Genomic DNA, 72089 nt, shown 5'->3' with positions numbered 1-72089 from the left:
TCGCCTCCTTTCTCTCACTCAGAGAGTGGTCTCAGCTTCAGCAGAGGCTTTGTCATGGTCAAAACTGAGCTGCTTATTCTTTTGGCAACTGCCTTTCCAAGGCACAGAAAACTCCAGCCCCACCAAATGAGCCTGCCATGGTCCCACTCCGCCGCTGGCAGGCTCCGGCCTCCAGACAAGACCCACAGCACATGGCTGCCAGCCCCACAGCCGGCCTTTCGGGAGCACCAGGATCCCCTTGAAAACACCCCAATCCCTAAATCTCAGAGATGACAGATTGCGGCAATTAGCCGTGAGAGTATCCAGCCTCCTTTGTAACCAACAATGGCAGCATCAGGTTTGGAGGTAACAGCAGGCTCCTTTGATAAAGGCCTCTTCCAAATGCCAGCCTGTCACTTCCCCGGCAGGAGAAGGACTAAAAGCATTTCAAGGGAAGAAAAGCAGCAGTGAGCAAGTTACATACCTCAGCAAGCTTATTATAGGATCCTGCTTTTATAGTGTAGTGCTTTATTGTTTGTGTATACATATAAATCCTGAAAGGTAAACTTCTGCACTGTAGCATTTGACCTTAAAAATGCAATTTTCTCTTTCCCTGTAGCAGCTCAGATTGTACCTAACAGTCCACCGAAAAAACCACAGGAACATTTTTTATTCAAAAGAGCACTTCACATTTTTCCCTGGATGACAATCAGGATTATGAGTCCCTTCGATGTAGAATTAGACAGGTTAAGTGACAAATACAAATGTGGACCTGTCTTTTCCCCAGATTGGTAGGTGTTTTCCCTTTTTGTCTCAGTTCCCTATTTTTTTGACTATGAATATTCTGAATCTGCTCTTCGATATCACGGCATTCCAGCACTGCAGATGCAATCACCTGTAAACAGTTAATCAAAAATGAAATCCCAATTTCACACAAATCTTGTCTGCAAAAATAAAATATATTTTGTATGTTCTGTTTTGTCTCACTTTTTGGTTTTTCAAGGGCTCCAAAATATTTTCAGATGTCAGAATCTGCATTACATTTTTCATTTTAAAATCTGGAGAGAAATTATGAAAAATAAAATACATTTGTGACCATATTCCCACCTGCAATACTGCTTAAAACTTTCCAAATGTTGGAAAACAAGTCAGGCAGTGTCTTTTTTTCTTCTTAAATCTGTGCTGACTGCTGAGAATTTTATCAAGGATGGATGTGAAGAATGATTAGACTGAAAAGCTTCATGATTTCCACCCATGGACTGAAATGAAATAAAGCAAAGAGGCTCATTATTTCTCTTCCCACATCCATCATAGTGATTACTGTACTCTGAAAATTGGACAGCCATGCCAAAGTACAAAGTTTCTCTTTTTTAACCCCTCTCCATATTATATGAGATTTTGTCATCCCAGTATAGGACTAAAAAGAACCAATGCAAATAAATTGTTCATTATAAAGATGATGACAATAAGTTTACTGTGAAATCAGCAATTTTTTGTTTGTTTCTTTTATGAAAAAGTGGGCAGACAGAATATCAAAGGACATAGAAAGTAATGTGGAAGCCCATGGGGAAGCTCAGAACAAAATATTAAAGGGAAGTAATCTGATTTGAAAGCAAAAATCTTAAAATGAAGCAAGGAACTTAGAATGAAATGACACTTCAGAAAAAAATAAAACTCGTGATTTGATCTGGATCCACTAGAGACAATTTTTAGTGGAACTAGAATGATTTTGTGCATATCTTCAAATTTGCAAGTTTGAATTATTAATTTTAAAAATGTCAATGTTTTGTGGCCACTTCTATCACTGAGTCCTTATCTCCAGATGTGGAAGCACACCCACATTCACTACTGTGTGTGTGCTTTCCTACTTCACCTCCCATGGGGCAAACTCTCCTGCACTATCTTAAAGTAAATATTAGTTAAGTTTATAAGGCTGTTTATTTCATGGTAACTTGTGAATGATTAGTCAATGAAAAAACACTGCCTAGCGAAAGCAGGTGACTGTTGAATGAGTTGAAAAACTGTGGTGCGGAAAGTCTAATACATCTAAAAGTCAAAAGAGTAATGATCAAAACCTGGTGTTCTCCATAGTCTTGTAATTTACCCCATGTTCTGTCTCCCAGACACCCTGCCCTGCTTTTATGTAGGCACACGAGCATACAGTTTTTTCTTGCTGAGATGTGAATTCAGGTATTTTCTGCCTTGTGTTAAGTAAATCTAGAAATCCTAACCTTCCCTGTCTTCTCTGGTAGGCTCATGCTACTTAAAATATTAGCTCCATACACTGTCTGAATTCTCTCATAAATCTTTTGGTGCCAGAAAATAGCTGGAGATACTTCTTGTATCACAATCTGAATAAATAAAGTTTGTTCTAAATTTGAAAACCTAATTAGAATGCACTTTCTGAGATTATATTAAAAATGCAGAGCCATTTGTAAAAAATATGAAGCCACAAAATACCAGTATGTAACTGTGCTTAAATTTTCAAATGCTTTTTTAATAGTAAAGAATCCCATGTTTCATAAGCTAGAATAGTGCCAGGCAAACACTCAAATCAAAAGCAGCCCTGCAGAAACTTCTGTAATTAGCAAGTTAGGAGTCTGCAGCTACTAACCAATAATTCGACAGTTACTGTTGCTGCCATGAGATGTCTGCAAAGCAAAGCTTTGTAAGAGCTGGTGAGCCAGTTCCAATTTCTACTTATGATGATTATACCACTCTGCATTTTGAGTCCATTTCATGTCATGCTTTACATACTAATTAGTGACTTATCAAAAAGTAGTGTTTCCAAATGAATCAAATATAACTATTCCATAGGTATGGACACTGAGGAACACAGCGGCTAAGACTAAATTTTCCAAACGTGAGTGCTGTAGCTGTGTCATTGGACAAACTTTTTATTCCATTTTTCAGCTGAAAGGAGAAGAAAAAGTCTAGTTCACTCATTTATCCAGTAGTTTGGGCCAATCAAGATAACTTGTATTCTGAGTAAGGGTTTTAATGCTTTAAATATTTTTTCACAAGACAGATCCATCTGCCTTCTCCACTCAGAACCTCTGCTCCTGTGGAGGCAATGGATATGGGCTGCATGTGCCTCGAAGGAGCACAGAAGCACATTTCCTTCATGGCGTGATGTTTATCTCCAGTGAGAGTGAAACAAGCAAGGCCAGGGCTGGGGTGTCTGCCCACTGTCTCACACGCTTCTTCTCATTCCCAAGTACAACAGGACACGAAAAGTCCAAGGGCTGGTGGGCTCTTGGCGTAGCAGGGGGCAAATCTTGTAGCACCACAGTTTTGTCGTGGTCTTCCCTTTCTGCCCCTGGAGCCAGGGAGTTCTCCGGTATTAATTAAGCATACTAGGGTCATGTACAGGAGCTCCAAGCAGAAATCAACCTCTACTGTCCTACACACATGTAAGAAAATAGGGTTTCCGACCCTGCAGAGAGAGACAGCTTTTCATCTAAATAGGACTGTGTGCTCTGGCAGGCCATAAGTTAGTCTTACAAAGCCCGTTTTGACTTCGTATGTGCCTTTCTCACAGTTTTGCTCTCTGGGACCCCTGCACTGAAGAGGTGCATGCTGAAGAAATTGAGGCACACTAAGACTTTTAGTTGTAAATTATCCTCCTTCTAGCAAGCGAACTGTAAATTACTTCTTTGCCATGTGGTGGAGCTGGTAGACAGCAGTTCCCAAATTTCATTTTTGTCACTGTGGAGTTTGTTGCTATGTTTGGAATCTTTCTTTTTTAACAGTTTTCACAACTATGTTTAGTCTGGTAAACTACCTATAAAATTTAATCTTTGCTTTTGTATTTATCTCATAAACCCTCAACACTGAGGAAAACTTCAAAGCATGATTTTTGGAGTGAGAACTGCCAAGTCTGACAGCAACTTTCCACACCAACAGTTAATGACAACTCATCTGTTATTCCATGAAGAGCAATGCTTCTGAAGGGATCTGTAGATCTCATTTTTCAATTTCTAGACAACAGAGGAACTTCTAGACCACCGCTGAGGTCAGTCATCTAGAGTAATGCACACAGCATAGGTAGAGCTGGAAACACACCCCAGAAATAAAATATTGTACAGTGTTTTGTGCCTCAGCAAAGTTCCTCATTTTCAGGACATGAGAAGGTTTCATGGATATTGAGTGGATCTAGAGCGGATCAACTGAATGTTGTGTTCTTAAAGTAGCCAGTACCTCAGTGATGTGCTGGTGTGGAGACAAGTCCTGGACTTCTTCAGTTCTGCTCAGCTTTGCAAGGCTCAGCCCCAGTTGCTCACAGTGATTTAGGACCCAAACTCCTCCTGGATCTGCACAGTGCTTTGGAAAGTCCTTATAGGTTTCTGCCTGCAACTTTTCATATAAATCTTTCCAAATCTGGTCCTAAATGCGTAAGAAGTACCGCAGAGAGAAAAAGGTCTTGTGATTAAAATAGCACAGTATAATTCGGAATTACTAATTATATTCCCTGCATTCCCATTAACCATCTGTGTTGCCTAAAGCAAGTGATGTAAATTTGCTATGCCTCAGTTTACTCCTCTCTAACACCAGCATAATATTTGCCTCTATTATAGCACTACATGTGTAAAAATTAATTTGAAATTCTCAGATAAAAAGTACTTTGAAAATATATGGTAGTAGGGTCATTATTACTTTCAGTCTTCACTTCATGTTATTTTCTAGACTATTTATTATTTTACACTTCTCCCACCTCTCAATACAGTAGTCAACTGTTTCATTCCTGAGAAACTGCATTTTAGAGCATTTCATAGAGGTGTTGGTGGCATATGGTCAAATTCCAGTATGACCAGTTTGCCAGCTGAAATTCTCCCAATAGTTTAAAGTGGATTAAGTATTTTTCTCTTCCTTTAATGTGTTCAGCAAGGCTATCCACCATGAAATACCCTTTGCATTTCATTCCTATGTAGCTGTGCAGTCAGTAGTGAACCAAGTTTATGTTTCTGACTGTTTTGACTACAAAGTAGTTTGAATTATTTGGGGAAATGCAAGACAAAATTAATAATACTGACACTGTGTATAAAATACCAGTGTTTGAAACCACATTTGTGAATAACTGTTTTATTTCAGATTTCTTATGGGCTGGTCCTTGCACATTAAAAGAAGACTTATATCCTGTCCAGTCTCATGTATGCATTTTACATTATGGAATGAAACAGAAATTCACCTATTTCTTTTCCTTTCCTGCAGTCCCATAGCTTGAATATAGTCCCATTTGTTAAAAAAAAAAAAAAAAAAAAAAAGAGATTGTGCACAGTTTATAATGTGGATTGACTCAAACAATGAGAATCTGTTGGATGCTAGATTTGTTTGGGCTGTTACAGAATGCTCTTTCAAAGCTTATTAAGAGGAGTACACACAGCTATGTTAACTTTTAATGGGTCACTTAAATTTTTCTGTCTGGAGAATAACAGGGTACTTACATTTAAAAATCCCCAGACAAAACCATACCGCAAAACCCAGCAACGCTCTGTGTCTACTTGTGGTCAGTTGTAAGATAAACTATGAGAGTAAAATTCAGATTTAAAACTGAAGTTTGAGTTTGAACTATCAAGGAGTTCATTTAGGTCTGGAAGAACTAGCTGATCTCATGTTTACATAAACTGCAATGACAAAGTATATCTGTGGATTAAAGAACGAGGGCCAGATTTTCAGCTAGTGCAAATTGCGGTAGGTCCAGTGAACCCAAAAGAAATAAATTGATTTATGCCTCTTCTAACAAATAAATTATTTGCATTATTTGTTTAGAGACAAAAAACTTTTAAAACTCTTCACACATACGTTTGCATGGATTCAACTGTAACACAAATGTTTAAAAACTGTGGATAGTAGCTTCAAGGTCACCTTCGAAAATGTGTTTATTGTATATGAATCAACCACGTGTAAAATGAGGACATATTCTTACTGTATGACATATTCTTACTGTATAAGAACACATTGCAGTAAGCTGCACGTTTCTCTACCCCTTTGATATATTTTTAAATGGCTTCATCCCAACATGACTTTGAAAGGTTAATTTAAAACAAGACTTGGTTTTGGTTTTTTTTTTTTTTCTATTTGCTTTAAAAAAATGGTTTATGTAGGACATGTTGTTCACTTGATGTTAAATCTCATCTTACAAGGGTGTTCTGGTATGTGTTGGAATAAATCTCAACAGTCATATTCCCTGAATAATAGCTAAATGTTTGTGAGTGCAATAGGAGGTATAGCTCAAAATCTTTCATGACTAGAAAAAACAGTGTTATTTTAAGCCTCAAATACTTAGCGCTTTCCTGTTTTCTCTCAGCATTGTATCAGTAGGTACATTCTTTAAAAGCAATCACTTCTTGGTTTTTTGAGTCTGCAGAAACCCCATCTGTGTATGCGTCTGATAGAAACCAGATTCTGCACGGTGGAATCCACTGGAGCAACGTATCTGCAGCTCGTTTGTGCATATCCTCCACCTCATTTACATATAAATTACATAACGTATGGCGTAGGGACCGCTTCATCCCCTCAACAGGGAGGTCATTCTGGGAAAAGGGGGTGCAGCGATGAAAGCTGCCCCTGGCCCATGCCCTCCCCGGGGAGGCACAAGATACCCATCAACCCCCAACGCGAGCAGGGTCTGCAGAGGCAGGCTTGGCACCAGCTCAGTGGGCAGCGGTGCCCATCCGTGGTTTTCCCTAGGATGTGTGCGCTGGCAGCTGGTGCGGGATGTGGACAGAGGTGCAGCCTGGCTGGGAAGGCAGCAGCCACCGCCCGCTGTTGTTCAGGCATGAATTCCTCAGCTGGCATGGTTGCCCTAAAGCCCTTTGTATCTGTTTGATCCCCATCTCTTTTCTTAGCTTTAAAAGTACTTCCTTGAGTGGTGTAATCATGGGGCAATTTTCCTCTCATGCCAAGTTTAGATATTGTATATACTACTTATATGTTGACTTGGGTGACATTGTTTCCCAGCTCCCAGTGAGATAGGGATCAGACCACCTCTGTGCAGCTCAAAGACCAAAGCGTTGCACCAGACAGCATGAGATTTCTTCAGAACATTTTGGAAGTGGAAATTGAAGTCATTTGAGGATTAGCATTTTGTTAGATGGGGAGATGAACCCCAAAACACAACATCCTGAAATTGCTCAGCTGTTGTTCATCGCTGAGAGTTTGAAGGCAGAGATTGCAATCTGTTCATGCTCTACCTGCCTGTCGTATGGTTTGCAGAACAAGCAGCAAGACAGGTCAGCACTGGCCCCCCCTTTTCTCTGTCTGTGTAACCTGGTATTAGTGAAAGAAAGCAAAAAGGTTTGAAATCCTACTTGAAGCGGATACTGGTTACTCAAGTCAGCATTATGTTCAGTAACAACAGACACAGCTGTCTTGACCACACACAGACAATTTTAGCAATTGCCAAAGTGCAATTCTCATTATGCAGCCAAGTCTTAAATTATGGTAAGCAATGAAATAACCAAAGATGTTTTAAAAGAAAGCACATCACTTCCATTAATATGAAATTTACCTTTCAGATAATTCTTGACTTGTAAAAAATGTACATTTGCCAGTTTTGTGAGCAACAAGACTATGGAAAGTAAAAATTACTTCATAAAAATGAGCTAGCCAGGTTTTTATGTGAATGGGACTTAATGACTATGCAATTATAATTTCTAAGTGCATGTAATTATTAAAATAGAAACACACAGTCTTCTGTTTTCTGTAGCTTTTCCTAGGCGGCTTTTTTTTTTTTTTAATATCAGAGTTACAATGAAAATGCGTCTCAATCACAAGGCTTGGAGGGACAACAAGTTCAGGCTTCAGTTCAGCAGAGACCTTAAGCATGTGCGTATAATTGAGCATGGACTTAAGCTCTTTGCTGAGTTTGAACCCTAAGAAGGGCACACAGGCCTTTCCAGGGAATTTTTGCATTTTCAAATATTTTGAGCTGGGCAAGGAAAGGGCAATTTTGGATTTGCCCAAACTGTTTTAGTTGCATGAGGTTTTGCCATGTAGGCTTCTGGGGGGGAGGGGGAGAAGTTATTTTCCAGGTTCCTTCTACTCAGACTCCTACTTTTAACTGTAATAACAATTTCTTGTTTGCCTTTAAAATTCAAAGAGTCCTGGGGATAAAACGGAGACTAAAACATTGCACAAGGTCACATGACTACCAAAGGAATAAATGAAAGTGAGAATTACAATTCAGTCATTTCACAGAAGCATATGAAATCCATGTGTTGTTTAACCTTGTCCAAGCACCTGGAAGCACACAAGACCCTAACTGCTTCTCTAAATCTGACTTTCCTCTCCCCACAGCCCTTACAGTTCTCTCCTTCAAGGTAGATCCAGAAGCTACATAGGATCAAAGGAATAGCATCAAATCTCTGTCTGCATATGAAGGATATTGTAACTTCTGCTTCACTTCCATACCATCAACAGAAAGTACATCCCCTGTTCCTACCTGCATGCCTGCACTAGTCTTATCTGTCAATGTTAAGCACAAAGCACAGTCTAACAGCCCACGGGGGAAGGCATACTTCACCAAAGTGGGCCAAGTTCAGCTTTTGCCTGCGGCCACTGAATGAAACGAAAATGCAGCAAAGGAATAGTTCATATTCTGAGGTCAGTAATTTTCCCCCTCTCATTCTGGACATCCCATAGGTAGCAGCACAGTGCCAGGACGGAAGTAGATGGCAGCTTTCAGACATACTTCAGCTGCCTCTCAGCTGCTGCCTTGGCTGGGGACTATCTAAGAAGAAAAAAGGAGATGCTTTTGCAGTGGTATGAACTGGGTCATGGATGAACCCCTCCTTTTTGCCCACAGAGATGAGGTGGGCAAAAGGTGCATCCTGCATGGTAGACACTACCTCACCAGCATTGCTGGGGACAGAGAAACTCAGTTTATTAAGCTTCTCTGTAGCGCTGCTCACCTCAAAAAGGGACAGTTACTCCTCACTGCCATCTTCTTTCATTACCTTTTAAAGTCTGAATAATTAATTTCCATTCTCGTTTCCCCCCAAAAAAGTAGATTTACTTCTTTTCTAAATAAAATTTTCTTTAATAAAAAGGAGTACCACAAAACACAGCATCCCATCAATATTGAAAAAAAAATCGATCCTTTGCATATTGCTTATGACTTTTGAAAAAGTTGAAAAGAAAAAATATATGTCATCATGATGTGTCTGTACCTGCAAAAAGTACAGTTTATTTAAAAAATGCTCAATATTATGTATTGTGACAGTTGCTATGGTAATAACTCTTTTTCCCCTTGTATAGCAATGTAATTAGTTATGAAAACCTATGGAAATTGTTAGTAGGTGAGGCCTTGCTGACAGTTTTGGGTTCAGGTTTTGTTTTTCCCATGATACACATATTTGTTGCACCAAGTGTGGTCAGCACTGGGCAATCTGAGAGGTGATCAGTTCTGCTGAGAGACACAGAGAAAGAGGAGATGTGGCGAGGTCCAGGAAATAGCACATTCAAAAGACAAACACAGCCTTTTATTTTCCCATACTTTCCACCGAGCAATGATCATGGAGCAGATCCTGCCTGACGTAGGGCAATGAATCTCAGCAATGGGTTTCCAAATCAGAGATGTCTGGGGAAGGGTGTCCAGGGTTCAGTGCACGTGGCCTTCCAGTAGAGTTGTCTCAAGTGCATTCCTACCCTCAGCATTGCAGGCTGTAAAACCTAGAGCAAAACAGACCCAGAAACAAATTATTTCAGAATATGATTTTACCAGTGCAGTAGGAACTTACACTGTGGCTTTTCTATGATAACTGGACCTGAATGCATAAACAGGCTTAAGAGGAAACTTTTTAAGGCACATGGTCTGTACAGTTCCACCTTTGGGAGACACTGTCCAAGCACATGTATTTGAGCCCCCATGTGCTGAGCCTTATGCTTTGAACTTTCCTTTGTCCCAGAAGGCTACAGCAGCATCTCTGTCCAGAAGCTGTGCAGGATGCCTCCTGGGCACAGGCTGTTTGCTCTCCCTTGGTGGCACTGAGACCCTGCTGTACAGCTGCCCTGGGCCACCACGCACACCAAGGACTCCCCAGTACCTTCATTACACTTTCTTCTTATCTCCAGTTATGTGGTGCTGTGGGTTTGCAGCTTGGTTTTTCAAGAATGTTTGTCAGTGGAAGTAAACAAAGAAAAAGATTGCAATTTTCTTTAAGCAATAACTCATGGCTTTATTTATGACAGGAAATTTTCAAGGGTAGAAAAAATAGTACGTTTAGGTACATTTCATTGCCTCATGTCTGGCAGTGTTTGAGGCCCCTGCATTGCCCAAGATCCTTCATGTCTCCCCACCTTTTGCACGCTGCCTCCCTCTCCAGTACATGGGAGCCTAACTGTTTCTCTGTCTCTTTTCTTCAATTCACTCCCTAAAGGAGCCAATTAAGGACCCTGTCAAAAAATAAATATGTTTTACTCTCATTTTTCAGGCAAACTCCTGTTCCAGCTCAACGTGCAACGAAATCCAGATCATCTGTCGCATAGTACCTGCACTGGTTTGGTTCAGACTTGAAAAGTAAGTTTGCCCTGAACTCCAGCCAACCGTGAGTCCATTAGTGGCTTCCACGTGAAGTGCTTGGTATCAAATAGGCCTCAGAAATTACACGTAGCTTTCCCCGTAATTAAATTTCTTCACTCTTCCTCTTAGGTCTCTGGAAAAAACAAGATATTTTTCTGATTTTTTCCTGACTTAGAAGAGCTGATAAAATATGGACCACTCACATTAAAAACAGGGAGAATACTTAGCTTTTGTTGGGTTGAAAGCTACTGTGGACCCCACAGTAGCCCAAAACAGGGAGAGGATGATGGAGACACCAACATAAAGCAGGAGAAAAGCTGTTGTCAGCAGGAACAAGTTGAAGACAACTGATCAGGATGCTGGAAGGAACACATGGGGGTAAAAGCACTGGTGCCTAGGAGAGAAAAGAGCCTCCATCAGGGAGGAGGATGGTGCAGAGCCCATGGGAAGGTATTGCAGGGACTGAAGGGAGCTGCTGGCAGGAGCAGAAGCGAACTGGGAGCCGTCCACAGGCATCAGAGCAGCAGGTCAGGATGAGGACGAGGCAGCTGGTGTGGCTGTGCCTTACCTGCCAGCCTCTGAAAGTCAGGTTGTTGCTTACTCACCCCTCAAATTATCCCTTACTCCATGTTTTTTCAGCCTGTGTGTGGAAATTGAGCCCTGCCATTTTAAATTAGAGGCAGTTATGTGAGCATCACAGGTGTAATGTAAGGATTTCAGTGGCAATACCTCAGCATACCGAGGAGATTCTTTGAAATGTACTTCAAGATCACTCCAAGTGCTTGGTAATATGGCAGGATTTAGTGTCTGCATGAGTCAAATGCCCTACTGGTGTAAATAGACACAGTTACACTCACAGTAGGATTTGGTGTATTTATATCAGTGGGAAATTTCCTTCCATTTAGTGAGCCTTTAAAGAAAATAATAGACCAGAAGCAGAAGAAAATACAAATTTTTGTCTTCTTATCCAACAGTTTCTAAACATAAACTTATTTCTTCCCATGCTGTAGTATTTTAAAACCAGAACAAAGAGCCGGTGAGAGTAAGCACAGCTATGTGCTAATTTATAACTGCTCAGAGTAAAAGGCAGCTCCAGCTGACAGTAGTTTTAAAAAAATTGTGCCTCCTGTAAATTAGGGTAAGGGAACTGATCACTGAAGGTAAACAGGTGATGAAATACTTCATTAGTACCTCATTTGTAATTTATGTCTGCTGAAGTAGTTGACAAAGAATCAAAACGTAAGTGGTAGATTTCTCAGAAGTGCAGCCTTTGAGGTCACTGAAGTGGATTAATTATAACCCAGTGTAAAGCACAGCCTGTCTCTGTGTCAATTACCAGTATTTGATAACTGAAATTATGTCAAGCTCTGTTCTTCTTCAAGATGCAGCCACACATTTTAAAATCATTATGACTGTAAGCATGGGCTTCACATAGCTAATGAGTTCAGCTCATTTATTAAAGTTCATTTTGACTTAGCAGATAGTAGTTGAGATTCAGAGGGGAGTGGGTGGCAAGGGATCCAGTTCTGCAAAAATAAACGCCTTTCCTTATCCTCTCTCCCAATGCTGTGCGGGAGAAACAAATTCAGTTCACTTGCCAAAGAGTCATTTAAATGTACTATAGGAGAAAGAGTTGAGGGAGTCAACTGCTATTAAATATGACCTGCTTCTAATGGCTATCAGAGCTCCAATTGTTAAGTGAAAACACTGGGCTTAATGGACTACCTGCTGTTCATATTCATAATAGCAAAATGACTGATAATGTACCTCTACCACATCTTGGGGTTTTCTTTCCCCTCTTGCACCCTCTTTCACACAACTGCACAAGTATTGGGTAGCGTTCAATAGCATCTGTTCGTATGTTATCAAAACCTACCACACGCTCTTTGGTAAGTAACTCTATCTTGCCATGGCCACGCAATCTGCTGCTAGCGCAGCAGGCAGGCAGCACACTCTCCCTGCATCCCAGCCTGCAGCAGCACTGCCTGCACACAGTAAGCAAACTTTGAAAGCAATGTTTTTGGGCTTGGTTTGGTTTTCTGATGCAATAAAGCAGCTAATGCACTGGGCTGGCATCAGTAAACTGATCACCAGGACACCAACTTTGCTGCATGTTTCACGTGCACTTTATGCTCAGAGTAGCTGCTGTGCCAGGGTCTACGCGTAGCCGTAGCTGGTGTTGCGGATTCCCACCTCTGGGAGAAATGAGGCCAAATCATTTTGGCTGTACTTTCAAACAGAATGGCTCCAGCTTCAGCTGAGGTCAGACTTTGACCAGAGGCTAAGGAACAGTATTGGTCTAATGAGATATTCTTTCTTTCACAGTTCCCTGCTTTCACCTGAAGTATCTCAGTTGTAAATGTCTCTTACTGAAGTAACTAATAACATATGATCCTGTTACATAGGTAAGTCCTTACTCTTTTTGCCCTAACTGAATGACATACAGTCTGGGGTCAGACAGTGTTTTCAATGGAATCTTGCATTTATCATGTCTGTAACTTCATACAGAGCCATATTCCGATATTCATCAGCAATCCTTTAAGAAAGCAACAAGTTCATTCTTTGAGGTGGACATGATATAGTTAGAAGATTTTCTTCTAAAGAATAAATTTCTTTTTAAGATTAACAACATGTGGTGTTAATGTTTAAAGTACAAATTTTAGTTTGTCAGTGCAACTCATCATTCCTTATTACACATTGTGAAATCATTTTAAGATTCTTTGTGCATCTTTAGGCCAAAAGAATATCTGAAAACCACCCAAGACCTCTACTGCAGAGTCCAGAGTAAGTATACAGCTGTGACCTAAACCATAAATGTCTAACCTGAACCTCATGAAAATAATTGAGGAAAAGATTTATTTGTGTCACTGATTTAATAATACTCTATTTTCCAATGGAATTGATCACTCCAATTTGCATCAGATTGCTGTTCATATCTTTAGTACCTGGATAATATGATTCGTAATTTTAGAAGCACCTAAATGGATTAGGTATGTGGAGAGATCGATTGAGCAGAATATTCACCACAGGGTGGCTTTCTGGCCCTACTGAAATCAACAGAAGTTATAGCATCTACGTCAATGCATATGGGATTTCAAATCTCATATTTTAACCTCCACTGTTTCAGGGAAAATATTTTATTGGATAAACAGCCAGAATGTTGAAACAATCCCTCCCTAAATATTTTGCAGCAATAATTACAGTGATTTCTCCATGACATCAATCAAACTGGAACACTTAAAAATACTCATTTCAATATAAGTAAGTAAAAATGTGCTACAGATTGGAAATGAGGGAAGAGAACTGGTATGAAGGATATTATAAGCTATGTCTAGACTTACCTGCTAGGAAAAATGATGGCTCCTGTCCAGCGCACACCTCCAGTTTTCTTTTCTGTGAAAACCAGATTGTGGGAAGGTGGGAGGGAAGAAGGAGGTCAGCTGGTGCATGCCTGTGTTTTGCCCCAGTAGGGAGCTGGGATGTGCGAATATGTAACTGGAAAGTGGAAAATGCTCCCCACATCCCTCATCTAGATACAGCTAAGTGTGCACAGTGACCAAGGAAATGGCTTTTTCATAGGAATTCAAAAGTGTTTCCATTTTTTCCACTCATTTGGTTAAATATAGCTTTGTAGACTCAGACTTTTCAAAAAGCTGGGCAATAGATGGGATTATTTCCTTGTGTGCCACCACTTTAATGGTACTACATTTGAGATGAGCTTAATAACTCTGAAGACTCAAAGCCAGGCTTTTATGAAGGTGCAGGAACAGATTTGCAAACTCCTTGTGTTCCCAAATGAGCTCCTACGTGGCACCAGAGTAATGGGCGCATTGCAAAAAAAAATCCCACCGTCTCCCAGTTCCAATTCTGCCACCTGAGCTCAGAGTTTCAATAAAATGTCAGCACCAAAACTTTTAAGGACTTGCAAAAAAAGGTTTCATACCGAAACCTGAACTAGACACTGATTAAGAAATGCAGACAGAACAAATTGATTTTTCTAGGCTGCTGCTCATGTTTTCTGCCCCTTTTAGCAGATATTTATCCATGGCTGGTAGGAACTTGTGTACCTCTAGAAAAGGTGTGTGGCTGTACCAGCCTAGAGAGGGGCGAGACAGCTGGCCCCGTGGGATGGGTCAGGCAGAAGCAGATGGCCCTGAGCGGCCGGGTTGGCGTGGGGACAGATGGCAACACGGGACAGCTCGGGAAGGGGGACATATGGCAACATGGGATTGGCAGGAGCACAAGTCCTTACGCTGGTCCCAATTACAGGCCTGGTGGGTCTGGATTCACCTGGGAGAAGGTAAAAGGGCTTTTACGTCTTCCCATCCCTCCTCAGACGTGGGCAGGGATGCTATAGACTGCAGGATACAGTCCGGACAGGGATGTCAGCCACTGCTAACTGCTGAGCCTTTCTGAATATTTTTTCTGCTGTCATTTCAGCATCTAACAAGTTTTCACCATTCTTACACACACTTACATGTTTTGATTTTCATCAGCACATGGTTTATCAGAGGTAGAAAAGGATAAAAGGCAACATTTGCACCACTGAGATTTAATGGGCTGATTCAGCATGCTGTTATGTCCTTTGAGGCATGGAAGACAAATGAATTTGCCTGTTCATCATCTTAGAGAGCTGATACATAATAAGTATCAAAAATACTTAACACACAGAAAAACATAAAAACATGTAACACCGTAATATATCCATTGTATATTGGCCCTCCCACTTTCCTTATCTTTGGGATGGTAAAGACACTAACCTGAAGAAATTCGCTTCAATTCTGAAGGAGCTTTTTAGTCATAAATACTTTTTCACCGCTAACCACTAACTACCACATTGCACATGTAGACCATAATTAAGAAGAGTAATAAATTAGGAGTTGGATGTCTTCCCATATCATTTTGAATATGGGAGGCAAAAATTAAAAAGCTTTACATGCTGAACATTATGGAATGTGCCTATATACGAGAGCCTAATATTTGTCAGTATGCCTCCTGTATTTCTTTGCCTTAATACAATCTGTCCACCCAGAAATGATATCTTTTGGGCATATTTTAAATAGATGCAGGGGAAGTAATTTAGTTTGGTCACATTAAACTGCTGAAGGACTCCATAGATAGTACACACAGCACAGCCTACTTCCCTGCTGAGAACAGGATGAGATTTTTTATGGACAACACTAAGTGTATTGAGCAAATTGCATTCACCATATTACACTGTACCTTTTATAACCATTGTTATTTCATTTTTCACTTTTCCAGCATACTTCATCATCTCTTTCATCACCTCTTTTATTGAACACACTATTAACAGAGCAACATCCATTACAGAGGTATAGGAATTAATTAACTTGCAGCAGTTGTAATCTCTGGACACTGACTATCCAGTAGTCATATCACTGAGACCAATTTCCTGCCCATGGTCAAGAGTATGCAATCACAGAATACTATAGATTGAAGCTCTTGTTTATAGGATTAATTTCTTTTTTGGGGAAGAAGGGAAAGAAGTGGTAATAAAGTTAAAAATAATACTTCAGTTTTGGGAAGAGATTTCATTTATTCTAAAAGTGACTACCCTAAACTGTGAAATCCATGTATGGATATGGATCTGGGCTGCTCCAAAAATGTAGTAGTGTTCAGAAATGGATTTTTGAGATCCTATCTTAGCTAGGTAGAGAATCAATATTAAGATGGAGATTTGTACTCTGAAATCCCTCTGAGCCAGGTTTACTGATGTCTGGAACTTCCTTTTACTTTTTGTGAAAGAGGATTTTCACAGTTACTATAAGGGAATTATTTTAGCCATTCAAGAAATACAAAGGGGTTTATAATGCAGTTTTTGTAAGGAGTATATATTTACATGGTGACATCCTTGAAAGACTGAAAGCTAGTCTTGCTGCATCTGCTTTGCCATACAGGTTTGATGACTATGGTTGGGTTTCCTGGCCACAAAAAAAATACACAGAGAACCTCCTAGAGCTATCCATCAAGAGAATGATTTTATCTGCTACTGAATATTATCTCTGAGATGATACATATCTGTGTGACTACTTGATTATCTTTCTTTATCAGGCTGGTATCCAAACACTGAAAACTCAGAGTCACAACTGATGTGTGTTGGGATAGTGGCACTCAAACAGATGGAGCTATGATGATTGATAGCCACTGACGAGTCAATTGAAGATTTAAGTTTGACAGTTATTTTGTCTAATACAACTTCCTTAAAAAGTCAGATTGCTTTAAAAGGATCCATTCTTATTGCCTACATTTCCCATAGGTTTTGATTAAGGTCTCTCCAAACTCAGAATATGATTTTTTTTTTTTTTCCTTTTATGCAGAAATGTTTTCCTATAGTTTGGGAAGATTGTCCTTGTATTTCATAGCTGTGAAATGTCTCTTAGTATCACTGTCCTATTTGTTACAAATGTATGTATTCTGCTCCATTCAAGTGACCTTTGGATGATATCAAGAAGCTATAGAGCTTACAAGGTAGAAATCCCTCTGTAGAAACATCCTGAATCATTTTCCTGTGGGAAGAGGGCTTCCCCACCTGCAATTTTGATAGGATTTTTGTTGCCTCAGGAGAATGGCAGAGAAGATCCACAATTTATTTTGGTAGTTTAAGGCAACGTTCTGTCCACTGCATTCAAAAGGCCCAAAATCCACAAAAAATAAGAATGAAAATAAGTGTTTTCATAAGCAAAGCACCATGGTTAGTCATGATGCTTCCAATTTGCAACATCCCAGAAAGATGAACGACCTTGCTTGTATTTGTTATTTTAGTTTTTCTAAGGGATGTATGATGAATGAGATTTTCCAAATGTATTCATGAATAATAATGTCATTTTAATGATATTGCATCTTTGCATACAGCAGATGATTACAAAGAATGCCAATGGGGACTGATAACCAGGTCCTGTAATTGAAATCATGTCTAGAAGAAATACTATAGGATGGCTTTGCACATTTCAGGACTACCCAGAAACCAATATCTCTCCTGAAATGGTAGACTGCCTACAGCTATCATTCCAGCTATTTCTGAGTAATGGTAATAGCTCTGGAATGACATCTGACTTGAAGCAGTCAGGTATTAAAATACCAGACAAGCACGGCTGCCCGTACCTGACTGTACTACAGGAGCAGTGATCTGTGGCAAACTGCCATGGTAATATGTCCCTTTAAGATGTAACCGCTCCAAAAGGCAAAAGTTCAAGTAGGTTTGGTATTGGTAAAGTATATTCTCTCATATCCAGCTTTAATAGGGAGTTCTATGGTTTTTTCCTCTTCTTTTAGCAGTTGCACAAGTAATGGTAAAATCCTGGAAAAAGGAATGTAAGAAAAAATATACAAATTCTATTTAGAGCTTCTGCAAAAGAAATATGAACTCCCCCAAAACCTAATGTAATGTGTTTCTTACATTAAAAGAAATGTAGATAAGATGAAAACGTGACTTCTTTGAAGGTAATGGTGAAAATCCCACTGACGTTTTATTCAGCCTGTTTTGTCTTCTTGGTCCTGTATAACTACTGAGTTTATTTTTTTTTCTCCCCCAGAAATAATGGAAGGAACTTAGATGAAATTAAAGCTTCATTTTCTTGGGCATAATCCACAAGCCTCAGGAATAGCTGATGAAATATCCTTGCATTTTTAACAATTGTACTAATCCAGTCAACACCATAATTGCACTCAGAATCCCTTAGGCCTAATTTGAGTGTAAGGAAAAGCTACTGTGCTATTGTTAAACTCCTTGGGTTTAATATTTTACCAGCCAATAATTACAAAACACAGGAAATGACATGGTGAATGATGGAACTATTTTGAAGTGCAAATTTATGAAGCAGCTGCAGCAAATAAAGTGGTAATTTAATTAGGCTTATGTCCTAAAGCTGAGGTGTAGTGAAGAACATTTCTGAGATACAAGCTAATTCAAATCTGGAATAGTAATCCCACATTTAGTAATTTCACTGCTATAGCTCAGTTAATTACAGCATATTAGCAAAATAATGAGATAATTAATCTTCAAATGCAGTTCTTGTCTACATGCATATTACAGAAGAATTTGACTTATCCTTTCTTTGTATGTTTTTCCAAGAACAAGTTATGACTAATTTAACCTAGAGAAACCCTTCCTCACCAAAATACCTAGATTGTTTTCTTTTCCAAACTTATCAGGTTTCGGACAACTTGTTCTTTGTTTAAATGAGAAAACACTTTCATAATAGAATCTGTGAGAAGAATCTCAAAAGTTGTTAAATTAATTTTATTTGTAATTTAAAAACTATTGTATCTATTGCTTTTGCTTTTATAAGTAGAATATAGGGACTATTGCTGAGCCATTTAATCTGTCCTACTCCAGTTTTATTTGTAGTACAGTGGTGTCTATCTGCACCTTGAAAACACGTGCTTTTACAAGCACATAGCTGTTGGCACACTGCACGCAATGTATTATTTCATACATTAAGCATAGTACCAGAAAGTAATACTTTTTTAGAAATGTTAACAGTCATAACTTTAGCAGAATTCTCAGTGAAGTATTTATTTTTATTTTATAAATATTAATATAAATATTAATTTTATATTTTGAGCCTTCTGTTTTGTTCACAGAACACTCAGCATCACCTTAAATATATACATACTTTTTGTTCTTGCTTGTTTGTATACTCAGCTACAAAAGGCAACTGTTGTATGACAGGTGTGCTTCAATCTTTTCACAGCACATCCAAAGTTCTCTGCATTTTTGGAGGTCCTATCTATTGCAATAGGTGCATTTCCCATTTGCTTCATCATCTTATTCACTTGCCTTGCAAGCCTGTATCGGTTTGCTTCAACCGATTTTATGACTGCCACGGACTATTTTGAGTTTCCCATATTTAATGCTTCCTCTTACTTTTATCATTGGATATAACTGAACTAGTTTTTCACATCCTGCCCTTACTTCCACAGACTGTTTCATTGGGTCCATAACTCATGAGCCTCAGCAACAGCTGATGAAATATCCTTGCATTTTTAACCAATTGTACTAATCCAGTCAGCACTATAATTGCACTCAAAATCCCTTAGGCCTAATTTGAATGTAAGGAAATGATGAGTAGGGTCTTGCATGCTGGGCACATAGTCACAAATATCACATTTAAATGCATTATTTTTAGTGTCGCAAAGGCTAACGTGTTAAGTAACTGCATAAAAACAGATTTTATCTTCCATGATAGGTCAGAAAATATGTAACACTGGCAAAACAGAAAAGGAAGGAAAACACTGTCTGGGAAAGCAAGACTTCCTATCTGTTGTTCCATCTTCCACATTTTCTTGACTCCTCTTTGAGGAACTGATGCGATCTACTGGTCCTAAAAATGGTGGCCTAAATTCAACAGACTTGAAACTATGTGCTTTCTCTCAAATAATAGGCAATGGCGCAGGGAGCATGTGGCTTTAAATCATTTTACCTAGATGAGAGTTGCATAGTGTTTGTCTCATGTAATTGTTGGCTTTGTGAAGTCAACTGGAGAACTGCTATCTGTAGAAAAAGACTAGTCCAAACAACCCAGATGTTTGTATTCAAATTATACTTCACTGGAAATCTTGGAGGATGATAAAAAACCCTATATCCCTCTTAAATATTCCTGTCTGACAATGTAAAGAGACATGAATTAATATATACATATATTTTAAGATGAGGGAGGAAATGATAAAATAAGAATATTGACTGTTGTTTTTTCCACTGTATCCTTGTGGCTTGTGTCACAGCAGGCCTGGGTGGATCAAATGCTCTGTAGCTGCCACCATATTTGCAGTCCCCTCTGCTGAACGAGCTACACAGGGGATCTGGGCATGACTCAACATACAGAAGCTGTAGCTTTCCAGTGCAATGAAGAGATCCGGAGACTTCATTCCACCACATGTTGTACTCTCCTCCACTGCAGGAAGAAAGACCAAAACAGACCAAAACCAGGGGTCAGCTAAACACATCACTTCCCAGATATTTACAGTGTTTTGTTGTGGTTTTTTTTAATTTTGAGATCCAATAGCATTATTTTCCTAATCTTCACCTTTAAATTGGAGGGAATTGAATTCCCAAGTTCATATTTGACTGTGACCATGTCTCATAATGGACAGAAGAAAGTCTCCTATTTTTTCTGACGGTAGATGGTAATTTTTGCTCTGAAGCACTAACGTTAGTAATGAAAAATCTGAACCACAGTAATAGCCAGAGGTCCAGAGTAAAAGAAGAAGTTGCCATTACCCTCTTTAGAGAGAGAAAGCATGCACAAGCCATCATATCTCAGGAACAACAAAAAAAGGTTCCCTCCAGTTTGTTCACTTAACTAAAGTGTGTGGTGATAGCTCCAGTACAAAAAGTCAGATCCCTCCGCAATCCCTGCTTTCTGCCCTGTGCCAGCTACTGGGGATGGGCAGAGGGAGCACAGGACTGCCTCAGCAAGCCTGCTAATCTTGCAGGTTGCAGGTGGCTGAATTAGGGACAGCTATAAGATGTGGTTGCCTTCATGTGGTAAGAAGCTTTCTCCATGAAGCCTTTTAATTGAAGCTGAAAATGGGAAACAGTACCAGGAATTTCAATTTTCCACCATTCCGGCTGTTAAAAATCTTATCGCCTTCACACCCTCGCCTTGCCCACACAGACCTATAGATTGATGGGGAAAGACAGCCTTTTGGGGACTCCTTGCCTTAGTTTATAGTTTAGAAATTGTAGTGTGGGTTGTGGGAAGAGCCAGCCAAGATCTGTGTCACTGTGGTGGGCTGAGGCAGTATACAAGCACATTTAATTTATCACTTCTCTAAAGCTTAGTGGTTGATTTCGGTAGTGAAAACAGTTAAGTTCAATAGTGGAGTATTTTAGCCCAAAGCCTAAAATTAGTTCTCAAGGAAAAGCACTTACTTGTTTTTCTCTTACCTAAATGCTATGGGTTTTAAAATTCTTTTTTCAGTAATTTTGTTTCACCAAGAGACTGGCAGCAGAGACAACAGAGGAGGATTGCCCGTCGGATGACACAGGGCATTAGCTGAGTGGTTTGTAACAACCCTTCCCCCTCTGCAACACCTTTCCTCACAAAGTCAACAGACATCTGATTCTGCTTTGCCCTCCCAGTAAAGGGGGCATCACATAACAGAAACATTTATTGTTGTATTTTTTCTCCAGAGGCGTGCTAGTCAGATGGGTAATGTTTGATGACTCCCCTCAGCAGGGAGGATTCATAATTTGACTCAGTAACCCCATAGTTCTCAGGCAGGTGTCAAACTGTTGTGACTGAATCACAACTTACAGTCATATGCTGGTTTTATGCAAAGTTACTTGATTTCATAATACAACATATTTTGCTAATACTGGAACTTCATTTTCAGTATTATGCAAAGCGATTTTAGTAACAGGAAATACTTATTGTCAATTTTCTTCAATACAGTGCACCATCTTCATGATTAACTTTCCCTTAGAGATATTTAATGTAATATTTAAAATATTTGGGGAGAGAGCCAGTCCATGACTGAGATTTTCAAACCTGCCATCTGGTTTCCATTTCAAAAGTGAGGAGGGTCTCTAATCTGGTTTACACCAACTGTCCAGGACTCTCGCTCTTGGTCACAGAGGCAGCCAACTAGCAACATTAACAGAGAAAAATGTCTTATTAGAAAAGTGTTTACAAGAACTGTAAGGTTGTGTCCCTTAAATACATCCTTCCTGTCCAGAAGGTCCTTCTCAAAATGCCATAATTCTTTTTGTTTTGCAGGTCTTTATACTCTGGGATCATTTTCAATTCTTCCTTCTCCATTGCACCACACATCCAGTCATTTGTCCATTTCTCATTTTTTACTTCACAGAGTTTTCTATCTGAATGTAGCCATGACTTGAAGAACACAAACAAGCTTCAATTTTATGACCAAAAAATTGTTCAGTTTTATGGTGACAGTTGGGTTTTATTTTGGAGGGACGCTTGGAACAGCTTTGCAATCATTAACATAAAGTGGAAGAGTACCCTCTATGGATTTTTGTGTTTTCCCACAGGTACGTGAACTGAGCACAGCTGCTGAAATAATTTGGCCCCTCATGATGTCCACAGCCATTCTGTGCTCTCCAGAATGAGTGGCCTTGATCAGAGGAAAGAAAAGACGTAGCACACAAAATTGAGGTGTTGGTGTGATGGCAGAGACATAGACTGTTTATCTCAAGGCAGTTCATTTACTTGGTAAAATATGTAACCAACTGAAGTTAATGACACCTCGTGGTGATTTCCAGGATTTCTAATGTAAGACAGTGTACTTTTCAAATGCTAGATCTGGTCTCAGGAGACGTGCTTCTGTCTCCCTTCTTCATCTACCAGCCATGGCTCTTTTAGTCGCAGTACTTTCGGCAATCATCTGTACCACCATTTCTCCACTTGCAAAGCATAGGCAATGATTCACTCCCCTTTAAGAACAATCTGAAAACTGTTGTTGTTGTTGCTGTTATTAATTGTAGTAAATGCACACAATAATAATATATATTAGGAGATAAAAGGTACAGAACCCCTCCAGAAATCCCTTCCAAACATCATCCAGGAACACAAGCAGGAGCACACAACATGGACCAAGGTAAGCAATCAGACACAGGGATGTATTGTAGGATTATACTTTGGCTGCCTCAAGGTGTAGTTGGATTTTATCTTGTTAGAAGGAACCTTTCTTCAAAAATCAAAACATTTTGAGTCACATTCTGAGTAGGGATTGATTTTCATGCAGTACATTGATTTTTCAGGGAGGCTGGGAATGGAAATCTGATACCAATGGGATTACAGTGAGCTGTTTTCTCTCCAGGGTAAGGCAGCAATTCAGCAAAGTATTTAAGTATGGTAGCTAATTTTAAGCATTTAGAGAGTCCCAAATAAATTTCCTGCAGAACTCCTCCTCAACACAAAGCTGTGGAGGCCAAATGTTATCAAACTGTGCCATCCAACTCCATTTTTCTTTGTTTTTCATTAACTTTCACCAACAGATTTTTACTTCTATCTGTGGAAAGTGAATTTCAAGCTGTCATACTAGCAGACAGGTTCAGCAGGAGACCATGGTCAGTCCTGAAGGTATTATATTTGATATGGAACTGGGCATGGTTTAAATACAGGAGACAAAAAGATTCCCCAAAACTTCCTTCAAGTATGCCAACAAAAAGGATATTAAATTATGTAGGAAACTACATTATGCAGCAGAACTGTACCTCTTCCAGCAGATGACTTTGTGTGAGTGTGATCAGGGAAAATCCTGTGCCCATCTATTTTGGCATGGCTTGTGTGATCCAGAAACCAAAAGGCTACTACATATTTTTTTCATCTTTTAACTTTTCCCAAAAGATTCAAGGCCCCAGTATGTTCCTCAAGTCTTTCTCTTTTTTCCCCTCATACTACATTAGTTGCTCTTTTTTTTTGCCAACAACATAAATATGTGACGCTTGCTGGAACTGAGCAAGGGTACATCATGATACATCTTGCATTAAGTCCTCATGGGCTTCTGTGCCCCAGGGTGGATTTTCCAGCATAGCCACTACTCTACTAGCACAAGAGTCTGTGTACCAAACTCTATTACATGATTTAGAGGTGGCTTAAGAGAGCTTATGTGTGAAATAACAAGCACTATAAGCACCAAAGATGCTTGAACAGCAGTTGCTTAATGGTCCTGAAACCCTGATCCAGTCAATAACCTCAATATTCTCATTAAAGCTTTGTTTACTCTGCTTATAAAGAAGTTTACTCACTTAAACAGAGAAGAAAATTCCCTTCTAAAAGGGAATTAGAGTGTGAAAACCTAATACGCATGAGATGATTGGAAAATGTTGGCCTCTATGCTCTTGCCCTGAAATAGGGAAGGCAAAGACGTTCAATATATGTACTGTTTCTAATCATGTTTCCACATGCACTCGTGGCCAGCAGGAGCAGGGAGGTGATCATGCCTCTGTACTCGGCTCTGGTGAGGCCGCACCTCGAATACTGTGTTCAGTTTTGGGCCCCTCACTACAAGAAAGACATGGAGGTGCTGGAGCGTGTCCAGAGAAGGGCGACGAAGCTGGTGAGGGGTCTGGAACACAAGTCTTATGAGGAGCGGCTGAGGGAGCTGGGGTTGTTTAGCCTGGAGAAGAGGAGGCTGAGGGGAGACCTCATCGCTCTCTACAATTACCTGAAAGGGGGTTGCAGAGAGGTGGGTGTTGGTCTCTTCTCCCAAGTGACGAGTGACAGGACAAGAGGAAATGGCCTCAAGTTGTGCCAGGGGAGGTTCAGGCTAGATATTAGGAAAAAGTTCTTTACTGAGAGAGTAGTGAAACATTGGAACAGGCTGCCCAGGGAGGTGGTAGAGTCACCCTCCCTGGAGGTATTCAAGGAGCGTGTGGATGTGGCATTGTGGGATGTAGCTTGATGGACATGGTGCTGTGTGGTGTTGGGTGGGTTGGTTTTTGGTGTGTTGTGCCTTGTTGTTGTTGTGTGGTGGTTGGCTTGCGTGGGTTGTGTTTTGTTTTTTTGTTTTTTTTTTTTTTCCAGGTTGGACTTGATGATCTTACAGGTCTTTTCCAACCGTAGTGATTCTGTGATTCTGTGATTCTGTGACTATTGCGTGATGCTGGTATCCTGAGCTGCTTCACCAAGATGCATTATAACCTGAGAGAGTCAGACGTAGGACAGGCAATGACAAAATGTCCCACATGGGCAAAAAAATCCAAATGCATCTCTTGAGAGTCCAGTCTTGGGATGTGTTCTGTAGCAGAGCTCAAACCTCTGCTCCTCAGCAATGTAGTGCAAAACTGCAGTACCTCAGCCAAAGAAATATCTTATTATATGGCAAGTGTAGAAGGCTGCTGTCCTCCATCTGGACCAAGCCACACAGAATATTTGACACATGCTAAGACCGTGGTGAGAACATACGCTGAAATAGAACATTCTGAAGGGCTTGCTTTATTCATATTTAAACTATACAGAATTTTCTTTGTTTTGATGTTTAAAGTCTCCAAACGTGGAGTATTGCAGTCTGGGAGTCACTAGAAAGGTGAACAATAATTTGTCAGGTAAATGAGCACGTTGGTGTATAAAGCAAGCTGATTGGAGTTGGAAAGGTGCCTTTGGATTTGGTTTTGCTTTCAATGATACAATAAGGTTTGGGCTTGTGCTGAAGTTGGCTGCCTTGCCAAAGGCTATTTTTACAGGGAGTTACTGTGGAAAGAAGCCAATTAGACATAAAAGAATATTTAAAAGTGAAAAAAAATGCTTTCAATGGACACAGGGAAAGGGTTCTCTTGAGAAAACAAAGCACATGCCTAATCATTTGAGCCATATTCTTCCCTCAGGTACACAAGTGTAAAACCAGGTTCTTTCTAGTGACTTTGAATGAATTACTCTGCTTTTATTTGGGGGCAGAATCAGGCCTATTTTGTTCATTGGATCTATTTAAAAAATATGAAGAACATGAGCTTTATTGCCAAACATGAGTCTGTGCTGGACCACCTTCTATGTTGGCTTCGTTTATGTAGGCAGCAAAAACCATAACCCCTTTTTCTCTGTCCTGGTTTGTTTCTTTTTAATTAAGACATGAAAAACATAGGTATACAAAATCTGGTTGTGAGTATGTGGTGGCTGCTTTCTGTACTTGAAAGTAATTAAATTTTCTTCTGTCTTTATATACAGTGTGATTACTGCTGTTTTCACTTTTAATCTTGTTAATTTTTGCTTAATTTGGAGCTGGATTTATTTAATCAAAAGTTTACAGTTGGAAAAGATTTTGATTTTCAATGCACAGTGGAACATATTTGATGTGGATTGCTTGCATGTTTTTGTGAGTGTGCGTATGCGCATACACACACAACACACATTAACAAGTAATAAAAGATATCTCTCTGCTTCATTTACGCAGTGGAGATCAGATTATGAAAGGTTAAACCATTAAACAAATGCTAATGCACTCTGATGCCTGGACCTTGTCCAATAGTACCTGCAGCAGCTGTCAACCTAATTAAGCCAGATGTGTGTTAAGTGTAAACGGACCTCCCAGGAGGAACAATAACAGATTTTAGGTCCTTAGGGGGCTCAGGGCACCAATGCATATAGTGTTTCTGAAGGAAACATCACCCCTACCTTGTGAGTTTTTTGCTCATTAGTACCATCCTGATTGTACTCCTCTGGGACCAGGCTTGGGGGAGGAGAAGTCTCTTTTCATTCCAGCTAAGGCCAGCAAGAATGCTCATTTTCAATTGATTCTGGCAGTCATGACATTTACTCAACACTATAATCTCTATTTTTTTAACCTCCACTTTACTCTATCTGTAACATATTTTAAAAGTGACATTTATCCTATGCCAAGTTTGCCAGCCCTTTAAGTATATGTGCAGACCATAAGCTGGTAGAGAGGTTCTTAATAAGCCTTTTAATATTAACAATCAAGAGAAATCTATAGAGCACGGAAATATTAGGTAATTATGAGCATGCAGTGTGCAATAATGTGTTACAATAAAAAAGAAAATCCTTTTACAGTGTGAAAATATTATGGGAAATTAACAAAAAATGCTTAGCAATATTTAGAACCTGCTGAAACTTGCAGCTGAATTGTTTCTTGTGTGCTGTTAACTGCAATACGTCCAGGAGAAAGAGGCTAGAGAAGTAGACCTGCAGACCTTCACACCTGGTCAAGGAAAGACAAGTCTCTGGGAATTCCCATACATGTTGAACTTAACACCTACTTTCTCACTCACTTCACAGCCAAGCAGCAGAACAAACTCATAAAGCAGCATAACAGAATAAAATGGAGTGTGGTTTCGCCGGGCCAGATCATCTGTGATGAACAAGAAGACCTCCACTGATTTCCTGGGAGGTCTGTCCACCTACACTGTCTTTGGATCTAGCCCTAAGTTCTCCTCAAGTCACCTGTGATGATCTAATAAAGACGTATGATGCCATGTTGCCTTAAACAAACCTTCACCTGAGAATGTGCAATCATGCAATACTTTGTTTTTCCTGGCACTCAGCATTCACTATCTATTGGGGTATTAAATTTAGTTACAGCTGTACTAAAATAATAATGTACTGGCTAGGACCCTGAGACTATATGTATATATTAATGCCATATCCATAAGAGATTACTTTTCTAATGAGTTTTCCTGTAAGATCTCTTTCTGTGAGACCAGAACATACTCCTCATGTTATAACTGAGCACACTGGTGTGGTGCTGGGGTATGAATTGATGAGCCATTCATGTCTTCCTATTCAGTGCTACAAAAGACAAAAGGGCATGGAAGATCTTCGAAGAGAGCAGGTTTCTCCTGTTCAATCATTACTGAATGGTATTAAATGCACTGTGTACTTGTGTCCTTAGTACCACATTTCTTGGCTAACTGATAATAGGGTGGCTAAATGCATATGCTAGCTTTCCTATTGCTGGAGGATAATTTTTTGTGGTCCATTGAATCTCCATGTTGTTCTCAATATCCCCAGTTCCAGTACAAGGATGCAGGATTTGGGACGAAAGCTCCATTCGTATGCTGCAGCTGTTGCTGGCCAGGACCCATGCTCCAGGCAAGTGCCAAGCTGCAGAGTCAGGCTCTTGCTTGCACATCTTCTGGACCAGGGCTCTCGCAGTCTTTGCAGTAGAGGAAGGATGGGAGGCTCCTGCTGGCAGCTTCCCCCATGGATCCCTTCTGGGAATGGAAAAGGTGGTCCAGGTTCTCAGGCTCTCCGATCCCTCTTAGCATATGAATAATGAATCTGTGATTCTGTGATTCTGTGATGGTAGGAAAAGAGGCTGAGACCACACTTCTGTCGAAAGTATGAAAAAGTGCGTTTCATGAGGCGATTTATCCTTTTGGTGTGCTGGATACATTTTGAGCTTTTCTGTTGTGCCAGGCGTAGTAGGTGACTTACACAGTGCATAATACTCTGTATTAACATGCTATATATACACACACATAATACACTGCAGACACATAAATCCCTGAGGTACTACCAGGATGGGCATTAGTATCATTGCATCTGTGTGGTCAAGTAAGCAAGGTAACTCTGCTGAACCGATATGTCTTTACTGTAGAGCCCTACACTACTTCAGTGTGCCAGCTTGTTCCTAGCTTATACAGGGATGTCTATTGCAATATCCCACTGTGCCATGTAAAATGGGGAGAACACCTATTTGGGGATTTATCTGAGTATTACAGTGCAGACATCTAAATCTGAAACGGTCTTCTTAGACATCCTGTACCGTGACTGGTGTAACTGCAACATCTTGCATCCTAATGCAGATAACTGAAGTAGAACAGAGGGATGGCTCTCTGAAAGTGCCTGCTTCTCCACGTTAGCTGTGGAAGTAGCCTAGTTTAACTGCTCAGCCCTTTTTCTGCACGGTAGGTTCCATGAGAGGAGTTTCATTTGCAGTTTCTGGAGTGAAATCATTTTGGTAGGTGTGAGCTAGATGCAAAGCCATTCAGCCCTGTCTGAAGTAGGTCAGTTCCTGTAATGCCCAGAACAACATGTCTAAGCAATTAAAGAGCTGCAAGGTCAAATCCTTTGGTGCCTTCAGAGTCTAGTGAATACAAGGATGGGTAGTAGCTGAGCACAACAGGTTGGATTGCAGATTTGAACCTAGTTTGCCAAATCCCATGAAAGGAGATAGATGTCTCTTTAGGCACCTAAATCCTTTATTTAATGAAGCTCCAAGTCCTTGAGATACTGCTGGTGAAATGCCTAATAAAGTTGCACGTAATTGCAGTGTGTGTGTAACAGAGACTGGTCTCTGAGCAGTATGTTTCCAGTTTTAATATGTCAAATAATTTTTTGTAAAATGACATGGAAAAATGTTACACAACACAGTGATAAAATGAAGATAATAAGTTTTCTCACTCTGAAATGATAAATTGTACACTGGGAAAAGGAATGACATTTATTTCAAGCACGTTTAATCCAGAAGAAGTAGGCTGGTGTAATATGCTTTCCAGTAACATCATTTCTCTCCTGTGAAAAGAAGACTAATTTCAGTGGAAATGCTGAGTGTATTCGGAAGGCTTTGAAACCAATTAATCACCTGCAGAATTTTTCATAAAACCTGATTTCATTTGGGACAAAGTAGGAACTGAAGTAATTTAAGGATGTCAGATTAAAAAACTTTTCACAGGTAAACATGCAATTCCATGAGCATCAGAATTAATGACTCCTGCTTTCCAATGGATTTATTTCTTGTGCCTATGAAATGGCACACTGATTTAAGCTTTTCCTTCTTTCAGGGCTGGGGCTCCTCGCCATAGGGATTTAGGAAGGAATCTGGGCTTGCAGGCTGGGTGAGAGGTACAGTACACTGCAGTATTTTAACTGCTCTGGACAACTGAAGCTAGGGGGTGAATGATGGAAATGGTATCTGCCTTGCAGCTTAAATAATGTGAGTGAAATCTATGAGATTATGGCCCTTTTAATTCTTCGCAAGTGTGTGGTGTGGTTTAACTGATCCATGTTAATTCACACCAATATACATTTTCCTAGATTACTACTTAAAAGGGAAAAACATGGACAGGGTATAAAACCTAGCAAAGGACCTTGTGAAATCTTTGGCTAAGTGGCCTTAATATCAGTTAGGAAGTATTTAGTACACTTGAGGTTGCAGGTTCAGACCTGGTTTAATCTTTCGACCAGAAGAATCACAGAATCACAGAATGATAGGGGTTGGAAGGGACCTCTGGAGATCATCTAGTCCAACCCCTGTGCCAGAGCAGGTTCATCCAGAGCAGATTGCACAGGAATGCGTCCAGGTGAGTTTTGAATATCTCCAGAGAAGGAGACTCCACAACCTCTTCGGGCAGCTTGTTTCAGTGCTCTGCCACCCTCAAAGTAAAGAAGTTCCTCCTCATGTTTAGATGGAACTTCCTATGACCACGTTTGTGCCTGCTACCTCTTGTCCTGTCACTGGGCACCACTGAAAAAAGACTGGCCCCATCCTTCTGGCACCCACCCCTTAAGTATTTAGAAGCAGTAATAAGATCCCCCCCTCAGTCTTCTCTTCTCCTGACTAAGAAGACCCAAGTCCCTCAGCCTTTCCTCATAAGAAAGATGTTCCAGTCCCGTAATCATCTTTGTAGCCCTTTGCTGTACCCTCTCCAGCAGCTCCCTGTCCTTCTTGAAGCGGGGAGCCCAGACCTGGACACAGCACTCCAGATGCGGCCTCCCCAGGGCAGAGTAGAGGGGGAGGATAACCTCCCTCGACCTGCTTGCCACACTCTTCTGGATGCACCCCAGGATGCCATCGGCCTTCTTGGCCCCAAGGGCACACTGCTGGCTCATGGTCACCCTGTTGTCCACCAGGACCCCCAGGTCCCTTTCCACAGAGCTGCTCTCCAGCAGCTCAGCCCCTAACCTGTGCTGATGCGTGGGGTTATTCCTCCCCAGGTGCAGTGCCCTACACTTGCCTTTGTGGAATTTCATAAGGTTCCTTAAGAAAGATAAAGTGATATCCATTCAATTTATTGTCTGGATTTTTTTCAGATAAGACCACAATAACTTAAATACATTCCATTTTGTAGGGATGTAATTTAGCACATGATGTGTTTTATAAGAACGAACTACAGAGATTTACAAGGTAGTAAGTTAGATGCGCTGTCACTGGACACATTTTCTCCTTCCACTTCTGTCCTGCACCCTGCAAAACGGCTGTGGGCAGCAGCCCGCTGCTCCAAAACCCACTGCACCTCTCTGTGCTCCTCCATACAAGGTTTGCAAAATGAGTGGGGTTGAAAAGCACCACCATAAATGCATACGAGGTCATTGAATGTCCTCCATTAGCTGTTCTGAATAAAACAGAACAGCTCATTTATTGACATGTCTTCCTCAGCAAGGACTTTCTCTTTAGGTTTATACATGAGAAATACTGCTGTTTCAAGTGAGATAATATCAGCTTTAGTACACCGGGCAAGTGATAGAAGGAGTGGATGAGCATATCTAAAGAACTATGCTCACTGCTTTGCTAAATTATTTTCAGATTTCACATTCCTGTACACAAGCTCATAAGTTTTAAGCTCTTGAAAAAATAGTTTAACCATTTAACTTTTGATTAATATTTATCTACACCTACTGCTTCTTTTCATTCCTTAGCTGATCTTTTTTGTAAGGGTTTTATTTTTCAATGATACATAGATTTGTTGAGAGGGATGACAAAAAACCCAGGTTAAATCAACTCAGAAAGACAATGCCCACCCTTTTAAAACCTGTCCTATCTCTCTTTGATCAAAAAATCCAAGGGAAAAACATGAAGACAAAAGAAGTTATTAACAACTTAGTTTACAACTTCACTGATTTCATTGGTGTGGTACTAGTCATATAGCTGGATCACATGTGCAGGGAAATTTTTTTTTTTGTAAGTGTCAAATGCAAGGATTAGGTTACAACTGCAGCCCAGTTGTTGCTTTATGAAATGCAGCTGCTTTCTGTCATTTGATAGCTAAAGCCAATCATGGATTTAAATACTGAAGAATATTTTTTGTTACTTTTTGCTTTTAATCTCACATTGACATTGCTGCTGCACTTATCTGAGGCCCTTCCACCATGGCCATATAAGTTATTTCTGTGGGTCATTCGATTCCCTCCTTCTATCCACCATCTTCTTCCTATTTCCCTTTTCTCATGCTTTCCCATCCCCTCGCCTTCCCTCTCTGTTCCCACAGTCTCTTTGATCACCTGTGTTTCCTGCCCATCATCTCTTCTCTCTCCTCTTTTTCCTGGGTCACATTTTCTTCTCACTCCATTTGTGCCCTTCCTGTATTTTTCTTCCAGTAATCAATCACCCAGCCCTGACCGAGCTTGCAAACTCATCCTCTTGCCTCTCCTTCCCTCTCCTGCCCCAGCCCTCCCTTTGGCAACCACGCCAAATTCACGCTGGCCGCAGAATCGCTCTTCATTCCCCACGTCCACCTTCCCCCATGGATTCCCTCTCCTGCTCTCTTCACACCCAGTTTGACTCCTCTGGTGCCAGCTCTCCTGGCAGGGCACATGTGGGGGCACTGAGCCCAGCACCACAAGGACAGTAGGCATACGAGGATGGTAGGTACAGCCCAGCCTTGCAGCAGTCCCTGTGGGGATTTCGCTGGGGCTACCAAGCTCACAGTCAGGTATGGGTAACCTGGACTGACCATGAGCAAGTGGCATATGGGAGAAAGTTATAAGATCCTTTACAAGATAACGGCCATTTTTTTCTATTTTCCAACGTAAAAATATCTAATATTCTTGTTAGTACTACCTTGATAATGAATAACTGATACTATTCTTGTTTGTATGTCACTGTTTTGTTAAATCTCCATGGCTTTATATGCATATGCACGTATATATCTAGTACAAAATGTTCTGCTAAAAATCATCAGAGCTGCCACTGCTCGCATGAAAGCTTATTAAGGTTTCAATCACCTGTCTTAATAATTGGCTTTCCCACTATAAAAACTGCTGATCCTATTTGAAAGGACTTTGAAAAATCTGAGAGTGAAAATAAACACATGGATACCTCAGAAAATGGTAATAGATTCACTTCTGTCCACGATGGCTTGAGTCACGTTTCCCACTAGCTGCCTTCGCAGGACTGAGGGCAGAGCTGATCTCAGTGAGTTTATATTGGAATAACACTTAGATAAATAAACCAAAATGGGGGCTGTAGGTAATCAAAACTGAACACAGTACTACAGGAAAATGGAGACTTAGAGGTACTTTAACGCTGAAGACAGGCATGGCCCCCTCTCCTGGTATGTAATTTAATATCCTCTTCTAAAGCTGGACAATAACGATATGTTTATTTAACCGTTTCACCAAGGACTCGGCTTCCTCATCGAGAGCGATGTCCTGACACTGGCAAACTAAAGGAATTTCGAGGAAACAGAGCAGTCATCCTTAAAGTCACCATAAAAAATGGTATGCACTTTCATCATTGTTCACATAAGGCACTGAACTTATTTTTGGTCACATACCTCTCAAACATGCCTTCTTTTGAAGGCTATCGGTGACTTTTATACAACCTTTTATCAGTGTCTGAGGCACATTTAGTACCCCTTCACTTCTACTGAAGGAAATGTGTTGGTCCTAAGGAAAGAAATAAAAATGATTTATTTTCATTTTACTGAGAAACAGATAATTTATAGGGACCATCGCACCTGTGAAACTTCTCACTGTCTCAGTAACTCTGTAATCAATGCACTCTGCAATAGGCACAATTTTCCCTCTATTTAACTGGCTTAAAACTGAAATGTCTACATCTGAGGGGAAAATACAGATGGGACGTTTGCTCAAGTTACGCAGTGGACAAATCCCTTTGTAATTACGCTGCACACTTGTACTTCCCTCTATGGTCAAGAGAATGAAAAAATAATTACAGTAATTTGCCAAATAGGTTTACTAGGCTTTTGGAAATAAGTTCTAAGAAAATAAAGCTTGTATTTGAAGATAAGATACTTAGCTTGCACTCTGTCAACATATAATAACAAGCTAGTATCGTATGAAAGAACTAAGATGGCAAGCAAACAGCATCCCAGTCCAGCAATTTTTCCTTACAAAATAATATATTGTTCCTTTATATTGTAAGTCAGAGCACTGATTTCAGACAGTCCTTCTAATAGGCTAGTCTGAGAGTGTAATCAACTACAATTTCTGAGAAGCTTTATGTAAAAACAAATTCAGTCAGAATATTTTTGAGGGTAAGCTCAGAAAGCAAAATGCTTTTGTGCTAATAGCTGCTTGCAATGCATAAGACGACAGTTGTGCTTCTTTTTTTTCCTGAGTGGAGTGTCCTAACTCAAAAACCTCTTGGCTGTGCACTACGGCAGTGCAATTGCAGCCCAGCCCTCTCTTTGATGTCTGTACCTGTGCTGTGCTGGAGGCTGTCACTGGGAATTCCAGGTCGGCGCTTTGCTCAAAGATGGGCAATGCAGACACCACCCAGAAAACATACTAGAACATGAGGCCATTTTTGTATCTTTCCTTTTCTTCCTTTTGACTTTTGAATGTCTTACAAACTTGGAAGTTTTGTTACTGGAAAAGATTTATCATAAATTTGTCCTTGAGATAGTATGGCTCATAGAGCAGTTATAAGGCCTTTAGCCAGGTAAAACTTCCAAGCTGTGAAAATAATCCACAAACTTTTAATTACTCCTTGATATGATTTTACACAAACTGATCATAGTATAAAGTTGACACTGCACATTGTACACAGTGTGATATCTATTATACACAAAGTGTATGGCAAAAAAAATTTGAAAAAATCTCCTTAAATCTCATGCTAACTGAAACATTGTTCTTTTATAGATTAAATTTCTGGGGTAAGTGTCTACTGTTTTACTTGTCTCCCACTACTAGCCTCCTTCCCTTCTTATGCCATCTCGTTTTTTAACTTAGGTACTCAAGAAACCTTCAAGAAGGACACATGCTCTGCATAAATAGTAGACTTCACAGCTTTGAATCCAGCTTAACTGAACGATGCCAGAAAAATTCTGTACCTAGAGATGCCCTCATTGGCAACTCATTTAAAAAAGATGCAAGAGAGGAGGCATTCCTGTCTGGTCAGTGGTACCCTGCACTGCCTCTGCCCCTTCCCAATTCCACCTACATGGACACAGTCATTGCACAGGGGGAGTGCAGGTGGGTCAGCAGACTGCAGAAAATGGCAGAGTAATCAGATAGGCAGTGGAAAGATTATGGTTTCTCAATGTGCACCTGAGACACATCAAGTATTTGCACATTTTAGGAACACAGCTGTGAAGCTGAGATTGAATCTGGCCCTGAAATATTTTATTTGAACCAAAACCACTGCCTAATAGGCTGAATAACAGAGATAGGAAAGCGGTGATTGATCTAACTGGAATGAATTATGCCACTGTCTTTCTAAATTCTCTACTGAAGTAAAACAGAAGCCTGCTTTTCTTTTTTTTACTTATGGCCATGATTAATAGCAACAACAACAACAATAACAATAATGTTATTCCTCAAGGTTACTTCACATCTGGTGAACAATTTGCTATATCATAAGTTAAAATGAAATTTGAAAATATTACAAAAATAAAATACAAGAATGCAAAATTGTAAGGGCATCAATGATTGTTGACAAAAGCCATTTGCTATAAAAAGTTTTAATTTTTTTTTTAAACAAGTCAATAGCATAATCACTGGGAGATCAGAAAAGAAGATTCTGTGTATTTGGCATTGAAAAGGCTAAATACACAAGTGGGACTTTTGCCATCCGTAGCCCACCCTTTCCAGGCAAAGAAGGTGCAATTTTATGTCACGGATGTTGGATCTTTTAATAGCAAAAAAGCCTACAGAGTCTGATATAAACGTAGTCAGCTTGGCTGCTCAGGATTTGTGTAGAATTCCCAGGGTCCTTCCATCTTCACAGCTCTTCTGTCAGATATGTGTGTGAGCTACGCAGAAGTAACTTTATCATTATTCTTTACTATTCTTATTAGTCTACTTGCAATACAGTGGTTGCAGAGAGCCCTGTGTGCTAGCTGCTGCACAAAAGGCAAACAGGCAAAATCAGCAAACAGGACAATGGAGTGACTTACCAGCCGCATGCAAGGCAGCAGTGGCAGAGCAAAGCCACCTCTTCCTCCCCCCAGAGCCATGCTCTGCACTGGGGGTCCTGCAGTAACACCACCAACAGAAAAGTTGCTTGTTTATTTTCAGTCTGTTTATTTGCAATAACATCTGAAAATCAAGCAGTGCTTGCTCCTTTAAAACAAAATCTCCGGAATAAAATGTTCCAGCTGTTTCAGGTCTTCAGCTCTGCTTCTATTCATTTTGAAAGCACTCAGTGATTTGTGCTCTTGCTTTTATATCCCCTTTCAGCCATCCTATACCTTCAGCCTCCATACTTTTCCCAGTCTCTGAGAAAACACAAATAATTACCTCTTAGCCTTCAGAGTTACCTTCTCTTGTTGTGAAATTCAGTCCCAAACAAAGGCTCTTGGACTTTGTTTCTGTGAGTCATATTCTCAATTCCCCACCACTTGCTCCTCTGCTTTATTTTAAGTATGTAAACAGTCTGGGTGCATTAGGGGAAAAAAGGCATATATTTAACTTTGAACTTACAAATAGTACTGCTGCTTACAACTGAGTCTAACTAAAGGTTTAAGGTTTTGGAGAAACTGGGACTTCAAAATACGTGGATAAGATTTAAAAAAAAATAAGCCGGTCACTGGTGTGAGGACCAGTTTGTATTGTTTGTATTGTTTGGATGTGCTGAGACCCCAGCAACTCCCACCTGAAGAAGAGAGATGTTGAAGGTGTCACATTTTGTAAATGATGAACAGTGGTCAAGCTCCAGGATTAGGCCATGAACTGAGACTTGGGAGATGGCGATGCCGTTCCCGGGGATACCACTCAGCTATCTGCCACTGAGAAAGCCAGTTAATCTTTCTGGGTTTCTGTTGCCTTCCAGCTTTCTTTGGCCCTGCAGAGAGACTGGAAGGTCTTCAAGTAGGTCTCTACAGGTCTGTTTGTGGGCACAAAGCGGTGTTATAATCACCCAACTGATAAGGCCATTTTTAAGGTATTAAAGACAAATACTCCAGAGCTGGGAAGTGCTAACAATGGTGTTCTGTACTAATTTGGTCTCTTTGTGTCTCTTTTTGTCTATGCATTTTGATACAGTCTTTAATTAAATGACCAGGTTTTTTTCCTGTGGGTCTACTTGGTTTGCACAGTGCATGAGACACAACAGCCTTGCTGCTTTTTTCTGCTGCTTTCAGGGAGCTTGGTGAGAAGATAGTTGGGATGGGCTCCTCACTCTGGGGTCCCTCCCATACAATTGTAGCCTAAGCAGCAGCATGCCATCTCTGCCTGGACCTCAAGACCAGCAATGGACCACTGCCTAAACAAAAAGGAGCCTGACAAAACTGTTCAGCTGAGGACTAGCCTCAAAGCCTTCTTGGCTATGTTGTTTCTCAACTTTTTAAATAAGGGAGGAAAACTCCCAAAGTGGTTTTCAATTTTTTTTTTTTTCTGGAGCCACCCGCTCAATCCGTGCGCCTGCATCCTGGTTTCTGCTTCTTGACCTTTCATCTGCCCCATGGATCTGGGTGAGATCACAGATGTCTTGGCTCCTTTGCCTTGGCCATGCCCCTTAGATGACTGCATCTCTCAATTTAACCAGTACCTAACCTTGCCTTGCCCAGTCATTTCTTCTAACAAATGGCAAAGATGCCCTGTGGTTGGCACACGCCAGTTCCCCCTTCCCTGGCGTAGTAAGATGTAACAGCCCCAGGAAAAGAAACTGTCTCCAAATAGCCCTGGCTATGAGAGAATGCTGTGGACTTTCTTCTTGGGAACTGGGTATGCATTTCCTGGGCATTCATAGCAACCACAGGAAATTTAAGTGCACTCAGACTCTACAGACTCTGCAGAGAGCCTTATTGCTAAGATCTATGTCTCTGCTGGACAGATGCAAAGCTTCCAGCGGCTTATAGCCCACGAAAATGAGGGTGGGTTACACTACAGCTCTGACATCACCTTGCCAAAAGTTAAGTGTTTTCTTCTAAGCACAGGTTTGGGAAAAAAACCCAAACAACCAACCAAAAAACCCCAACAATAACAACAAGAAAATACCTCAGAATCACTTAGTGCTGAAAATGTATCTCTTTCTTTAGCCTTATTTTCAGAAAGGGCTTAGCAGAATTCAAACCCTGCCCCAGTTTTCAGCCTGGTGCAGATACCAAGCACAAACAGATATCAATGGCAAAGTTTTAAGTAAGTGAAGCTTGTATTGCAAAATGACATAGCAGAGTCTGAAAAGCCTGTTGTCTTGCATCTGTTATTTGGTTCAATGTGTCTAACATCTGGAACATTAAACTGACATTCTGATTTTTTGTTAAATTTTTGTAAAATTAGATTTCTTGTGTGTTTTTCTGTTTAAGATCTCTGAGGGAACATTTGCAGTCTTGGCAGCTTCTGCTATCTCAGCTCTAATAATGCCCATGTTTTGAGAGACAAAATGTACATTGATCATGCCATGGATTCCTGTTTCACCAGATGCATTGTTTCAGGCCTTTGTGATTTCATACTGGATTTCATCTCTTCTGAAAAGAAAAGAGAGACATGCAAGAGAGGTTCAGGAACATTTTTCCCATGAACATGTTTGTCTAAAATATGATTAAAAGGGACTGCTAGGGAGAAAATATAGTATTTTGCTTTCAAAAATTAACATGTGTTACAGCTAGGTCAAAATTGATTTTTTGCATACCCAGTTTATTACATGTTTCTAAGAATTTTATTTTCGTGTTCATTACAGTAGCAGAGCAAAGTGATTCTGGCTTAATTGCTCTCTTTCTTGGGAAGAGATTTGGAATAAAAGCCTTAAAAAGTTTCCTAATGATCCCAAACTGCTTTTTTTCTCTCTAGTCTAAAGGCTGTGGAGATCAAAGATGAATGAAGATGTTGGGGTGAGCAGAAAGAAACTGTAATGTTTCCTTTTTGCATTCAGAAAAGTCAGATATTTGGAGTGCTTTTGCAGAAACAAGGGAAGAAAATTATAATGTCTCTCTATTCACCCATAACCAATGGGAATCTGTCTTGCAACTCTTCTCATATAGAAAATAATCGGTCTGTCAACAAAGCCCTACTTAATGAAATCCTCATTTTGTGCTCTACATTGACTTTTATATGAAAGTGTTGACTGACAAGCTTATTCAGTGTTATTTTAGGGGTTTCCTGGAAGGAAATAACTTGCCTGAATCACTTCTAAAAATTAAAAAAATACAAACCAACAACATCCAGTGGCAAGACTGGGTTAGCAGCATTGCTCTTGATCACACGGCTACAGCAATAGCACTGAACCTCCCCAAACTCTCAGCATCAGGACACTAAGCAAAGGAAGGGAAACAGTAGGAGCAGAAAAATATAAATATTACATGTTAAAAAATTATCTCTCCCCTCATTCCTTTCCCTTCCTTTCTTTTCCTCACACGTACTTCGGCATTTATCTACCATGACAAGCCTCATTTCTCCTTTTAAAAGAATGCATAAATCAGCTATGAATATTTGATCCTTTTTTAAACAAATATTTTGGCTTGACAAGTCACAGCAGATAAGACTACCCAAGATGGTAGCCAGCTGCTCCAGAAGAGGGAGTGTAGGTAAAGTGGGGACCGGTGTTAGAGGCATCACCTTTCCCAGACACTGCATGCAGACTGATGCGTAAGGCAGGACATCGGCCACAGAAATGCTGCTTTGCTGCTGCAAACCTTCTGGTTTTGCACAAACTGCTTCAAAGCTGTTGGTGACTCTGCAGGTTGGTGCTGGAGGACAAACTCTGCCATGCCTGTGCTCCACTTCAGCACGTGCCTGAGCAGCCCCGCTGACTTCAGTGGAAAGAGTCACAGTTTATAGTCAAACACCTCTGTGTGTCCTTCCAGGATCAAGGCTTAAACAGTGCATAATTCTCTCTGTTAGGTTTTTTAGGAGGCTTTTCTCTGTGTTACTGGTCAAATTAGCTGACTCTGTAGTCAATTTAGATTAGTTGCTTTTTAGAGAAGTTACCAGTCTTACACCACAGTGAAATTTAATAAATGAAACAAATAAAGGGCTTTTTGGATACCCATTTATGGGTTTGTTCACACTGTATTTCACGCTTGACTTGCAAGGTATTGTAATCTGCATAAATGTTTCCCAGGTATTGTACTGTGGTGGTATTTTGAGCCAGTGACAAATAAACAGATTTTCAAAAGATACCTGCTTATATCTGTTTTGCACCGAAGTTGGGAGCATGTGAAAGTGGTATTTGAAATCAAGCAACTCTAGATGCTTGTATGTGAACTTAGCTAAAGTGTTCTTTTTCTCTTTAAAATCTATTTTAAGTATATTTTTAATGGGATAATATAGGTGGCTTTGGGGGATTTTTTTGTTTGTCATTGGATTTCAGTTGAAAATTGTCTATTTTGGGGAAAATCTCTGGGTGAAAAAAATTAAGAAAATAAAACTCTTTTCACTCACTATTTTACTTTTTCTACAGTTGTCACTATGGAAAATTTAAAAAGAGCAATACCCAAATTCTGAGTTTCTGCATCATTCACCATTCGTCCAAAGATAAAGCTTTATTTTTCTTGGTGAGAAAAATACTTAAAGTGTTACATTAGATGAAATTACATTTTCAAAAGCTCAGGGCAGACTTTTCTGCTTTCTTTTAAATTTCCATCATGGAGACAAAATGCAAGATTCACTGGAGTCAATGCAGGGTATCCTTAACTTCAGAAGACTTTCCATTTGGCCCAGGAGGAAAAAAGTTATTGACTCTGGAAATCTTTTTGCTGAGGTAACTCCTTTCCAACGTGCATTTTATTTTTTTTTTTTTTAATTATAGCTTTAAACAAGCAACATTTTGAACATTAGGCAAAGCTGGAAGTTACTGATAAGCACAGGAATAGGGAACAATTTAATCACTGCATTAAAACTCGTCTGGGACAGTTCCTGATTTCCACCTAAGTCACCAGCAAAAGATTCACATCGATCCAGTTTCCAAATATTGTGACCCCCTTGTACTTTTCAGCCTCTAAGATGTGCATTAGCAGGACGGCCCTGAGAGCTGCAGGTGACGAGCAGTGTCCTTCCTGGGTGTCACCTCACTGCTGCAGTGACATACAGGCACATTTCTGCATTAGCTGAGGGATGGCATGGGCAGTGAGGTCGAAGGCCTACATTCCCTAGTATTGATAATTCATCATAGCACTATTATAGGTATCTTACATAGTGTTTTTACTTTAGATATGTATCCTCAGTGATTAGACCCTGGACAAAGCATACTGAAGGGGCATAGTCCTCCGAAATATTGCAGAATTCATTGCACTTCATGTATAGATTCAAGAACATCAGGACTAGGACTCAGTTATTCTGCAGTGCAAAAAAATTGCAGCCCAAAAACAGTACAAATGTCACAGAAATATGCTTTCCCTCTCTGCATTGTTTGGGGGTGTTTGTGGAAGGATGGTGGGATCGGTGGGAGAATGTGCTTTTTTGAATATATAGTATACATTCTTTTGTATTAAGCTTCCACAGACGAAAGTGCTCGTGGTAATGTGCCCTTGTGACATTCTGCTTGAAAATATTACTCTTTCTTCAAAGAAGAGAAAGGGAGAAGCTGTAGCTTTAAATTGTATGAGCATGGGAAAATCAGACATGGTAGTAAAAGTGGATGTTTGAGTGTGTCAGATAAAATTTATTAGATAGGGGTCTCCAGCTCAGTGCATTCCTATGCAAAATTCTTGGTAAGCTGCCAGAAAGTGAACTCTGAGCATTAGCACAGTAGAAAATATTTATACTGGTGTAAGGCTGCTGGCTGTGATATGTTTCTGCTCTTTTAAAATAGCTTGCCACAAATTCAGAGATGTCAATAGAGGTCAAACTGTAGGGAACTACACAATTTAATGAATCAATTATATGCTTACCAGACAATAAGTAAAACTATTGTGGAAAAAATGAATTATTAACATGTGAAAATAATTTGTGAGCTGCAACAACACATACAGTAGCAATCGGGGTTAGGTTTCTAAAAATGTTCAGTCAATCTAATTGCTTTCCCAGTAAAGTCAGCACAATAGATTTCTTTTGTTTTGTGCTCTTTTTTTAAGCATTATCTGCAATATGAATGACTATGTGTAGACATTCTTCAGCACACCTCAGCACTGGCTTCACTTCCTACTACTGGCTTAAATTTCATTAAAATTGAGCCCATGAGAAGGACAGTTTAATAATTTTCAAATATATTCCATTAATTTTTACTTTATTAAGATATAGACTTTATATCAGTGATAAGATCTATTTGCAATGAGTAGGGCTACCTTGAGACCAATTTTTTATTTCATCTGAATTTTGGCCCAAATTCTGATAGTCAGTACCTTTTCAAGGAATTTTTAAAACTGCACCATTTGAAGGAGGCACATTTTCCTCCCCACACAACTTTGGTGCAAAGAGCTGCCTTGAGCAACATTGCCCTCTGGTAGCTCCTCTCTCCTTCCTATGATTTGCTTTTCCATGTAGCACTTGTGGATATTTCCCTTGAAATCTCAGGGAAGAAAGATGTTCCCTAATTCAACCTCCTTTGCTTTGCCAGTGGGGACGATATGCCTTTGGCCTCAGCATAGTCCCATGGGGCCAGTACGGACTGTAGGTACAGCAGCACAAAAAGTCAACAACTGAATTATGATTTCTCCAAGGTCGCAGGAATTCTGACACAAAGTAGAAGGCTGACCCTAAATCTACTGAATCTCAGACAACTTTCCTCTCAAAAATGAAATTAAAATTACATATCAACCACCTCATAAATATCCAAGGTTTTAACTACTATTTCCTAATATGTATTTTTTTGAACTATGATCCTGAAGGCAAAATAGCAAAATAATTCCTTGTTTATTTGGGCTTTTCACAGCATTTGATCCTTGACAGTTTGTCTTTTAATGACAGAAAAAATATAAGATCAATATAAGGCTTTGATTACCCTGCCATTTTCAGAGTGGAATGCTAATTTATTTTTCAGTCCTGGTTTCCTGTGAATTCATGCTTCTTTTGGGTTATGGAAACGCTCACCTCAAATCTTTTCTTTTTATTTTATATTAAGCAGGACACAAAAAAATTTCCCAGCATCAGTCCCAGCTTCCATAGAGTATTTCTATCAGTCACACTAATACCTGTTTGGTGACTTTAGACTAATCACAATTTCCTGTTTATTCAGATCCTGGAATTTAAGAAAATATCCAGCAAACCCTCAGTTAAAACTAACATAATAATTTCATAGCAACTTTAGAAATATGGAGGCCAAACACAAACTAAAGGCCACGTTTCACATTTGGTACTCAAATTTGAGAAGAAAGATGTAAGTTTTCACTGAGGTTGAAAGGACCATCCAAAAATAGAACCTGGAGGTATGTATAAATAGAGAAACTGGGCTGAATGATAAATCAGCTACTCTCCTCATGTACTTTACTAAGTCAATATTAATACTTCAAATGAAAAATGAAGATATAATACATCAAGTTCCTGAAAAATAATGTCACTGGTGGAAATGGAACTAACACCTAACACTGCCAGACTTTGCTGGACTATAAAGTGTTTCAAAGGTATTTTCTTACTGAATTTTAGCAGTAGCACATCTTAGTTAATAGAATATACATGTTTCCTTATGCTGATTCAGGAGGAGTCTATCAGTGGCAAACATATATGTAAGTTACCGTGTGCATGTTAGCTGCTCTGCTGAGCTGGTGCAGAGTTCCTGGCAAACGGGGAGTAAAATGTGTTACCTGAAACCTCTGCCACTGAAGTTTAAGCTAACATGTCTTATCTCATAGTTTTATCTGGAAAACAGCATTCATTTGGACCGTTAACACTAATTCTCTCCTCTGTGGTAACTCATTAAATGTATTCAAGCATGACTTAAACACAACAAGCAAAAAATGAAGAAGAAACCACACTCCTATCCTGAGGACTGCCATTCTTGTCTGTCTTCTTTTTCCTCTCCTGATTTGCAAAGCCACAGGTAGCCCATGTTATCCCCTCCTTAGAGGGAAAATTATTGGAAAGCTTAGCTTCCTCTTTGTAGAATAGGTAAATCTATGAAGTGGTAAAATTTACTTTTCTTATAGAGATATTTTATAGAGATATTTTCCTCCCAAAGTGTAGTCAAAAAGTATTGCGTGAATGAGTCTGTAGAATTCCATGATCTCATGAGAACAGATTTTATTTATAAAGGCACGGTGAATATATATATGCAAGGAAAGATATTTCTATTTCTACTTGCAAAAACCAAGATTTCTGTATATTGCTTCAAAAATGTACTCATTTTACCTCTGTGGCAAAATGTCTAAATGGGGCCAGCAGCTTGTTTCAGTTCAGTTTTTGGTGTCCCAAAATCATTTTTTCTAGGTCTCCCAAGACACAGTGATGTATGGAGACCTAGTAGAAGTTGCAACCAGACAGGACTTTGTGTCATGAAGGGATCAGCTTGAATTAGAGTAAATATCTACTATATAGTCAGAGGTACATTTCTGCTAGGCTGAATTAGAGAATTTACTGGCACATCTCCATAAACATGACTCTCTGTACTAGGAAATAGTTAATCTTTTATTACACCGGATAGCCTTGTGGGATTGCTTTAGTGATTCATTATAGAAATCAAAGTAAATTCTACAGTATTGTGCAGTTTGGCTCATCCAATGGGAAAAACCCTAATGATCAAAAAAGCATGTGTTCTTACTCAGATATGTTTTATGACATGGCTGTAAAATGTACCTACCACAGTTTTTCATTGTTTCACAGACAATAAGCACAGTCATTTTCAGGTTTCTATTGTTCTTCAGCTGAAGCCGTGAATGTCCCCTTGGTCATTGACATGAGTGACAACTACATTTACATCTACCAAAGAGGCATGATTAATTACTATGTTTTATCAATAGTTTAATCCTTAAACCTATAGAAATTATAGTATTGCATTTGAGACATGACTCCAAAGAGTATGTCAGCTTTTCAACCATAAACAACAATGTCTGAGAATTTATAACTTGGCAGAAAGGCCTTTTTGAGCTAAATCTTAACATGTATGCTAGTAATCCAGAAATAATTTATTTTCTGGGATCTGCCAGCCTTACTCAGACAAGGTAGTGCTTCAACTCTACAAGATGTTCCATACATTTCAATGGGCATTACCAGGTAGGAAAGAGATTCTGGATGATTTAAGAAGTTGATTTCAACTATTTAAATATATTTTTCTCAGAAAACAAACCTGGATCAAAAAAGGTATGTTTTTCTTTTAGCAAACATTTTTAAAGGAAGCTTACTGCAGAAATAACAAAGGGTGACATTTCAGTCCTACTGAAATCCAAAGGATTTTTCACATTGAATCCCATTTGTTCAGATCTGTATTTGAAAGTATGTAGTTACCTTTTGGTAGTTACTTTGTACTACTGAGCTGTATTTTTGTATGAATTTATTATAATCGCATTTTAGCAGGGCTCCAGTAATAATGAAAAAGGTTCATTCCTATTATGCCTGCGAGAATAGAGGTTTTACAGAATCCAGTGGAATTACGTGCATGCTGTTTCTCACAGGAATGACTGTTTGCAGGAAGGGAGAGAATCTGAGGTTTGGATGGCTTGTCTTGTATTCCCAATTCTTTGAGTGCCAGTAATTCAATTACAAAAATCCTGAATTTTCATAGCCAACAGCTATCATGTGGTCAAGAGAACTGTCCATCTTTTATTATAGCGGAAAAGTTCTGACCTCTCTGGACACCATCTGCTTCTTGTTTTTTGGAGCTTCCTTATATTCCTCCTATCTGTGGACATTTCTAAACCATATTTTTCCAGTCAATCCCCAGAATACGCACTGAACTCACATTAAATTTTGAGCTGCCACTTGGCATCCTAATTGAACAGCAAGCCTTAACATATGCTTTGAATGTTGCTACGGCTCCTCAGTTGTCAAATAACTGCCATGATTCCCCAGTCTCTTTAGAGGAGATTATTCACTGTATTAAATGTTTTTAATGAGAGGAGCTGTTCAAAAACACTCACTGCAGTTATAACACTAAATGATAAATATCTGAAAAGATTTGAATCACCAGTTTCTGGGTGCCAGTAATGCTCCATTACCTAGAGTGTGCCTGAACTACATGCTGGAGAAGGGAAGAGGGAATATTATAAAATAGAGATTACGGAAAACAAAGATGTGGCTTGTTGGCAGGTAGTCTTCCACTTACAAGCATGGAAGTTTGTACCAGAACTAAAAGTGAACTAGAGTATAAAATGTTATGGAGGAATAATGAAAGGGAACAGTCTTATCTGGAAAAGAAAAGGTTTTGCAATCTGTTAAGAACAAAGGTCAGCTAAAATATTACTGAACCAGCAACAGCCCAAGCTGTAGAAACTCAGGTCGTACACAAGGTGTCATGTCACCCTGCAATAGGGACCAGATCGTGGCCATCTGAGGCATTTGTGTGGATCTGCTCACATCTACTTTGCCCAGGGCCGGTGTCCCCAGGAGCAGCCACCCCAGCCAGACTGCATAGCTGCAGATTCGTGCACTGCACATGTGCCTGAACTTCTGCCTGCACATGTGTTCCCATATCTGCACGGTGTCTCCAATTTTTTCCCCAGCATTCATTGTCCAAACAATGTGCATTTTTCAAGAGTTCTTGCTATTGTAAATCAATGGAGGGTTGCCATATACATTTAAGGACTGTTCTGTTGCACCATGAGAAAAATAATACAGTCTAGTAGACTTGGCCAAAACCGAAGTGCATCATTCTTTTCTTTCACTTCTTGTTTCTCAGTGGTCTAGGATGTGATTGGGTCATCTCAGTGCTTTTTTAAAAATTGTTTTATGTATCCTTGTCTTAGTTTTTATGATTCAAATCTTGCTCCTCTCATGTACAACTACTAGCAGAAAAGGTAACAGCTACAGTGCTGCTAGAATAATTATCTTTTCTAGTTCAGGTGTTGATCATGTAGTTTGATCCATATGAGTGGTAAAACTTGCCTATGCTGAGCCATTTGCAGAAAGGGAAGCTTAGAAAGAAGCAAGGCATGTCTTTGGTGAGACATTACCTTAACAGTTCGCTGTAAAATTAGTGCCCTGCATATTTTTCTTTTTAGCTTGCTTGGTTTTAGTCAGGTGATGAATTGTTAGTAAATGCACAAACTAAAATATACACACTGACATGTGATCATATGGCTTTCCATGCTGGGAGACTGCAAAATCTAGGGCTTTCCACAATGGAAACAATGCAGAAGTCTACAACGCCCGTGTCTCTCATGCTTAATGATGAATTAACTCCAGAACCTCAAGGTGGTTTGGAACACATTTTCTTTTCCACTATAATGTTTCATGAAGTGTGAGTTGTTGCGATTTTTTTTTTTCTGCAGATGTTGCTGGCAGTGCTACACCACATTTTCTTATTGATATGGTAGAGGTGATGGAAAAGGAACATGGAACTGAAGTGGGTCACTGTTCTCCATGACACTGTTGCAAAAAGTTTACAAGACAAATATTGCAGACCCGCTTCAAATGGTTACAGAACCAGTACTTTAACACACCTCTTGGGATTTCTGCTCCAATAATTCTTTTAAACCTTGTGGCTCTGAAAAGGACACACATGAATAACAAGCCATGAAGTGTAGTGTACATTGTTGTTACTTCAGCCAGCATTGCCTATTTTTTTGTCATATCTTTATTATTTATATATGGCATATGGTACTTCCCGTGATTTGGTATGGGTTAGAGCTCAGTAACCCCTCTTGCCTGCTCTGCTGCATGCCAGAGTGATGGGCAGAAAGCATCACTGCCGGCTTCCTAATGGTGCTGTTGCGGCTATGACTCTGGCCATGGCAAGGAAAAGCGAAAACCCAAAAAAAGCAAGACAAGAGGAACCAGTTGGTTGCTAGCAGCTAACCCTGAATTCTGAGAAGGCATTGGTGTGGCAATTCATCTCACCTAATTTTAAAGATGGTATTCAGTTCCTGTTTAAAACACTTAAATTTTGGTGTCTACATATGAGCTAAATGCCTCAGCTCCCATTACAGGCAGTGCACGTCCAGTCAGAGCAGCCTGGAGCCCCACCAGCAGCTGGGAGCAGGATTCAGTTGCCTGATCATCAGCATCTATTGCCACCCCAGGTGCCCTCAGGGGTCTTGTCTGGCCTCCGGTTGCCACTCTGAAAGGGGTGAGTCTTCCACAGGTCCTGAGTCTGTATGTGCCAGCTCTGAGGAGGCCTAACAGGTCTGCACTGGGGACAAGGAAGCATGCCCTTGGGTGCTGAAAATGGCTTTAGGAGCTTACATTGAGGTGGACACTGTTGACATTCACATGCCTGATCTACATGTTGAGACCCCTGTGAGAGAAATGGGACAAAATCAGTATTTCTTAGGGATAGTTCTCCTAACCTACTCTAGATTCTATCTTGAAATGATGCTATAAAGGAGTCTGAAGGGATTTATGTGCCTAGTTCCACATCAAATGCCCAGAGGTATTCAGGACATCTGTATGAGGCTGGTAGATATGACACAGGACCTACAGGAGACATGATGTCTTTGCACAGCTGCCAGAGGCCAGGGAGGTTGCCCTTGAGCATCTCAGTTACCTCTAGACACCTCTGTCATGGCACTGAAGCTCCATTTTCTCCTCTGACCAGCTGAAGTGTAGCTCCTCCACTGTATTATCAGCTACAGATGGGTGGGATGAATCCTGCCCCAATGGCTGTTTCCAATACCCAGAGACTGGGGCTATAAGCAGTAAACGAATTGTCCTTCCCTATTCTTGGCGCCCTGTTTGTTCATGGAGGGTGCCAAGGTCCTGCGTCCTGGCATGGCATGCATGGATCATGGAAGCAAGTGCTCGATTTTGCTGAAAGCCACCATGCCTGCGATGCAACTCTGCCTTCTTTTATGCTGCTCCTTTTAATCTACACCATTACTCAAGGAGCAATCTTACGGAGAGCAAACCCCAGCTGGCAGCTTCCACTGGCTTTCCAGACAGTGAGGCAAAAGCAGGAGAAACTGAGAGTAGAAACCCAGACCTACTCCAATAGTTTCTCTGCAGCAAATCATATTTCAAGGGGCTTAGTTAGATGTTAAGGGATGGACTGAAAAGGAGGCTTAAATGGGAATGTAATTTTGTCCTTAGTTACAATGCGGCTAACCTCATGAATAATAGGAAGGAAGTTAATTTAGGTACATTATACCGTACAGAAAACTATAGTAAACTCTAGCAGTTGTAGGAGAATTAAAACAACAAGGAAGCAATGAAATAAATTAATGGGAATGAGACTGCAAGTCTAGTGATAACGGAAAAGCAAAGGACATTTATTTAAAAGAAAAATAGAAATATAATAATTCAAAATACGAGAAAAGAAAATAGTGAGAGTAAAAATACATAGGAAAAGGTAACAGAAAAATGCATATGAATTGGGGTGGGATTGGGTAAAAGTATGCTAATACATAAAAAATATCGGATTTAGGTTTCAGTCCCACTGAGTGATACTGATTACATTCTTACTGTAATTCAAGTTCAAAAAGTGCTGCTGTCTTAAACATTCCTGTTCACTAGCTTGGTGCTAATATATAGATTTTTGGTAAAGAGATTTGTTCATTAGAAACAGGAGTGATACTGTAAAGGCCCCAGTCCCACATACGACTATAGCAATTTTAAGTGCAGAGTTCAGTTTATGGAGAAACATTTTAAGGGTCAGGACCTTGCTGATTCCCTGAAAGCAACAACACAGCACCTGATAATAATGTTCTCCAGCTACTGCTGAACTCATCTAAATTTTAGGGAGTGATCCAGAAATGAAAGAATTCAGACACTGGCAGACCAAACTGGCAGACCAATATTATCTCTTTGCCTCCTGATTCTCCTCTGGGTGCTTTTATCTGTTATCTATTGTTTTACACTTTGGATGAAACACAGCCCACCACGTCTAATTTTCTACTTAGGCACTTCAGCAATAGCTCACAGACATGTAGGTACCTGACACTGGGTAGGTGGAAAGAAGAGGGGAACGATTCCATCAACCATAAGTGAAGAAGTTCCCTGAAATTGGAGAGATACTTCCAATACCTTTGAAAGCCCTCAGAGGTTTCAGCCAGCCAGACTTCAGGACTTCTCTTCAATGACTGTATGAGAAAATCAGGCCTATTCAGAAGGTGAGCAGTCACAGAATCACAGAATGATAGGGGTTGGAAGGGACCTCTGGAGATCATCTAGTCCAACCCCCTGGCCAGAGCAGGTTCACCCAGAGCAGATTGCACAGGAATGCATCCAGGTGAGTTTTGAATATCTCCAGAGAAGGAGACTCCACAACCTCTCTGGGCAGCTTGTTCCAGTGCTCTGCCACCCTCAAAGTCAAGAAGTTCCTCCTCATGTTTAGATGGAACTTCCTATGACCACGTTTGTGCCCACTACCTCCCGTCCTGTCACTGGGCACCACTGAAAAAAGACTGGCCCCATTCTCCTGGCACCCACCCCTTAAGTATTTAGAAGCATTAATAAGACCCCCCCTCAGTCTTCTCTTCTCCAGACTAAAACGACCCAAGTGCCTCAGCCTTTCCTCATAAGAAAGATGTTCCAGTCCCGTAATCATCTTTGTAGCCCTTTGCTGTACCCTCTCCAGCAGCTCCCTGTCCTTCTTGAAGCGGGGAGCCCAGAACGGGACACAGCACTCCAGAGGCGGCCTCCCCAGGGCAGAGTAGAGGGGGAGGATAACCTCCCTCGACCTGCTTGCCACACTCTTCTGGATGCACCCCAGGATGCCATCGGCCTTCTTGGCCCCAAGGGCACACTGGTGGCTCATGGTCACCCTGTTGTCCACCAGGACCCCCAGGTCCCTTTCCACAGAGCTGCTCTCCAGCAGCTCAGCCCCTGACCTGTACTGATGCATGGGGTTATTCCTCCCCAGGTGCAGTGCCCTACTCTTGCCTTTGTGGAATTTCATAAGGTTCCTCTCTGCCCAGTTCTCCATCCTGTCCAGGTCACGCTGAATGGCAGCGCAGCCTTCCGGTGTGTCCGCCACTCCTCCCACTCAAGGAAGAGAGGATCGTTGGGCAGAAATGTGATATTAGGTTGGTAAGTCTAGGGATCTTATGAGCTCCCTTCCAACCTCACCCATTCTGTAATTCTGTGATCTCTCATATCTCACCGATCTCACTAGCCCCATCAGATATGGAATATGTGGATGGCAACCCCAGCACCCACTGCTGACATGATAGCCCAGTAGTTAGAGAATTGCCCCAGGCCTGGACCACCTCCCCATCATCCCTAAGCTGGTCTCCCTAGCATGTCTTTTCAAACTTGCATTTTGAAACTGGACCAAGTTGCAAGCAAGAACAATGCTCAAGACATTCAGATGGATAAGGCAGAACCACAGCTTTGCCCTTTACCCAGCGAGCACCACCTTCAGTTATGAGGTTCGTGGTCCGATTAGTGGTTTGGGCACTTGGCAGAAATGCAAGTCCCAAAACTCCTGGGAAGAGCAGGTCCTGCTGTCCCTCACTGTCCAGCCGTGGGGGAGACAGAGACTCGTCTTGCCAGAGCAGGGGACTGCTATTGTATAAGAAATTCCTTTCTAGCTAAAAACCTGTAAGCTCCCTAGGGCAAAGACAACAGCTTTATTCTGTATTTGAACCATGCCTTGCTACCACGTGTCCTGCCTGGTCCAGGGAAATACTCCCTCATGCTATTGTCAGTACAAATGCAAATAATAAGCTGTTTCTGAAAGCCAAGCAGTAACAGGAAAGCAAAGAGAGAGAAGGAAGCCAAGCAGATGCATACAACCTTGAATTTGCTCCTAATTTTTTAAGCCACAAACTGACAGTGGTGTCACTCAGCAATGAGAAAGTTACAAACACTGCATTAGAGATGATACAGTCACATTTTTAATGATTGAAAGGCTCTGACTCAATGGGGAAGCGTTTTTTGTGACATTATACAATGCTGTAAATCAAGGTAAGTTTTGGGGACATCCCATAAACAACCCAGTTCTTTTCTGACTCAGTCTTTCCTAGCTTTTCTAAAAGCTCCAGATTGAGCCAGACAGCCTAAATCCTATTAAAGTCGGTAAATTCATGTAAAAAAGAATGTTTCTTGGACTACAATAAGGTTTCCTACCAATTTTCCTTTGATTATATTACAGATGACAGTTTATAATAGAACTGCAGACTATAGTAACACGGAAAAAACCATAAAATTTTACATTTATGTATTTCCAACTTCTTGTCAGACATCAGAGGGATTTAAAAAATTTAGCAAGGAATTTACAGCTTGACACAATCACATCTGCAGTAATAATAATAATAATATAAATATCAAACGTAATCTCCTCCATCCCGTCCTTCCCCCACCCTTGAAAAGAAGCAACATTAGAGAAGTATTAAAAAGTAACTTAGACTTCCAAGGTGAAACTGATAATACATACAAAAAGCCACAGGAAAACAATTTTCTCTCACTGTGAGGAAGCTCAGTCAGTAAATTCTCTATATGTCAATGGAATAAATCCTTCTGAAAAATCTGTCTATAATGTATGTGCCACCTTCTCTTTTTTCCTATGGGTAATTCCATGCATAGGCCAAAAATCTTTTAGAAGAACTTGGGTGACCTCAAAGAGCAGCAAAATTTTTCAAACCCGTATTTCAGCTGGGAATTTTTCGATGAATCACTCATTAAAAACCGTGCGCCTAATCATTTGAGTATTTCTGCATAGGAGCAATTTTACGCGAGTTACACAATTAGGTTCCCTGAGAAGATTCACATGAGTAAAGTTATTCTTTTGCAAAGCAGTGTGAAGGACTGGGCCCAGTAACTGAATCACCATATTTTCCATGGCACTCTCAGTGGCACAGGCAGTATCACTGCATGGAAAACATACAGAAATAGTTCTTTGGTGTTGGTTCCTTCCCAGCTCTGCTTTACACATTCAACACACAGCCCCTTTGTACCTTTACTTTTTGGTTAAGGGTGTAGCACTGCTTCACTATATATTTTTTTCCACAGTTCAAAACTCAAGCAAAGACATTAGAAACTCTCTCTGAGGATGTTTTTTGAAAAATTATTCATATATATTCAGAATAGTTTTATATATACATATGTATATGATATAGCCAAATGGAAAAAAACAGCTTGGCTCGTGTTATAGTAATAGACACTTTATTTGTGTAAAAGACATACAGAATAATAAGAAAGTATGTGAGAAATAGTTAAAGCATGAGCAAATTCTCAAGATTAGGACTACAATGTATGGGTAAACATGAAGCTAAGGTAAACAAGGAGTTAAAATATCTTATCAGACTCCCTGTAAAAATAATTTTTGAGAGTAATAGAATTACCAAAGAAATACAGTTTGATTGTGGTAAAAAAGGCCTTTTCTTCTGATGGATCCCTCTTGATGTTAAAACTGCAATGCAGAGGGAATGGGACTGCAATTTTTATAGATTAGAGAGACGCATTTTTTCAGCACTTCTGTAGCTAATTCTGAACTCTGTCTTTAAGCATTAGGTTAGGAAAAGTTTGCCCCATCCAAAACTAGTCTCCTCGTTAAAGTCTTGTAGACACTTTCTGCCCCTGGAGAATTTTTGGGCATAAGTAAGAAGCTGGGATATGAAAAAAAAAAGCAAAAAGAAAGCCAGCCTCATCCAACTTGCATCCAGACAACGAGGAGCCTGGTGATGATGTAGTGAATGTTGCAGACAGGGAACTCAGTTTGAACTCTGCTTCATGCAAAAAAATCTCCACAGGTATGAGAGCAGCTTTAGACTCCAAGATAGGAGCTATCTGCAAACCATTGGAAATATTAAGCAACAGGGTTATGTGAATTCAGCTGAAGTCCTGTCTCCTGCCAGGGAAGAAAATTTCTGTTTCTTGTACCTAGAGGAGATGACTGAGGTTCCCCAAATTCCTCAGCAGTAAAAACAAATCGAGAAAAACTCAGGGGGAAAGTTTAATTTGCCACCAACCCCCTGACCTATCTGACAACAGTGTGAAATCCTACAGGGGTGAGCCAATGGAAGAAGTATGGAAAAGACTCCTGGCACTGGATTTGAAAGATTAGAGGGCAAGTGTCTGTGCAAGATGGGCTGCAGTGAGAGGAAATGGAAGTGTTACAGAGAAAGCAGAATGAGAGCTTGAATCCTTAAGGCACTTTCTCAAGATTTGGCTAGGTGATGGCTCCCACATTCACAAATGTAATAAAGACAAAGACAAGGAGTCAATTTAGTTGTTTGTCAGTGGTGTCAGGACACTGTGCCAGGATGCTGTGCCAGGATGCTGTGCCTTTCAGTGCCATAAGTGCCACCAGAATTTTGCATCCTGCCAGAATCTTGGGTTCTTTGGTCATGGGTCAGTCTATACGGCACCAGGCCTGCTGGTGGCAGACAGGGAATGCCTGTCTCTGAGGGGGAGAAGGATCCTGACACAGGAGTTAGCAGGGCTCATTGAAAGAGCTTTAAACTAGATTTGAAGGGGGAAAGGGATAAAATCAGGCTCGCTGATGATAAGCCAGGGTGGCACCCCAGTGTTTGAGGGGAGGTGTGCTGGCAAGGACCTTTGGACTGCTGTCTCAGTAGAGGTAGGGCATGGGGACCCATGTAGCAGCAAAGACGCCGGGGTTGTTGATGTGCTAGAAACTAGGGAAGAGCCTGAGATCAGTCACAGAGGAATTAGGGCTTCTCGCTCCAAAAATGTGGCAGGATCAATAGCCCAACTAAAGGCCATCTATACCAATGCACGCAGCACGGGCAACAAGCAGGAGGAGCTGGAAGCCATTGTCCATCAGGAAAACTATGATATAGTGGTCACCACGGAAACATGGTGGGACGACTTGTACAACTGGAGTGCTGCACTGGATGGCTACAGACTCTTCAGAAGGGACAGGCAAGGCAGGAGAGGTGGTGGGGTAGCCCTGTATGTCAAAGAGTGTTTTGATTGTCTAGAGGTTAATGATGGTGACGATAGGGTTGAGTGTGTGTGGGTAAGAATGGTGGGAGTCTGTTATAGACCACCCAACCACGATGAAGAGGCAGATGAAATATTCTATAAGCATCTGGGAGAAGTTTCACAGTCCCTAGCCCTTGTTCTCATGGGGGACTTCAACTTACCAGATGCTTGCTGGAAACACAATACAGCAGAGAGGAAACAGTCTCAGAGGTTCCTAAGCCCAACTAGAAGTTCACCTGGCCTCTGCCATAAAAGACAATAAAAATGTTTCTATAAATAGATTAGCAACAAAAGGAGGGCTAAGGAGGATCTTCATCCTTTACTGGATGTGGGGGGAAACATAGTGACAAAGGATGAGGAAAAGGCTGAGGTACTTAATGCCACCTTTGCCTCAGTCTTTAATAGTAAGATGACTTATTCTCCAGGTACCCAGCCCCATGACCTGGAAGATAGGGATGGGGACCAGAATGAAGCCCCCACAAACCAAGGGGAAATGTTTAGCGACCTGCTACACCACTTAGACACCCACAAGCCTATGGAACTGCTTGGGATCCACCCAAAGGTACTGAGGGAGCTGGTGAAAGTGCTCACCAAGACACTTTCCATCATCTATCATCAGTCCTGGCTAACCAGGGAGGTCCCAGTGGACTGGAGGTTAGCAAATCACAGAATCACATAATCATTAAGCTTGGAAAAGACATTTAACATCATCAAGTCCAACCATCAACCCAACGCCACCATGCCCACGCTCATCTTCAAGAAGGGCCAGAAGGAGGATCCAGGGAACTACAGGCCTGTCAGCCTGACCTTGGTGCCCAGGAAGATTATGGAGCCTATCACCTTGTGTGCCATCATGTGGCACATATAGGACAACCAGGAGATCAGGCCCAGTCAGCATGGATTTATGAAAGGCAGGTCCTGCTTGACTAACCTGATGTCCTTCTATGACAAGGTGACCCGCTTAGCGGACGAGGGAAAGGCTGTGGTTATAGTCTACCTAGAATTTAGTAAAGACTTTGACACCATTTCTCACAGCATTCTCCTGGAGAAACTGGCCACTCATGGCTTGGATGGATGCACTCTTCACTGGGTAAAAAACTGGCTGGATGGCCAGGCCCAAAGGGTTGTGGTGAATGGAGTTAAATCCAGTTGGCGGCCAGTCACAAGTGGTGTTCCCCAGGGCTCAGTACTGGGGCCGGTCTTGTTTAATAACTGTATCAATGAGCTGGATGAGGGGATCGAGTGTACTCTCAGTAAGTTTGCAGACGACACCAAGTTGGGAGGGAGTGTTGATCTGCTCGAGGGTAGGAAGGCTCTGCAGAGGGATCGGGACAGGCTGGATCGATGGGCCCAGGCCAATTGTATGCAGTTCAACAAGGCCAAGTGCCGGGTCCTGCACTTGGGTCACAACAACCCCATGCAATGCTACAGGCTTGGGGATTGAGTGCCTGGAAAGCTGCCCAGCAGAAAAGGACCTGGGGGTGTTGATTGACAGCCGGCTGAATATGAGCCAGCAGTGTGCCCAGGTGGCCAAGAAGGCCAATGGCATCCTGGCCTGTATCAGAAATGGTGTGGCCAGCAGGAGTAGGGAGGTGATCGTGTCCCTGTACTCGACGCTGGTGAGGCTGCACCTCAAACCCTGTGTTCAGTTTTGGGCCCCTCACTACAAGAAGGACATTGAGGTGCTGGAGCGTGTCCAGAGAAGGGCGACGAAGCTGGTGAGGCATCTGGAGCACAAGTCTTATGAGGAGCGGCTGAGGGAGCTGGGGTTGTTTAGCCTGGAGAAGAGGAGGCTGAGGGGAGACCTTATTACCCTCTACAACTACCTGAAAGGGGGTTGCAGAGAGGTGAGTGCTGGCCTCTTCTCCCAAGTGACAAGTGACAGGACAAGAGGAAATGGCCGCAAGTTGTGTCAGGGAAGGTTTAGATTGGATATTAGGAAAAACTTCTTCACTGAAAGGGTTGTCAGGCATTGGAACAGGCTGCCCAGGGAGGTGGTTGAGTCACCATCTCTGGAGGTATTTAAAAGACGTGTGGGTGACGTGCTTAGGGACATGGTTTAGTGCTGGATTTAGCAGGGTTAGGTTAATGGTTGGACTCGATGACCTTAAAGGTCTTTTCCAGCCTTAATGATTCTGTGATTCTAGGAATACTTAACATCTGCTAAACTCAGCTGGTGTCACCTTAATGGGGCAAGCAAAAGGCCCCTCTGTCCTGCACGACCATGGGAGTGCTAGAGCCATTGTGGCACAGCCTGGTGATAGAAGCCCTGCAGGCTCCTTTTTCCTTGGGGTTGGGTGAGGACACAGATGGGTATATGTAAAGTTGGGAAGACCCTTGAAGGTGCGTGAGCAGCATTTTCTTAGCCTGATACTGCTGCTGAGCCTGTGGACCAGGCAGAGGTTCAAGAGGAACAGAAGACAGAGAGCCCATGTTCTCCCCAGTCAAAGGTGGGCTGGGATGGGAGGTTTCAGGCAAAGGCTGGTTGTCTTGTGTCTGAAACTGAATGCAAAGAGAACACCATGAATAGATCATATTCAGATCACTGCTTGGTCAGAAGAGCTATCTCTCCATCTACTGCCAAAGCAAATGTTCTCAGAACAGCCTGTTCAGTGCTAAGATGATTACACAATCCAAGTAAGCAAAAGAAAATTCCTCTTTTTCTAAATGCCCTTAGTTTTTTGCCAAAGGGCAGTGGAAAGAAGAGCAGGAAAAACGGTGAGTTAATTTCTTGCCGTTGTGAGAATCAAGCACCTAATAGGCCATACCATTTTACTCTGCTCTGAACTGGGGGCATAACACTGTGAAAAAGGTATCCAGGTATCCATTTATAAATCTGTGTACTGAAGTTTAGGAAAAGCTTATCTGAACTGTCTTCCAAAAACTCAGATTGTGTTTGAACATTTGTATTCATTGATGGTTGATTTGTAATGTTTTGGTGATTTTTCTTGCATACTTTTAGGAGGGATAACATTTGTCTTTGAAAACATATGGACATAACAAATCCAACGCTCTACCTCATTTAAAACTAAACACACAAAAAACTTGATATTTCCTTAGGCTGGCAAAGAAATATCTGCCAGATTCAGAAATGAGCTCAGTTTTTGAAACCTTAGCTCTGAAAGTCTTGTATAATTATTTCTCTCTTGATTTGTTTCCAGAAAGACTGCCAGATCACCACACTATGCAATTACAATTTCCAGTTCTCTGTAGAAAACAACCTTTCGGTTGCTATTTATAAATATTATTGCTGAAGAGCAATTACAATCCTGCTGAAAATGTCTTTGATAACACCTTTTCTCTTAGTTAATTTTCAATTACTAAGAACAACTAACTTTATTGGTGTAGCTAATCTAATATTTTATCATGGTCAGTGAATTACATGACACAGTAGAATTACTCTAGTTGGATACCAACTCTATGTCTGCAAAATATTGTAAAGAATAGTCTTGAATTAAAATTACAAGACTTATAAAAGCAAAATCTCTTTACTGATTATATTAATGTATTAATAATAAATTCCTCAATAAATGATGGAAATTCACAAACAATAAATGGTTGGTTGACTTTATTATTTTGTGTAAACACTATAAATTCATGCACCTAGTTTTCATCTAATGGCATTTACTTAAAAAATTGATACTGTTGTTATGTTTTATTAATTTGACTTTGCTAGAAAGAAAAAGTTTGTGAATTACACTCTGTGATGACTTCATATTGAGTCATACATCTCAGAGTTACTACAATCTTTTTAGCTTAGGGCTTGTCATTATGATCCATAAAAAGTTAATCTAATGTTGAAATAAAGTTACCAAAGTAATCGATCTTTGTCCTTTTTTCAAACCTTCAAACACTTTCAAATTTAATTTTCTAAGGAAAAATCTGCTGCAAGATAAAGAAATGGAGGAACCACAAGTAGATGTCAAAAAGATCCACAAGGATGGTGAACTAGTCCCCTGCTCAATTATTCTGCCATTATGAACTGAGTGTGAACTGATGGTAATTGAAGCGAGAAAGGCACTAAAACACTTTCCAAAGCAACATCTGCAATGAATCAGAGGAATGAAGATAAAATGACAAGGACATTTAATGACAGGATTGTTCCCCTGCCCGCCTTTCTGCTTAAAAAGGTCTGGCCAAATTCCAGTTAGGAATGATCCCAGCACAACGAGTATACCATTTCTGTGTGATGTGTAACTGGGTTTCACAGAGATATTTGAAGAATGCAGTTAAGTATCTCTTTGAAATCTGGACTGTTCCCAAACTTTCTGGTGCTCACGACACTCTGGATTGAGCTCTTCTTCCTTCTTATACTTTTTCCACCCACCAAATTTTTCTGTATTATTTGGGAGGGAGCATCGCTGGTAATGAATGCACATTATTATTAGACCTTATGAGGAAATTGAGTGTATGCAGGACCATCTCAGGCCCCATGACATTCCTCCCCTTCCTCACAGCCCTCCCTACTCAGTCCTCACCTAGTCATATGCTCCCATAACACACCACAGACCCTCACCTGCATCAGGCTCGCACTTCTGTTACAAATAAAGACTTCCAAGAAAGACAGAACCCCTTTTGAGGGTAAGCTCTTCCAATGTTAGGTTACTTTCTCTGCTAAAAGTGCACATCTTATTTATCAGTCTTTGATTTGTCTGTTCTCCAAAGTTTCTTTCTCATGAAATTCCAGGTCATGATCAATTCCTCTCTAAATGGACAAATTCTCACATAAATACTGAATTTGATTTTCCATATTTTCCAGACTTTGGGGCTTTCTTGTAACTTCTTTCTGGTGTAGGCAAAGAACTGAACAAGGTATCATACATTACTAGAATGATAAAACACTGTGAAAAGCCAAACTAATAGCTAGAAGCAATGTTATAACATTGCTAAAACTGTGATCCAAAAAAAGACAGTTGAAAAACTCTTTTTATCTTGAATAGATTTTGGATTATGTTTAACAGAACCCTTACATTTAACTAATAAAATGAATAATTCTGTGACTTAAGTGTAATACAATTTCACAGGCAAAATATTGATTCTGTGTCTGTTATCTGATTGCCTAAAATTAGGATTGGAAAACATTCATAATCCTTTGCTGACAGGAAAAAAGCAAATGAAACTATTTCAAATCATGGGAGGATGGAGTCTAGCTGGTGAAACCAGACTGTACAAGACATTAAAGAGATGAGGTGTCTGATCTGCAGTTCCCACATTGCACGGACATTTTTGCATAAAAAGGCTTTGGCTTCCTATCAAAGCTGAAAATATTTACGGGTTTGCAACTCAGTTTTTCAAACAGCAGTCTAATTCATTCTGCCCCCATAAGTATATTTTAAGAGAAACTTGGTTTGTCCAAACTACCCTCCCCCTTCCCCAATTATCCATTCACAACAGTTACAAAATAAATATTTGATCTCCTGTTTTCTGCGTTAGTTCTGAATCAACATATCCGATTGTTACTGTATGAAATGGAGGGCATAGAATTAAATTTTTACAGTTGTACATGTTTACTGTTGATTGAAAGATGCAAGTCATGTCTCTTTTTTTTTTGAGTGGGATGTAGATCAAAAATAAAGAAAATTCACTTGTCTAAGGAATACTTCCATTAAACGTACTGAAAATATGTGGTACATACAAGACACATAATCTGTATCATATTGGAAATAATTTGACCTTTGTTACTCTTTTCAGTGGAAAGAAGACTCATAGCAAAAGGAAAGAAATAAGCAAGGCTTTAGTTCAGAGCCTCTGAAGACACTGGGAGATTTACCAGGCTAAAGTGAGAAGAGATTAGATTTTTAAACTATTCCATTTCTACCAGTACTTTAGGAAAGTGAAGTGTATTTCCGTTTTAAAAAGCCACCTGTCATGTCATGCATAATCAGTGTGACGGGTGAGATTAGCAGGGTTTTTTCCACAGTAAATACAGCAATTACTGGCTTTTGGGGAAGACCAAAAGTATTTGCAAATTTTGAGCAAATTCAACAACCAGTTCTGAATGAAAAAAAAAAGGAGAATGTTTTGGATTAGGTTAAAACATTTTTTTTCAGTATTTTTAAATTATCTGGGATTTTTTTTCAAAACCGTGAAATGAAATTTAACTTTTTTTCTGAATTACAGAAAAACAACTGTGAACAACAAGGGGATTTGTTAGAACAGGAGATAAATGTAATGAAGGTAGAGGGGAATGTGAAGTGTAACTGCAAATGGCAAGAGAGAAGAAAAAAGTTTTAACAAGCAAGAAAATACTCTCCAGCTCAGGAAACAGGCACCAAGTCTCAGCCTGTGTAGGTGAGCAGAGCCTGGGGACCTTCCTACCCACTTCTCCCCTGACCATGGTGTTTCACAGGACTTCTTTCCATGTGATGCCTCTTCTATATCAGGGGTAGGGAGTGGTGATGCAGAACAGAGACAGGCACATATTTAGCTCTGCTCTGTGCCACTAACAGCAGATCTCTGAGACATTGCAGCTCCCCAGCAGTCCTTGCTATAGGATGTGCATAAAGGGACAATTGAGCCATAAGCAAATATAAGAGAGTAAGGTAGTAATTGTTTGAAACACAGACTGCCTTAATTGTCCTGTGAGCTCCTCAAGGGGAAAAAAAAGATATTAGGGCAGTCAAAAGTTATGTATGAAATAAGCACATTTTCCCATATCCACATTCCGTATTTCTGCACCTGAAATTAGCTAGTGTATTGATAAATGAATTTATGCAGTTGATTTCACAAAGGCGGTCTGTATATTGCTACCATCTGTGCACCAAAACTTTTAAAAAGTACAATATAAAAAAAAAAAAAAGGCATTATAAACATTCTAAAAATGTGAGTGGGTGTTCCAGGCTCTTAAACTTTTTTTACCATATTAGGTTTTCATTATAATTTGATGTAGGGTGAGCAGGGTGAATTTCTAAATCTTGAAAGATCAGGCAAAAGAAAAAATTATATCAAGTAAATCCCTATAAAAGCAATATCACATCCAGAAAAAACATGTCATTTTGGGTCTTCCAAATACTTTGAAAAGAATAAAATGTGGTTTGGAAAGAAATGTGGTATGCTTTGAAATTCCAGTTGAAAAACCAAGGAAGACCTATTTGTTTTCTTTTTTCTTTTCATACAGCCCTTCTGGATTTTTTTTTAGTCTCTGTAAAGCGTTTTCAGACCATTTTGTATGACAGGTTGAATATGCATCGTTATTTTTGTTGCTAGGACAAATGAGATAATCATAAATGTTTTGTCTACAAAAAGGAAACGGCTATCAATTTTATGTAGGATACACAATAAAGCCATGGGCAAGTGAAGCCAGTGCATGTGGTGATTGCCGGGTGGGGATTAGCGGCTTTTGGTGGCGATTGACAGAAGAAACAAAACTGAGATTTTTATGGAGGAAAGCAGTTGTTTACAGCTTTCACTTGTGTAAGTGGCAGACTTGTTGCAACAGATATCTGAGCGTCTCTGGCTCTTCTCTAAGCATGACAGGCAGGAGGTAAATCACTAAGTCACACTTAGTTGTCAATGGTTTTGTGCTTTTAAGTCACCAATGGCTCTGAAATTTCAGAGATAATACTGACTTAGGGGTGATCTGTAGCACTAGAAGTGAGGGGGGAGACACCCTCATTCCCCTGACATCTGGACCATGATAAGACTGAAGGAATCCCTGAGGTCAAACTTGGCCCAAAGAATCCCTTCAAACACCTGCGTCTTGAAAGGAATTTTCCATCCTTTCAGCTCCCACTTTTCTGCCAGGGAAGTACAATAAATGTAGGAACATGATTCAATGTAATCCCTTCTTAAAGCGACGCACATCTTTCTGTTTCTCTAGTCTTTCTCTAGTGTTAAAAAAATGAAAGAGTAAAAGACGCAGGGCGAATACATGACGATTCTTCCCAGCTTCTGGACGTCGATGGTTGGGGGCCTTCCTGAATTAAGATTGCATCCGTACTGTTATAGTTAATAACCATCAATAGATTTATTTCTGATTAATTTGCAGAATTCCTTTTGAATCCGTGTGCACATTTTTCCTTGACACTATCTGACAGCAACAGCTCCTGCATTGTATTCTGAGCTGTGTAAAAATACATTTTTTATTTAAAAACCTTACCTTCACAAATTTCCTTTTTTTCCATGTCTTCCATATCACTTATGATTTTATATTTCTCTTTTGTACTCCTCTTGCTCTTTCCTTTTCCAAGCAGAGAAGTGCTTTTACTCAGTTTTTCATTGCCTGGAAGTAACTCCATAGATAGTATCATTCTTATGACATTTTCCTTTATCTTTTCCAGCTGTCCTATATCTTTTTGCTCAGTGATCAGGGTGAGAGGGCATGACAGATTAGTATGATGGCATAATAATGTTTTCTATTTAGCAGTTCCTTTCTGAATCATTCCTAACACTCTGCTTTACTTTCTTTCCCCACCACCACTGATCACTGAGTTAGTGTTTTTCAGGAAAGAGCCACAGGGACTTCAAGCATTTTCTTCTTAGTGGCAATAATTTCTACCCCATAAATGTGTATTTATCATTAAAGATGTTCTGGCCTACATGCCTTAATTTTTATGCACTGACCTTTAGTTCCATCTTCTGTTTTATTGCCAAATCTGTTAGCATTATGAAATCCTGATACAACACTTGAAATGAGCTTTGTATTTGACTATATCGAATAATTTTATCAGAAGACTTTGTTACCTCATTATTCACATACTTTTACACTTTATGAGTATGCTGAAGATATTTTATGGGTCTGTAACACCTCCACCGCAGAAATCAACTTATTCCTACCCTTAATTTCCTACATCTTAGCCAGTTATTTCTCAAAAGGATGTTTTCCTCCTCTCCCAAGACTACTTGATTTCTTCAACATTTCTTGGTAGGGGATCATATCACAAGCTTTGGTGAAATCTCAATTCGGTGTATTAACAAGTAACCCATCTCCTCATGTTTAATAACTCCTTTGACAAATTTGGAAGTGGTTTGTAAAGCATGACTCCCCTTTACAAATGTTGCACCCACACATTTTTTAACTGAGCTATATGCCTTCTTCAGTATTATTTCTACCAACTTGTCCAGTACAGAATTCAGAAATACTCGCCTGTGCTTTCCTAGACTTACCAACCTAATATCACATTTCTACCCAACGATCCTCTCTGCCTTGAGTGGGAGGAGTGGCGGACACACCGGAAGGCTGCGCTGCCATTCAGTGTGACCTGGACAGGCTGGAGAGTTGGGCAGAGAGGAACCTTATGAAATTCCACAAAGGCAAGTGTAGGGCACTGCACCTGGGGAGGAATAACCCCATGCATCAGTACAGGTTAGGGGCTGACCTGCTGGAGAGCAGCTCTGTGGAAAGGGACCTGGGGGTCCTGGTGGACAACAGGGTGACCATGAGCCACCAGTGTGTCCTTGGGGCCAAGAAGGCCGATGGCATCCTGGGGTGCATCCAGAAGAGTGTGGCAAGCAGGTCGAGGGAGGTTATCCTCCCCCTCTACTCTGCCCTGGGGAGGCCGCCTCTGGAGTGCTGTGTCCCGTTCTGGGCTCCCCGCTTCAAGAAGGACAGGGAGCTGCTGGAGAGGGTACAGCAAAGGGCTGCAAAGATGATTAGGGGTCTGGAACATCTTTCTTATGAGGAAAGGCTGAGGGACTTGGGTCTTTTTAGTCTGGAGAAGAGAAGACTGAGGTGGGATCTTATTAATGCTTCTAAATACTTAAGGGGTGGGTGCCAGGAGGATGGGGCCAGTCTTTTTTCAGTGGTGCCCAGTGACAGGACGGGAGGTAATGGGCACAAATGTGGTCATAGGAAGTTCCATCTAAACATGAGGAGGAACTTCTTTGCTTTGAGGGTGGCAGAGCACTGGAACAAGCTGCCCAGAGAGGTTGTGGAGTCTCCTTCTCTGGAGATATTCAAAACTCACCTGGACGCATTCCTGTGCAATCTGCTCTGGATGAACCTGCTCTGGCCAGGGGGTTGGACTAGATGATCTCCAGAGGTCCCTTCCAACCCCTATTATTCTGTGGTTCTGTGAGTGACCCTCATACCCCTCTCTGTCCTTAGAGACCCAGATACCCTCCTTAAGACAATGTCCTTTGCTAATGCTAATGCCAACAAATGCAGATACAAGTTCACAGTCTGACTAGGTTCTTTAAGGCGATAGACCCACACATCCATTAGCTGTTAATTGGCTGCTGTCTAATTAGATTGTAGACCCAATGGGGCAAGGAAACCACTTTTTCTTATGCTTTATAAGTTATGTTAAAAGGGGCAAAGTGGCATGCTACCTATACACATCCTAATTCTTACTGAATTACAACTAGACATTTGAGATTCAAAAGGAAATTATTTTAGCAGATTCTGGTCCGCTTGAAGGAGTATGCTTTAAATAGAGCAGGTAATCAGATTAGTGTGTGGTGGAAATGGATGAAGAAAATAACGACTAAATGAAATACCACAACTGATCAATCTCTAACTCTGCAAGACCCCAAAAATCTGCATGGCATTTTCTCATTAATGTGGCACCTGGCTATATTTTCCGATTTGTCACTTATTTACTTGTGCAATGAACTTCTCAGGGCAAGGGGGAAGGGGGTGGAGCCTGAGCTCTGCTAGCAGGGACAGAGGGTCTGGATGGCAATAAACCAGCTATGTTAGTTCATATCTGCTCTGTCTTAAATTGCCAGGCATTGGCTTACATGGATAACAGGAGATCTAGCTGCAGTGCAATGGCAGTAGCTATAATAGAATTTCTAATGCACTAACTGATTCAAAAAATGAACCTTGGGGAAAGTGTGTATCCATTTTGCCTCTTTCCTAAATGGTTGTGTTTACTAAAGTAGTGAAAAGGGATATAAAGCAGGCTATTAGTAGTATCTTATCTAAATGATAACTGTAATTAGAAAACAGACCCCAAAGTAGCTTCTGCCCAAAATCACAGAGAGTGTGTACCTGCCACTGGAAAAAAACTGCTCAGTTCATGTGATTTATACCAAATCAGAACCAAAGTGCTTTATTGATTTATAAATGATGCATAATTAACCGGCAATGAGTGAACTATACCTTCAGGATCATTATCAGCAATACAACAGATAAACTGCAATACTATACACTTGCAAAGCATTAGCAAACACCTAAAAAATTCTAACCACCCTTGCACAAATAATCCAGGCAAGTTCTGGTTACACACACACTTTTACATGCACACTTTTACACACACCCCCACACACACGCTGTTTGGGTTACAAGGTCACTCCATACAACCTGCTAATGTACACACCAGTGAGAAAGGTCCCCAGGCTCACTCGCACAGACCCCGAGTGTGGGTCCTCCTTTGCAGCACTCTGTGCTGTCATTCTGCTGCGTGTATGGTTTTCAAGAGGCGAGGCTGTGTGGGCATCCCTACACACACCTTTTGTTGGCTTGTCATAGCCTTTCACTGAGACATGCTGTCCCAGTGAGATACAGCTGAGAAATACACCTGCTGACATGCAGAAATACGGATTTATGTAAAAAAATACAAGTGGTTCAGCCATGACACTTTGCATAAACTAGTTTATTCCTCACAGGAGCTATAAAAGGCAATTCTTTCCTAAGGGATTCCTATCAGAAATCTTGGAAAACTTGTAAAAATTCCTTATACTTCAGCTGTCTGTTTTAGTCATCGGCATAGTCTTTTACCAATAACAGTCCCATTAAATAGCAAAGAGAGCAGAAAACTGGTGCCTATCCAAGTTTTGTGGGCTTGAAAACAATTTATTCAGTTTGCCATATATGTAGCTAACATTAAAAAATAGAAAGAGTACATTAAAAAAATAATTAAAAATAAAGCCTTTGGGAGGATGGGTTGACATTTTTGCTCTTTGCACTTGCACATGATGTGACTTGGAACTAGCCTTGTCTCTCCCTGTGAACCAGGACTTCACCAAAGTAGGCTGGAGAACATGGTCTGACATGTTTGCAGGGTGCGTGGCTGGTCCAATGCTTTCTGCTTTCAAAGGAAGCCAGGAGAGTTAGGCAGAGCTTTTAAAATGTTTTCAGGCATGGAAATATGAAACAAATAATGATAAACTGTAAAATTACTGACTTCTGTGGCATAGAGGTAGCTGGAAGTACCAGCACGCAGAATATCCTTTGCTTGTGGCAATGCAGGTGACCTGGCACATCCTGACCCACGCCCTGCTCTGCAAGCAGCTGCCTCACTACCTCTGTAGATATTGCATGTCCACAGATTTTTTGGTAGACTATTTTAAAGTAATTTGGGGAGGGCTCGTTTCTCAAAGGCACATGCCAAGGAGTATTCATAGTGTTTACTACAGCATCTGACGACAGGGTTGATACTAGGAGGGTGCAGGACAGGGAGTGCAGAGTTTTTCCATTGTGTAGAGTACCTGCCTCTGTTTACCCACTGGAGGGGCCTGATGTGAAACCATGGATGTGGCTGGGGGTTTGCCAGGGATTGAGAAAATTGCTGGTGGCCAAAAGCCTATGTAATGGTCTAGGTTAGGCAAGAAATTGTGGAGAGGAATTTCCAAATCTATTCAGTATTTCTGTTTAAAAGGGGATAAACAGTTGAAGATAAAGGTTTCATTTTGATTGCAGTTGCAGTGGTATAAAACAGTGGGAAGCAGTGGAGTTACCCCATCATAATGTCAGGGGCTCAGGCAATGACTCAGATTCCCTCTGTATCCTTATTTCAACTGTGCTTCATTTTAGCAACTGCATTTGCTTTCTCCATATCATAAATATTTTATATTCTTTCAGCCACTGAGTTCATCATTTAAACAGGAGGGCATTTAGCAGTGCTGTTCTCATTCAGTTTAAGGATGTACTTCAAGCACGAGATTAAATCCTCAACTGATGTAAAATAGCGCAGCCCCACTGGCTCTGGGGAAGCCGCTTCCCTCTGCGCCAGCGGCGTTTCTGCTTCCATTACCTCCAGAAAAAGCCCCAGGTTCTCCTGGGAGCTCCCCTCGCCACACTGCCTCCTCCCAGATGGGCTAAGGGCTGCTCGGGGTCATCACGCAAAGGGCTTGTGGTGATCGCAGCCTGACGCTTTGCTCCTGCAGCCCCAGGTGGTCCCCGCTACTGATATTGCAGCATGCAACTGCCAAGCTGAGCTGCAGATGGAGCTGAAAATGGGCACCTTGAAGGCAGTAATGGCAGCAGATTCCTTCTGAAACTGGAAGTATCTCACCCGGCCGCTGACAGCCAGCACGTCCCCACCACAGACGTGGGAACAACATTGGAATCAGATTTACCCGTGACATCCCTCCCAAGCTAGCAAGTGAGCACAGGCTGTGAATCAGCAGGAGCTTCACCTTGTGACTGTTACAGCAACACAAACCAGTTGTGGGTCCACAGCACCTGTGACCCAAAGAAAACTAAAGTATATTTCTCTCATGCATTCAGATTCAGTTGGCCAGTGTTTTCCTCATGAAAGCTTTTGTAACTATACATATTTTAGCTGGAATGCACCAGCTCATGTAGACTGTTTAACAGAAGTTTCCCTTTAGCATTACTTAAATGGGTGACCATCCACATACAAAACAAAAAAAGAGACAGTTGCATGTGTGTGCTGGTTTTGGCTGGGATAGAGTTAATTTTCTTCGTAGTAGCTAGTATGGGGCTGTGTTTTGGATTTGTGCTGGAAACAGTGTTGATAATACAGGGATGTTTTAGTTATTGCTAAGCAGTTCTCACACATTTTCTGCTTCTCACACCACCCCACCAGCGAGTAGGCTAGGGGTTCACAAGAAGTTGGGAGGGGACGCAGCTGGGACAGCTGACCCCAACTGACCAAAGGCATATTCCATACCATATGATGTCATGCTCAGCATATAAACTAGGGGGAAAGCTGGCCGGGGGACCACTGCTTGGGGACAGGCTGGGCATCGGTTGGAGGGTGGTGAGCAATTGTTTTCATTTGCATCACTTTTCTTTCTTGGGTTTTATTTCTCCTTCTTTTTGGTTATTTCCCTTTTAATTACAATTTATTTTCATTATTATTATTATTTTATTTTATTTCATTTATTAAACTGTTCTTATCTCAACCCATGAGCTTTCTCACTTTTACTTTTCCAATTCTCTCCCTCATCCCACTAGGGGCAGGGGGGGAAATGAATGGGCAACTGTGTGGTGCTTAGTTGCCAGCTGGGGTTAAACCACGACAATGTGGCATTCACCTTGAATGCAACAAATGTTTACCGTAAGAAGAGAAGTTATGCTCTTTAGGGATGTTTCTCTTTATCATTTTCTTTTGCTCTTATTTTCTCTGCCTGACAAAGCTAGGAAAGCAGGGCTGCTAAATCATATCCACATAAATATTCCAAATTCTCAAGCACTTTACAAGTGTAAAATTGGATATGAATAGCAAAATGTGCCGCATATCCTATCCCCCCTATTAAAATATCTCCAGCCTTCCAAATATTTTGACCCATCTCAACCACTCCTACACTGCACAGTCATAACCAAGCTAGTTTTGAAACAGTCAACTATAAGCCAGTAGCAACATAGCCCAGTAGGGTGAGAACTCGCTAACTCATCAGTTAGTCTATGGTTAGGTCCAATTGTTTGGGCTCGGTCTGCACTGGCTTTGGAATGATGGGTTCCACTAAGCAGTGCCTGGAAAACAGACCTTGCCCTAGGCTTGTCAGCCACGCAGCCCAGCCACCAACCATGCAGCTGAATAAAGAGCACGATCCAGCACTTTCTGGATTCAGGAAGAAACAAGAAATATCACTAACTGCATTCCTGCTAAACCAACCCACCTTTCGAGCCTGTAGGGAACTGGATGAACACTATAACCATATAACATCCCCTTCTGTCTAGTATGTCCATATTTCATGTCCAGCAAACTATTTGCTAGAAAGCCAGGGAAAAGGCAAGCTTAGATTACATTTCGCCATACTATCAAATAATTCATAGTGAACTGGAAGCCATTCAGGAAGATGAAAATAAGAGCAGAAAGATAAATCACTTACAATCATGTAAGCACGTCACAGACAATCTTAGGTGAGGGAAAAGGGAGAAGAAGAACTATTTTCAGAATTGGATGCAAAAACAGGCAATAAATGAAGAAAATTTATTAGTTTTTGTTCTATAAAGTGGAATTGCAAAAAGAGAAAAAGAATACTTTTAACTTATTACATCCAAAAAATGGAAACCAGCCACAGATTATGAAAGGGTTGAAAAATCTCCCTCAACAGCAGACTATAGGCCTTTCGAGTTTTGGAGATTTTTTCCCCCACTGTATTTTCCTTTCAATGTCCTTTTTTTCTACTTTTTGTATTGATCCCAGCCTCACAAACTCAAGGCATTTAAAGAGTATTTGAATTCAAAGGAGTATTCACATGAATACATGTGGGTTGACAAGAGCTCAAAGAAGGGGGGGAGAAGGCAGGGTAAGTGGCAAGCCTCTGAAGTAAAAAATTTACCTTCTGATCTATCTGTAGAGACTACCTTAGTATGGGAGATTGCAAGAATAATTGTGAATAGTTTGAAGGAAAGATTTCAAATGTAAAAATGTGTCATTTGCCTCAGAGTGAGGCTTACACTCAGGGGAACCGGGTAGCAGTCTGTAAATGTGCAAAGTGAATAGACCCCAAGGGCAGAATACAATTACTTAGGAGGTAATGAGATGAGATTAAGAAGGGAATATTTAGACAGAATGCCAGGAAAAGCTTGAGCTACTTTGAAGTGTTGAATAGTCTTGTGAGAGAAACGTGAAAGCACAATTACTTGAGGCATTTAAAACTGTAAGTATGCTCACATTTGCTGCAGGGAACACATCTCCCTTTGCAGGGAGATCGACTGAGTGATGCAGCCAGGTTTCTACCCTTATTTTTTTGTTCCATGATCCAGAGCACAGTGAAATTCAGATGCCCAGATGCTGTAATAACAAGTAACACAAAGGAAGCTGCAGTGGTGAGCAGTGTGAGGTAGGTGGTGAGTGGGTTGCAATGAGCATTAAAGAATTTTTGCCTACTGTATCACCCAGTTGCAAAGAGTAACGTGTTGTCTCAGTCCAGACACTGTGTTATTTGTGTACATGTACACCTTCTTGAATGCTTATGGCTATCACCGGCAGCACCAACTAGCACTGGGAGGTGGTGCCTCTATGCTTGGCATCTTAGCAGTAGTGACATGCAGCCCCTGGAAAAAAAAAGAAAAGGTACCTCTAGGGCTGGGGCACCGCTCTCTGCTCCCAACCATAGCTCCAATGAGCTTGCAGCAGTGCAAAAGGGGGCAGAGAGAGCTGATTATTTTGAATCTTTCCCAGTCTAAGGATTAGATCTATCTCAGAATCACAGAATCACAGAATCACTAAGGTTGGAAAAGACCTGTAAGATCATCAAGTCCAACCGTTACAAAAAAAAAAAAAAACAACAAAACAAAACCACAAACACACACCACCCAGACCACACAGCACCATGCCCATCAAGGGCGTCTCAAGTGCATCTCAATCCAGTCTGCCACCAACACAATCCAGTCTGCCAGTCTCAGCAGCTGCCAACCTTTCTGCTGGTCTGCCATGAATCTAAAGGAATCTTCGAAAATGGATCTGTGACACTCTTTGCTAACAGAGGCTGCAGATGCAAAACGTTGACATGCAGTCAGGGGGAGACTGGACAAGTACTCAGAACTGAAGCCTGTTGAGGATTACTAAATAGAAAAACCACATCAAGATCAGGAAATTCCTAACCTGGAGATAGTCAGAGGTTGGAGAATAGTTTGGGGATGTACCATGTACATTTGCTTTGCTCTTACTCTTCCCTGGGTAGCTGCTGATGGCCTCTGCTGGAGACTGGGGGCTAGATGGACCCTTGTTCTGAAACAGTGTGTCTGTTAATATACTTTCATGTTCTTAACTTTTCCAGAAGCTAAAGGAAAGACTGCCTGACTGCAGTCCCCTTTTTTGCTTAGAATTTTTGTGGCATAATGGTCAGGGAATTAGAATAAATAAGGTGGCTCTGTATCGCCAAATTATTCCTATATGTTACACTATCTAAAAGGCACTGGGGATTTAAATGAGAAAATGTGTTTTTAAGCTCTACTTTGCTTTTCTTCTTTTGTTATTTTAAAATCAAATGGCCAGGCACATTTTATTAACATTGTCCTGTTGGCTGAGGAATAATGCATGCCTGATATTACTAAGGAGAGTATTCCTACCCCTGACTTCCAGTGAGAAAAT

The sequence above is a fragment of the Gavia stellata genome, chromosome 1 (assembly GCF_030936135.1).
Source record: "Gavia stellata isolate bGavSte3 chromosome 1, bGavSte3.hap2, whole genome shotgun sequence".
Classification (NCBI taxonomy): domain Eukaryota; kingdom Metazoa; phylum Chordata; class Aves; order Gaviiformes; family Gaviidae; genus Gavia; species Gavia stellata.
Note: the sequence above shows the minus strand (reverse complement) of the source record.